This window comes from Equus przewalskii, chromosome 18 (assembly GCF_037783145.1).
Source record: "Equus przewalskii isolate Varuska chromosome 18, EquPr2, whole genome shotgun sequence".
Lineage (NCBI taxonomy): Eukaryota > Metazoa > Chordata > Mammalia > Perissodactyla > Equidae > Equus > Equus przewalskii.
The window spans coordinates 33,983,933-34,055,076 of record NC_091848.1 but is presented as its reverse complement, the minus strand read 5'-3'; the positions used below and the strand labels follow the sequence as shown (position 1 = coordinate 34,055,076).

The following is a 71,144-nucleotide window of genomic DNA, read 5'->3' as shown; positions in this document are numbered from 1 at the left end:
GAGGCCTCAAGTTCTGCAAAGATGCTGCTTTGATAGGCTTTCACGTTGAGCTGCCTGGTAAGACTTTATTTTAAGAATGGTTTTTATGCCTTAAAAATGTTTAAAAGCCACTCATTCTCTCCAACGGTGTAATTCTATTTCTTTCTGCTGCAGGCTTGAGAGTTCCTCTGGTTTGTTATTCAAATGAAGCATGACTCATTTAGGATTTGCCAGGTCTCTCCGAACTACCTATGGCCGCATGAAGTCATTTGTCCTATTTCCAGTGGAAAATCCATTTTTATTTACATCCTTAGGAGAAAGAGCCGGGTGCAGCTGACAGAGTCTTGGGAAGCAAGTCAGGAGACCCAGCTCCATGCTGTAATAACAAATATCATTCACAAATAAATGTGAATAAAACCATGACTATTTGTTGAATAAATGCTAACTAGCAACACCATCTTGAGCAAGACGTTGCGTCTGTGACTCTTGCTTTGCCCATCTCTAAAATCGAGACAACGCCTGCCCGGCCTGCCTCACGCCACTTTAGTGAGTGAAGATGGAATGAGAGAATGAGCTTAAAAGCTCTTTACAAACTGTAAAGTGCTCCAGACGTATAATGTACCAGGAGGTGCCGGGGGGAGTCAGAGCTTGGGCGAGCAGTTGTAGGTGACTGCGGAGGGGTACTTTGACTCAAAGACCTCAGGAAGCGACTGATCTCTGACAAGGATTTCTCAGCCTGGCTGTGTAAAATAACAAGCAAGAAAAAAAGAAAAAAAAAACCAATAAATGCATGTGCCACCCACTCTAGATATTTCACCTCGCTCCAAGTCCCAGCTAGCCTTCTCAGCCCCAAGGTAACTGACACTAAGACTTGTCACGAAAACTGGTAAGGCCTAGTGGAAGGAGCCTTGCCAAGACAAACCCTGAGGAACACAGAAGCAGAAGGTCTTGTCTGGCTTCCAAAGATACTTATCAGTTCTTTGCACTATTTGTAAGCTCAAGATGGAGCACTTTTATTTCGTTGTTTTTGAGTTTCTAATTAAAGCCACATCATTAGGCCAATGAATGGGCGCAATTTCTGCTGCTGTTTAAGAACGCACTGATTCTTCTGTTGAACTTATTCACGGACAATTCATCCATTTACCGAAACTCAACCAATGGCATCTGTCCCTGTTCAGCCCAAACCACCATCCCCACAAACTTCCTTGACCCTGCACTGCTGGAGATGTTTCTCAGATGATTCAAATATGTTAGTCTTCTCAATCAAGGGATTGAAATAGCAAGAGATTGCCGTCCTAGCTGGGCTGTCAAAATGGAATGACGGAAAGAATGCCTTTGTCCAAACACACTCCATGGCTCCCCATCTCGTGGAACCCACATTCCTTAGCCTGGCTGAAGTTGTCGCCAGTCCAGCCCTGTCCTGGAGGCAGTAAGATCTACCGGCAAAATTCCCGAGCTGAGGACAGGAGACAGACCTGCCTTCTTGTCTGCCTCTGCTCTTGAGAGCAAATGAGCATGTCTCTTCTGCTCTCTGTGCCTCAGTGTCCCTGCTGGTCTGACGAGGAGGTTGACCTGGTCCAGCTGTAAAGTTCCGCTCACTTTCTGGGGGCTCACACTGGGGTAGGAGGAAAGCTGAGAGGACAGAGCAGTTCTGCTCTTAGCAGGTTGATCCATTCTGAGTTAGGCTTCCTTTGGTGAAGGATTTTGCTGCTAAAAAAATGCTTGAAAAACACCGGCTTTCACTCCCTGACTCTGAGGCCACCTCAATAGCTCTCCTTCCCTCAAGCCTGCAAGAAGCCCTATGTATTCTTGCTGCAGGGACTTCACTCAAAACCCCATCCCAATGTGGAGCACCCCAACATGGGGTGCTTGGGCTCCAATTCCAGCCTCACCTCCCCACAAGAAGCCAACTCATTGCAAGGCTTCTACTTCTTCTGAACAACCCACTGGGTGTACCCGGAGCCATGCCTGCCTTGGAGAGCCCCATGCTAGGCATCTCAACTGTGCCCCACTCTCCCAACAAGATCTTAAGACCCTGGGGGCAGGGACCAAGCTCTGGGTCCAGCACCAATCCCGGGACACAAGGGACACGCAGTCAGTGTCTGTGGATGTTGCAGAGGGTGACATCACTGACAAGGCCCTGAGGTTAGTGGTTGCTTAGAAGAAGGTCTCTCCCAACTCTGGGCCCCTCCCCACCCTGAAAGTGAGGACGGGGCAAAGAACAGAGACAAGGTAGATTCCCAGGGCTGTCAGAAAGTGCAGCAAGTCCGAGACAACACAGAATGATCCAGACCAGCTTAGCTCTCTTAAGAGCGCCCACTCCCACCCCACTCCCAACATGCCTTGGGCGAGGCTGCTGCCGCCCTATAAACAGCATCTGCAGCTGCACTGCATTTCCTCAGGGACTCGCTCTGGCTCCCTCTCCTCCTCTCCTTTCTGAGCTACCTCTCCCTCCCATGAAAAGACGGACCCTGCCTCTAATCTGCCTCTGCCCCTGACGGCGGGTGAGCTTGAGTAGGTCCATTCTGTGCTCTGGATCTCAGCTTCCTAGGCCCTGCCTCATTGACTTTTCTAGAATTCTGCCACTCCTTTGCATGAGAACCTTGCTATGCTCCATCCTACCTGCGCTCTGGAGGCATCACTCTTGGCTCTCGTTCTGCTGCACCCTTGGGTCCTGCCTGGCCACAGGCCCCAGCCTAAGTTGATAGCTCAGACCTCGCCCCTCCAGCAGGAAAGTTGAGACAAAAGCAGTCTTGATTCCTCTGATGCTGTTCACATCATAGACCAGGGGAGTTCCTGCGGGCCTTGCTGTGGAACAGCAGATGCCTTGGGGTCTGATGGTATCAGTGACACTTTCCTGGCAATAGCAATAGCCAGCCTGACCTGCTAAGAGCATTCGCTAGAGCTGGCAATGCTGCGAAGAAGATGAGGGGCTCCCCCAGTGGCCAGTATCCCTCCAGAGAGGTCTGTCGGGGAGGTCCAGCATTTGCTGCTGCTACCTGTGTGACCTTGGGCAAGTCCTCTCTCCCTCCCTCCTTCCCTTTCACAAGCATTTATTGAGCATCTTCTATGGGCCAAGCCCTGTGCTAGGCTTTGAGGCTTCAAAAACATAGTCCTGACCCTAGAAAACCTTGTAATCTAATTGTAGAAGCAGAAATGTGAATGAATAATTATAATATTTTCTCCCCTAAGCCTCAGATTCCTTACCTGTAAAATGAAGGCACTCCAGCCCTGACACTCTCTGACTCTCTCAGTTCCAATGCTACTCTGTGATACTCTCATCACATTAGACCATCTGTTCCCACCAGTTTGGTGAGGTGGTAGGTCGCAGTCAGCAGGTAATCCACAGGGAGGCCTTGGTAATAAATGATGACTTGAATTGCATTGAGGGCAGTCTGCAGCGTGGCTTGTTGTGGCCAACAGATTACTGTGGACTGGCTCTTGCTCTCCAAATTTCCATTTCCTCAGCGACTTCAGCCAGCAAACCATCCTATAACTGTCAAAGATTATTTCCAGTATGTCCAGGGGATTCAAGAGGGATCAGACACAAGACAGATTATACTGTTGGGATCTGAGTGAGCGCCAAACTCAAGCTCCTTCTCATTGTTGGTCCAGGCTACTTGCAGCCCCACCAGGTTCCCATCCTTCTCTTTCCCTAGGAATTGAAGAATATGAAACACATGACTGGGTGAGTAAGAGGCTGTCAGGTTGAAACTATTTCACAGGACTTCTGAGGACCCTGCATCAGGTAGCCTGGGCTAGTGCTTTACTAATGTTTCCTGGCTGGTGGCAAATCTCAGATGTTAGTTGAAGAGTTTCTTTCTTTCACAGCTACACCTTTCTCTCTCTCACAGACCTCCCACACACCCACCATCCTCCCTCTTTTCTGTTTCTCAAGTTGAAACCCAGTGAAGGGCAAAGAGGATGCCCAGATTATTGGACACACCCAAGGCGCCTTCACAATCCAACACAGAACCTCCCGCCCTTCTTGAGCACCAGTGGAATAAGGATCACCTCTTGGGAACCAGTGTCATTCTACCAATTCTGTGTTTATGCATCAGTCTTGGTCACTTGGCTTTTCTTTTTTCTTTTTTTCCCCTCCATTTCTTTCTTCTTGATATCTTCTAGAATTTTGTCTTCAAGGATTTGCCTTACATTTAGAATTTGCCTTACATTTGCAATATTTACGGAGAAAGTGCCAGCTCCCAGGAGCTCGTAGTTCTAGTTCCCTGGCCATGGAAGGCACACCTTTCAGGTCCACAGAGATGCAGAGATTGCCAGAGCACTTCATCATTGTGCTGTTCAGCTGGAGTATCTCAGGCCAGAGATAGAGACATGCGCTACCAAAGTCTGGTGATGAAAAATGGGTCTAGAGGCTTCCATCACTAACTGTGCAGTGTGGCTGTGGCCCATTCTGTCCAAGAGGGAGCCATACTAGTTTCTTCCCTGGGCGTTTCCAGAGAAGAGAGGGCCCACGGTAGCTGGTGGAACAGAGTTGTCTTTACTCTGTACACCAGCTGAGTATCACCTCTGGTCACAAGGAGTCAAGGAAGCCTCCACAAGAGACTTTTGGGGTGTCACTGCTGCATGTAACAGGCTGATATCGAAGCACCCAGCTTGACCAATGGAATATCTTAGGGTTGTATTTGTTTGGCTTTACTTTTTGCTTTGGAAGCAATTTTGCAAGACAGCTTTTGATTAGGCATAGAACGATATCTTGCAGCTTCCTTCTGAAATTGCTGGATGGACACTGAGACGAATAATGAAGTGTCTCACTGAGGCGCTCTGATGCTGCACAGGTCACCGCGGCTGTGAGATGACTCACAGAGGAAGCCCAGGCCTGTCTGGGACTGATTTAGGACCTGATGGGCCCTGGGCCACGACAGACAGAAGCAGATGGAATGAGGTCCACAGGGATGCTGTGTGATTCTGGGAGTGACCCGGCCAGCGCCAAAGGCAGACAAAACTGCCAGGAGGAGCTCTGTTCTCTCATCTGGCGGGTTTGCAAATCCTTTTCTTTTGCCATTTCCCTGAAAGAACCCTCTTCTGAATTCTGTCTGCGGTTTTAGTTAGGCTGTAGCCAAGCTTTCTTTTAAAAACAGGGCACATGACATAGTTATTCAATTTTCAAGCTTTTGTCAACATCAACATCATCATTTTCCAAATACGGTCCAGGTGTTCGGCTGAGCAGACCCTTGCACAAAGCAGTTTAAATGAATAAACACACTTCCTTCTCCTCTTTGGGAATTTAATGGAGAAGCAGAAAAGAAGTCTGGCGTGATGAAAATATAAAAGGACGTGCAGACTGCACCATGTGCACCAAATCTGCATGCACACATCATAAAGGAATGAAAGGTGGTGGAGCACAGTCCTCAGTCCTACCTGTCCCCATCTGATGGCATGCGGACGGCTCGGTTTGGGCTGGTGAGAGAGAAGAGCAGATTTGAAGGGTCATTTCAAACTCTTTTGAGTCGCTGGGAGCCCTTGAGGACAGAGACCACATCTAGTTGAAGTTTGAGTCCTCACGGTCCAGCGCAGGCCCCAGAACGTAGGTTGTAGTTTGATGATAAGAACTATTATTTCATTGTTATTATAATCTCTGCTGTAAATGTCCCTGTATCACCTACTAACCACCCCACCAGATGAGGCTCTTAGAATGAGGGTTGATGCTCACAAACGCCTTCAACTTGCTTCATTTTGTGGGAAGTACACCATATCACTGTTCTGGAAGCTCTTTTCCCTAGAATTCCATGAGCTGGAACAGCTATTTATGAACCTCATTTAGTAAGAGATAACAATTGCCAGTACAATGAAATAGATGCCATAGAAAAACAAAATTTTGGGCCTGCCCAATGGTGCAACGGTTAAGTTTGCACATTCTGCTTCAGCAGCCCAGGGTTCGCTGGTTCAGATCCTGGGTGTGGACCTATGTGCCGTTTGTCAAGCCATGCTGGGGCAGGCCTCCCACACAAAATAGAGGAAGATGGGCATGGATGTTAGCTCAGGGCCAGTCTTCCTCAGCAAAAAAAAAGAGGAGGATTGGTGGCAGATGTTAGCTCAGGGCTAATCTTCCTCAAAAAAAAAAAAAAAAGAAAAAAGGGGCCAGACTGGTGGCACAGCGGTTAAGTTCACACATTCTGCTTTGTGGCTCGGGGTTTATTGGTTCAAATCCTGGGTGTGGACCTACACAACGCTTGTCAAGCCATGCTGTGGCAGGCATCCCACATATAAAGTAGAGGAAGATAGGCACGGATGTTAGCTCAGGGCCAGTCTTCCTCAGCAAAAAGAGGAGGATTGGCTGCAGATGTTAGCTCAGGGCCAATCTTCCTCAAAAAAAAGAAGAAAAGAAAAAAATTAAATTTAGTGTTCTGATGAAATAATTAAATATATGTACAGGGCAGAATGGGTCTTTATATTCCTCAAACCCTTAGTCTATTGGGCTGCTATAACAAAATACCATAGGCTGAGTGGTTATAAACAGCAGAAATTTATTGCTCACTGTTCTGGAGGCTAGAAGTCTAAGATCAGGGTACCAGCATGGCCTGGGGATCTACACATGGTGGAAGGGGCTGGGAAGCTCTGTGAGATTTCTCTTATTAGAGCATTAATCCCATTCAGGAGGGCTCCACACTCACGATCTAATCACTCCTAAAGGCCCCACCTACTAAGACATAACCTTTGGGGGTTAGGATTTCGACATATGAATGTGTCGGGGACATAAACAATCAGACCATAACAAACCTCCATCCATCTCCCTCGCCTTTTCCTGGGCCCCGAGAAACCAAAGCTAGGCCAACTCGAGGTGGAGGGAGCACAGAGATTCTGTAAGCACATCAGTAGACAGGAGATAGACCAAGGAGGACAGCTTGGCCAAGAGCAAGCTCAGCTCACCTTACAGAACCCGAAGGAAGACCTGTTTCTTCCACCCGCCCCTGCCCCCGTCCCCACCTAGGCAGAGCAGAACCCAAGGTGGCCGAATGCCTGCCCTGTCTTGGAGGCTGAGGATGGGAGACAGGACCCGGGAGTGGGAGCAGCGGGGTAGGAAAGTCTGAATGGGCAGGATTTGGGGTGGGGGTGCTGAAAGAAGAGAGGGCCAAATGGGAGAGGCCCTCAGGCCTAGATCAAGGGACCTAGGGCTGAGGCAGGCCCAGGGATCCCCAACTGGAGAAAAGACACTTGCATCCGACCCCCAACCTCACAGGCTCTGACTGATTTGGAAGATACGACCCACACTTGAAGGGCTGTTTGCACCTTCTTCCAGACTCCACAGGACATGATAGGCTGAGTAAAATTTATCAGAAACTGAAAACTGCTCTTCCCTTCCACTCTTCGGGGAGCAGCTCTGGATTTGTTTCTAGGCATTTTTTCCTTTTTCCCCTAAAATAAAAAGAATCTTATTGTCATCAGTTTTCTAAAGCTGGTGCCCAGCTCCCTCTGCTCTTCCTGTGTCTGATGGGGGGGCCAGTCAGCCACAGGGACCTCACCATGTAAGCAGGGTCGAGCTTTCTAAATGGACATTTGTGAAGCCCTGGGCGCTGGCTGGGCAGGGTGGAGTCAGAGAAATGCAAAGCATCCCAGGCATCAGCCTGGAATCTACTCCCATCCTCTCCTCTGCCCACAGCACAGCCCCGCCAGGCTGCAGCCTTCTCCACTTGGAGCTGCAGTTACCCCAGGACCTCCCGGGGAGATTTTCCCTGTTGGCCTGTGTGGACAGAGAGGAAGAAGCTCCGGTCAGAGGGAATGCCAAATGAGTCATCGGGCAGAAGGAAAAAGCGGGGCTTGAGCAGCGGCCTGTGCTGGTCAGGCAGAGAAAGATGTTTCTGGACCTGTGAGTTAGGTGGACAGGCGAGCAAGAGCAGAGCCCACGGCAGTGGAGATGAAACTCCAGGAAATTCTGCTTTCTGAAGCCTGAGGCGGGCTCCAGGCTAGCTGGAGGGGCCTGGGCGGGGGCTCTGTCCCTTGAGTATAGCAACCCAGCCTGACACCCTCGGGAGAGTTAAGATAAGAAGGAGGATTGCTGAGCGGGGATGTAGGATTAAAATAGGCTTTGGGGGCCGTTGTAGCCTGAGAAGAGGAAACACGTGAGAAAAAAAATAGGAGCAATAGCCCAATAACTTCCAAAAAGAGGTGGGATGGGGCGGCGGAAGCTTGTGATAAGCAGTTCCTTTTGCAAACCTGGAATGGGAGGGGATGGGGGAGCTACATGATATCAGCTTGGCTAGTGAATTGCAAAGCACGGTCACAGCCAAATGCTGCAGAAGAGAGCCACTGGCCTGGGAGGCAGGGTCATCATCACGTTGCATCTATTTTACAGACAAGAAAACTGAGCTATGTGCCAGCACTCGCCTACACTGGTGTTCCTCAAAGCAAGGGCAGAGGACCCCTGGTCATGCACAAGACAATTTAGCGCTGCAGGGTGAAGGTATTTATTTCAATAGGCATGCATTTGTCGTAAGGAGCCTTTAAAAATATAACTGAAACCATCAAACCTGTGATTTCAAAGATGCTGGAGCTTAGGAGGAGGCTATGTTTCAAAAGTGGGTTTATTCAAAGTTTGTTTAAAGTATTAAATAAATAATATTACCTATGGTACTTGGTTTTGATTAAAAAAAAGAATGAAGGTGGGAAACTAAGCCCTGATGGTGATGGTGATGATGACAGGAACCTGTTTTATAGCACTTAGTATGCGCCAAAAGCCTTTCCATATATTAAGTCATATATTCCCCAGACAGCTCCCTGGGGTTGGTACAGTTATTACCCTCATTTGACACAGAGGCCCGGGGGAGCCCCTGAAGGACGCAGGGTGGAGGACTGTGCCCAGATGCTCAGATCACAGAGCATGCTCGGCACGCAGCTGTGACAGCGCCTGGCCCGGGCCCAGGTACAGGGGGTTTGAGACAGCCTGCTGGGGGGAGGGGGTTGGTGTGCCCTCCTGCGATGACGCAGAACTAAAAGAGACCAAATTTCACAGCAGCATTACTTCCTGATGCAAATGAGGACAAGCCAGTGGCAACAAATGGCAGCAAGGTGACTTCATGACCAGCTCCAGAGCAGCCTGCTTTCTGCATCGGGCGCTGGTTACATCGCACAGTCGATGTGAGGAACCTCAGGCAGAATCCCGGCTAACTCAATTTCAGGCTGGCCTTCCTGCCTGCCTGCTAAACTCTTCCAGATGATTCTGGCTGAATTTGCGAGGCTTTACCAGACAGGCTGTCCCTGCATTAGAAGGGGGAGGGATGTCTGGAAAATGCCTGAAGAGAGGAAAGGAGAGCAGCTCTGAGTTCAAAGGCTCGCAGGACCAGCCTGGAGGGGAGAGGAAAGCAGAGACTAATAGATCGTAGGAATCTCTCCGCTGAGAGCATGAGAAAGAGTTGTGTCTCTTACTTTTCACACAGTGCTTAAAATTCTTCCAGCACATCCTCCCCTTCAGCACAGTGTTTAAGAGCACGAGCTTTGGAATCTCAGATTCACTTCCCATTAGCCAGGTGGCCTTGCCTCTGGCCATTTAACCTTTAGGTATAGGCCATGTGTTAAGTGCTCAATCATGGTATTTGTTACTGTTATTAGTATTATCCCCTAGGATGGGGTGCAAGTTCCCCACCTCTCTGAGGAGACCTGGCTCAGATTTTAAGTCCAGGCTGATCCGCCAAAGCAAAGTAAAATTTTAGAAATTCTTATTTTGATGTAGTTAATGCCCCCAAGATATTTTTAAAAAGAGGCATGTGGGCAAGTGTGCTGATGTAGTGGGACATTTTTAGCCAAAGTTTAGAAATCAAAGTGGCCAGGAAAGGGACCTAAAGTTGAGTTTATGATCTCTCGCTCAAAACCTACTCTTCAGTGTTCCCTATCTCAGTAAATATACCTTCAGCTGTTGGGGCTTTGGAGGGGGGTCAAGAAAACGACAGCCCTCTTCCATTTCCAGGTCAGAACCAAGGTTTGGGGCTGGCTGAACTGGTTACACCACCCTGAACTGAACGTGCCTCCCACACCGCAGGGTTCTGCCATGGGAGGCAGAGCCAGCCCCACTAAGCTCACTCTATGGCTCAGAGAACAAACTAGATCACCACCGGTCTGTGGCAGGGAGAGATGACTAGAAAACCCAGAAGGCTCTGAGCCACATTAGCCCAGTTCCTCCTCCCTAACACACTAATCATATGGGAGACAGAACTGAGGAGTGTCACTCTAATAGGAGTCCCTCCACCTGGCAACACGAGGAGTGGAGAATGAGCATTCCCCTAACACCATCCACCCGGTTGCACAATTCACAAACCTGAGTCATGTTAGACAGGTGGTCGCCCTCATCCCCTGCCCCCATCCCCTCCCCTGCTCATCACCAAGTCCTGTCAATTTCGCTTCCTAAACATGTCTTGAATCTGTCCTCGTCATTCCATTCTACGGCCACTACTCAGTAGCCCAAGACACTTCTATCTCTCACCTGGACCCTCACAGACCCCCTCATCCACTTTGGCTGTCTCCAATCTGTTCTCCACACTGCAGGCCCCAACTTCTCCTCTAAATTTTTTCTAATGTTTCCTTGTTGCCCTTTGGTAAAAACTAAAATCCATAATGTGGGCCATGCCTGCCACCCCAGCCTCGGGTGGCATGACTCTTCCTCTCACAGGAGGAGCTCCAGTCGCCCTGCTTTCATTGACTTCTGGGAGGAGACTAGCTCCATTCTGCCTCAGAATCCTTGCCCACGCTGTTCCTTCTACCTAGAATGGTCTTCTTTCCTTCCTTCTTCTTCCCTTTATCCTTCCCTCCTTCCTTCCTTTCTCTTCTTCTGTAACTCTTGCTCATCCTTCACAACTTAACTCAAATGTCCCTTTTCCAGGGAAGCATCCAAGACCAAATTAGGTCTCCCTACGAAAGTGTTCAAGGTTTTGGTGAGCTTTTCCTTCATGGTATTTCTTGCGGTTGGTAATAAGATATTGTATGGTTCTTTACTTAATGCCTGTGCCCCACCCTATACTCCAAGCTCCATGAAGAAGGGGTTATCCTATTTCTCAGCACCCAGCACAGTTACTGGCATGTAGCAGATGCCCAGTAAATATTTACTGATTGGCGGGAGGAGGGAGAAAAACGATTGGGGAAGAAGGTGCGGTCCTAGTAGATGGTTTTGGAGATCAAATGCCCTCCTTCCAGGAAAGTGGGGCAGACTGGGGAGACATGGGATGGGGCGTTTGTGTATGAGTGGGGGCAGGGTGCAAGGGCTGGTCTGGAATCAGAGGCCAGAAGCTATCAGCTCCACTAGCTGTATGTGGAAAACATGATTCTAGCATCATGAGGGATAAGCAGGGTAAGGCATAGGAGATGACTCCTGGTAGGACCCTTCTCAGATGGGGTGCACATGGGATTTGAAACCTGGCTAGAAGAACAGGAAATGTGATCATTGGCACCAGCCACGGCAAAAATCACCAACAACATTTCTCTGGGTGGAGAGTCTCAGGTGCTGCATCCACAAGTGAGAGAGAATTCGTCATTTTGTGGGACGCACAGCATCTAAATCCCCCCTTTTGTTTTGGGGAACCCCCATGGTGTGAGTCTTTCTGGGAGGCAGCCAGCTTTGTTTCTACCTGTTTTCCAAGCCTGGTTCTCTAGCCTTCCAATATCCTTGAATAAATTCCTTTTCTGCTTAAGTCATCCAGAATTAGCTTCTGTTATTTTCAGCCAAGAACCATAACTGGTATAGTCTGGGGCCAGCAGGAAAGTGACATCTGGCTTCTCTGTGTAGCCAAGCATGTGGGTGCCAAGCATGCAGACACCCCAGGAGCATGGAGAATGCTTTGGCAGCCTGGAAGTTAGGGGCTCCTCAGGAACAGTGAGGGAAGGTGGCCATTTTGAGCCAGACAGAGTCTTTGGATGGAGTCAGAATTCCCACAAATCTGTGAGGAGAGGCCATATTGGAGAAATCATCCTACTGTTGAGATACGCCCATGGGGTGTGTCACCTAATACATCCCAGACCTGTGGCCTGGGAAACACCTTGGTAGGTGGAGACCCAGAGAACCCACGGTTGGCCCCGTGGCCTCGTGGGGAGGCAAACCCTGTGCCTTCTCGGACTTGTTGGGCTTTTCCTGAAGAGACTGTGCTCTAATCATCTGTTCAAATATTTTCCACTTCTAGGACCCCAAGTCTGCTATAAAGAATAAAACATGGGAGGAAATAAGCAGAAGTCAGAGTGCACTTATCACACTTCCTGACACCTCAAATAATAGGCTGTCAGAGCAGGAAAGGCCTGGGGACCATCTAGTCTTGTGGTCTCAGATGACAGTGGGCCTCAGAATCGCCCAGGGAACTAGTTAACAATGTGGGTTCCCATGGATTTCTCCAACCCCACAGCCTATCCACTAGGCCTGGGGTGAAACCCCAAGATCTGGATTTTGTATAAACTTTCCTGGGAGATCCTAACACGAGTTGATCAAGAATAGTGACTCTAGTCCCTCATCCCATCTTACAGAGGAAGAAACGGAGACTCAAAAGGCAGTGTCCTCCTGACCAAGGCCCCCAGAGAATCAGTTGTTGAGCCAGATGCCAAGCCCAGGCCTCCTGACTCCCACTCCCCTGGGCTGGCCGGCACCAGGACTGGGCGTGAAAAGTGCTTCCTTCCCAAGTCAGTTGCATGATTTTGTCCACTAACAGGGCCTTCGCTTTTCTGATTGCAAGAGGGGCCTCTTGTCATGGGGAAATGCCGAAAGTAAAGATGGATACCCTTTGCCAGAGAGGTTGCTGTCACCTTAGCTGAGTAGGAACCCCTGCAGGCAAAGCCAGGAATTGAAACAGCAAGGCCCTCAGCCTGGCTCAGTAGCAGGCCCGGGTTCCAGTCCTGGATCCAGTGCCATGGGTGACCTTAGACAAGTCACTCCCCTCCCTGAGTCTTCATTTTGCCCAGTTTACAATGCAGGGATAAATCTGCTGTCTATGCTGCCTACCTCCCAGGCCTCTGGGGTGAATGTGCCCTGTGAACTCCCAAGTGCCGCTAAGCAGGAGGGATTACAGCCGCTGGAGATGCAACTAGAATGCTGATTTCCACTCAGGGTCCCTTGAGGACGTGCTGGGCCCGTCTTGGAAACAGCAGAGGAAGCTCAGAAGCTGCCAGCGATGCTTGGGGGAGATTCTCAGAGCCTTCTGGGCTGGCTGGCAGGGAGAGCCCTTCTGCTCACACAGGGCTCCCGTGTCAGGGAAGCTGCCGTGGACGAGGGCTCCTCTCATTCATTGCCAGGTGCGTGTGTGTTGGGGGTTGGCGAGTGTCACTGGGTCAGGGCCTTCCAGCTTCTTGCCTGGGACTGCCAGGACCCTCTGCCCATCTCTTACAGTGTCCTGGCTCAGGAGCCCTAGGAAGTGTTCAGAGGACCCCAGGGGACCAAGAGTAGTCACATCCCACCCTTTCATGCCATGGCCTGTTTTGGCTGTTGGAGCAGGTTCAAGAGGGAGGATTAGCTCAGTAGGAGTGTATATTTCCTTCCCGCCACATCTCTCCTCTCAGAACCATTTCCCCAGCCGGCAGGAATCCCGGTTCACCTTAAGTTATCAGGATGCCAGGATTCTTCCACCATTCTGCCAAAAACTTGCTTTGTCATCTTGCTCAATCCTTTCATCCCTTTGAGCCTGTTTCCTCATCTGTAAAATGGGGGAAATAATTCCTGTCCCTCCCTCCACTATATGTTTGCTGTGTCGAACGAGAGCTTGTGGGGAAGGGCTGTGTTGTTATTATCTTGTCGGAGAAGAAGACAGAGGAGGCCCGGATGGGGAGAGAGAGGGTGGGCATAGCACTGCCCACCTCCCTCTTTCAACTCCAGGAGGCAGGAAAGCCCTGCAGAACGGTTTGATTCCTGTCTCTGCCTGGGGCTGTCCCAGGGCAGCAGGTCCTTCGCTTTATGGCACCCCCATTTCCTGGTGCGAGGCTCAGCCTGGCCACTCTGAGAGGAGAAGACATGTCACACTCAGAGATCTCGTGGTGATTAAGCCTAAAGAAAAGTTTTCAGTCAGAGATGTAAGCAGACAATTCCTTGACCCAGGTGTGAGGTCACCTAGGCCAGTGGTTTTTGAACTTTTTTTTTTTTTTTTAGCAGAACCTTTTCCTCACAAGATCTTAAAGCAAACCCCTTATCAGCTACTTTTGAAGAACCACTGGGACTCTAGGAAGCACCACTGATTATTGTGCAGATGGGGAAAATGAAACCCAAAGCGGGGATGGAATGTGACCAAAGCCACACAATAAACCAGCGGTTAAAACAGACAAATTTTTCAAAACCACCTTCAATGCAGGGTTCTAACCCTCAGCACAGGTGTCTCCAGCTCAGGGAGTCATCAAAGACAAACAGAAGGTTTCCCGCATTTCCAGGCCATTCACACATCCTGAGGAGGGAAGCTCATACGGGAGTACGGGGTAGGAAACGGAGCAAGGTATTGACAAGAGCTGTAATAAACAAATTCTACCGGGCAGCAGGGGACTCACCTCTCCTTTGAAAGCAACAATGTTGGTTGGGCTGGATGTTTCTGAGGCCCTGAGCCCCTGGCGGAAATAAAGCAGAAGCAGGCCTGGCAAAACCCGACAAATGGAAATATCTTCCAGCTGCCTTGGCTTTGCCTTCTCCACTGCTCCCAGAGCCCTGGCAGCCAGCAGCCAGCATGAGGCAGACCCACCGCCAGAAGGGCCCCAGGTGTCTCCCACCCGTGGCCACAGGCACTTGCATGAGTTATGAGCCAGAGAGTGACTTTTCGGTGGTCCTTTTGGGTTGGCTTCCCGCCCCTGGGAGCTGACAGCTGGCGGGGGGGGGGGCGGGCAGAGTCAGACACGCAAATCACCGCTGTTAATAGGGGACTGGTGCCCGAATGGAGGTACAGTCCACACAGGGGAGGAGAGGACCCACAGGGACTGAAGGCCAGGCACTCGGCTCTGTTGCTAAGTGGTTTACGAGACTTGACCAAGGTCCCCCCCCCCCGTCACTCTACAGATCTGGGGCAGGAGGTCACCCTCAGAGCTGACTCCCCTGACTCCCAGCGGCCCAGGGAGGAGGGCGGAGGCGCTTCAGCTGCTCAGCCTGGAGGCAGGGAGGAGCCTCGCAGAGCTGGCAGGCCGGGCTCCCCAGGCCAACGCGGTGGGGCCACTGGGTCGCCCCGCCTCCTGTGCCCGCCCTGGGGCCTCGGAGGGACAGACGGACAGACGAGGGGCTGCTGTGTCTGCCCAAAGACGTCGCTGCCCCCTTTCCTCTGATCTAGGGAGTAGGTGCTGCCGCTAGTGTAAAGCAGAGTTGCTTTCTGAAAGGAGCGGAAGGCCGCTCGGCCCCAGCTCTCCTGGGGGGCGATTTTGCTCATCTAGAAAATAGGCCATTTTGGGGAGTTAATCATCGTGCCGGGAACTCACAGACAGGTTCCCATCAAGCCCTTAATCCCAGTCTCAGCTGGTAGATGGCAGAGTGCCACGTCCTCTCTGTTCAGGGCCTTACAAACCCCGGGGACTCCTGGCATGAGAGATTCTCACAATGTTCCAGCTGGAGGGGCCCTTAGAGACTAGAGAGTTTGGTGGCTTTCACACTGTTCTAGAGCAAAGGAGAGGCCTCCAGGGTGGTGCAGGGGAGGCTGAGGGGTGAGAGCTTAGACCTTCACCCCTATTCCACCCTGAACCCCCACTTCCATCTTTACTGCATTGATACTGCTGGAGAAGTCACTTAAACAGGAGACTGTGTTCCTAAACACAAGTTTGGGGTCCTCTTTCAAGTCTGTTGCTCTCATTTTCACTTTATTTTGCATGACCTTGGACAATCTGAAAACCTCTGGTCTCAGGTTCTTCATTTATAAAACGAGAGTAGTATAGTACCTCCTTCACGGGGTGGTTGTAAGGATTAAGTGACCTAATGCGTGCAGTGCGCTTAGAACATGTTGTTTCTGGGTCACAGTAACAATTGTGTGTTAGGGGTTGTTGTTGTTATTATTACTGTTATTTTAAGATGAGGAGAATGAGACCCAGAGAGGAAAAGGGACTTGCCCAGGTAACGAGGGAACTTGGTGGCAGAGCAGAGTAGCTCCGAGGCTTCCTGACTGTCTAGATGGCGTCCTGTATGTCTTAGACATTTTGAAGTTGATGCTCCTTGGAAATCCTTGAAGATGAACAGAAGCCTATTTGGGGGTGGCCGCCCTGCACAGGGGACTTCTGGCACAACCTCCATGGTCTTCAAGAAGTAGAGGAGGAAGAAGAGAGGAGGAGAAAAGAGAAAGAAGGCAGCGAGAGGAGGAGGTGGTGGGAGAAGAGCCCTAAGCCCTCTTAGCGCAGCCACTGAACAGGAGGTGGTGTCTTAGCTCAGGCTGCTGTAACAAGGCATCACAGACCCGGTGGCTTATAAACAGCAGAAATTTACTCCTCACGTTCTGGAGGCTGGAAGTCCAAGATCAGGGTGCCAGCATGGCTCACTGAGGGCCCTCTTCCTGGTTCACAGCTGGAGCCTCTCACTGTGTCCTCGCACGGTGGGAGGGGTGTGGGAGCTCTCTGGAGCCTCTTTTATAAGGCACTAATCCCATTCCTGAGGACTCCACCCTCATGACCTAGGCATATCCCAAAGGCCCCACCTCCCAATACCGTCATCTTTAGGGGTTAGGCTTTCAACATATGAATTTTGGGGGGACACAGATATTCAGACCGTAACAGACGATCGCATTGGGGATGCTCTCGAGAAGATACCTTCATTAGGTAGAGGAACTAGACCTCAAAACTATTTCAAGTCTCAGAATTTTGTTTGGGGAATAAAGACTACAGTTTGGGTTCCCCACGGTCTCAGCCTGATTTGTGGTCAAATTCAGGGCAGTCACGGCCTCAGGAGCCTCTTCCTCTCAATCTAAGCTGAGCCATAGCCCCTGGTGGCCCAGGTGAGGTCAGGGAGGCTGCGGCCAGCCAGCTTGGCAGGAACCCACCTCATTGCCTGAGAAATAGTCAGTGCTTGCACCCAGCAGTTAAAGAGAGTCTGGTTCTGAATCCTGTCACTTTCTGGCTGACTGGGCAAGATAATTTAAACCTAAGCCTCAGTTTAATCATCTATAAAATTGGGATTATAAGTCTTGCCTCATAGTATCACTGGGAGGATCAAATGGGATAATGCATATAAAGTGCTTAACCCAGGGCCTGGACTAGGAAGTGCTCCATAAATGCTCATGACTATTATTATCAAATGTGGCTCCTGCCCCCATGTGTGTGCAATGGCTGCCACATCTTCTGTACAGCTGGGGCCTTTATTTGTTAGGATTTGGTTTGCCTGCAAAGAAATAATCTCAAAATAGTGCTAAAGCAAAAAAGTCAAGTTTATTTCTTCTCACATAAAATCTGGATGGGCGGCTAAGGGTGGAAAGTAGCTCCCCAGTGTCTGGGATCCAGACATTATCTTATAGTGCCATACATGGCCTTGACCTCATGGTCCAAAGATGGCAGCATCCAAGTCTCAGGCAGCAGAATAAGGGGATGAAAGAGGCAAAGGGTGTTTATAAGCTATCTCTTAAGGAAGTTTCCTGAAAGCTGTTGAACTACCATGTCTGCTTATATGCCATTGGCCGAACATAGTCATGTGACCACCTCTAGCTGCAAGGGAAGCTGGGAAATGTAGTCTTTATTATGGGCAGCCTTGTGCTCAGGTAAACATTGGTTGATATATTGCTATAGAAGGGGAGAATGGATATCAGAGACTTGTAGCAGTCTTTGCCCCAAGCCTCTGGCTTGTCCAGGCCAGCTTGGCAGCTGGGAGCCAGGTACCTGAGCACTAAAAAACAGGAATGGGAGCATGCTGCTGCTCCTCAGCCACCCTCAGTGGCTTAGTCTGCAACTGAGAATGTGGAAGTGGGACTCAAGCGTCCTGCCATGGGTCAGAGAAAGTCCTCTCCTGTTTAACCACTTTTTGGATGCTCCCCAGCCTCAACTCTAAAGGCAGGAAGGATACTGGAGAGGCAGCTCACTGCCCCCTCCTGGCAAGGAGAGGACACTGAGCAAAGCAGAGGTTCCCAGGGCAGAGTGGCACAGCAAGCAGGTGGGCCTGGCACAGCTTGGGGGTGTCACCCACAGCAGGATGCACACCTGAAAATTGTGGGGAGGTCAGGCCGCCAGCCAGTGCCACAACCCAGATGCCAAACTGGAGGGACAAATTCGCACTGGAGACTTCCACCCTTCTTTTCCTGATAATGGGAACTCTCCAGCAGGCCACCCGGCCTCTACCGGGGCTCAGGGTACACCTGTCTCCCCTCCCTCCTAGCCTTTCTTTCACCCACAAAGGTCTTTAAAATGGGAAGGAAAGCTCACCAGTGTCTCCCTGCCATGGTGCTTCTGAAATGAGCCCCCAGGCCCTTTCTGCTTCAGGAGTTTCCCTGTCAGTAGCTACAAAGGGCCAGGCAAACCCACGGTCACAGATGCTTCGGCTGTGACCTCGTGTGTGCACTGGAGGAGCACAGACCAGGGCGGGGACACTCAGCTTCTAGCCCCAGGTCTGTCACTAACTCAGGATGTGGCATCCCCTCTTCTTTCACTGTCCCTTTCCAGGCTGTGCCTTGGAGTCACCCCTTAGAAAAAAGTTCCTGGGCTCCACTCCAGACTCACTGGTTCTGTTTTTTAACCAGTTTTCCAGGAAATTTATGTGCAGTTGGTTCAGGAACCAGGGAGCTGGATGGCTTTTGAGGTCAACTTGGAGTGGTCTGCTTCTGATGGTTCTGAGGGTCAGGTCTGGCAGAAGAGTTCCCTCTGAGATCTCACACACTCTCCTTCCACCATCCTTTAATTCCCAGGGGCCGGAGGTCATCAAGCGTCAAGTGCCTTATTGCACTTTCCCTTCAGGAATTCTGTCCTTCCCAGCTGCTGTTCCTGTTCGGTGTGAATGCCCTGCCAAGTGCCCTGCCTCCTGCTTCTACCAGTCAAGGTCCTCTTCACTTGTCAAGGCTCCACTGGAACATGACCTCTTTCAGGAAGCTTCTGTAATGTACCCACTCAGAATTCTCCTGTCCCTTCCCTGGGCCCCACAGAGGCTGCACATCCCCTGTTGCACAGGCTGTCCCCTGCTCCACACGACTGGGAGCCCCTTGAGGCTGAGAATCAAGTCTTACTACAGATCCCCTGGAGCCTGATTATAGACAGCACTTAAGCCAGGCAGAAGGGGGCACCAGAAGGAGGGGATTGCCTCCTCTGCCCAGACCCCTGGAAGGAGCAGGGAGAGCAGAAAGGTGGGCTCTGGCTGCTGTGGTGCAACCTGAAGTGTTTCTCAGTTTCTGTCTCTGCAACACCCTTAGACTAAGGCTTATGCATGTCTCAGAAAGGTTGGGGTGGGGCGGGGGTGGGAAAGGGTTATTTAAGCCCTGGCTATGCTGGCCTGGCCCGTCCCTCCCCCTGTGCCAGGCACTGTACTGGGGAGCTTACTCACTCACTAATCTACATAACAACGCTGCAAGGTCCCCATTGTTATCCCCATTGTAGACATAATGAGGCTGGGAGAGACTGGATTACTTGACAGCATTATGCAATCTGAAAGTTGTAGAACGGGATTCAAAGGCAGGTCTATCTGGCTCCAAAACTTGTGTTCTTTCTACCCATCCTCAGTCGGAATGAAATTTCCAGCAAGGCCTGTTTCTTTCCCATCCTTCTGGCTGCAAGGTCTCTGAGGTCCTTCCATCTCTAACGGCATCACCAGTGGGCTCCCTCCCCCAGGAGCTGCCCACTCGGGACCCCCAGGTTTGCCCCTTCTTTCTCTGCTGCAGGAAAACAAGGGCTTCCCCAAGAGCATCTTTTTAGTGTTCCATTGTATTCTTTTGTTGTACCCTTAATCTCACAGAAAATAAACTCCCAAAGCTGAAAATGCTAATTTGTCACATTCCTCCAGGCGGTGTCCACTCTTCTATGTTCTGTGCTCAGCCTGAGCACCTGGTCTGGTTCTACTTTCAGCCCCAGACCCCGTGCCCAGCTCCATGTGTCCCAGAGCCCCCTCCCTGGTCATTCTTCAAGTGGTCCCAGAACCATTCGCTTGGCCACTTCATGTTGTTGGCATCTGGGCAAGGCCCAGCAGTGCTTTTCCAGGGAAACTCACTTTTTATTTTTCCTTCGAGAAAGTCGGGGGACTCCCCAAGTAGGGAAAGACCCTGCGCATTCATGCCCCCTTACATCTGCCGTCGACCTCGGGCTCTGGGGCTGTGCAGGGAAGAAGACAAATTAGGTTGTGCGCAGATGGAAAATAGTAGAATAAAGCATTTTACTTCCTTCCCCAAATCACTTGTCACCCTGGGTTCAATTTTCCGGCTTCTTGGGTAAGACGGTGAGCCCTGGAAGGGCAGTGTCACTGGATGACACTGTCACTGGATGCCCCATGCCCAGGACAGGGCCTGGCACAGGGAAGAGACTAGGTAATCAAGGGAGGAGAAGGAGCAGGTGCTGTACCTGCTCGGAGCTGCACGTCTGAATACGGGAGCACTAATGGCACTTGGATTAGCACCAGCAGTTGCTCCTCCATTTGCAGCAAAACCCCCTGAAATCTTATCATGCCTTCTGCTGGTTTCTCCCACTGGAACAGGTCCATGCATCCTGCCAGCCTGCAGGGGGTTTGCAATGCCCTTCATGATGTCATAGAATGTTCACAGTCCCTAGTGGCCTCCGCCCTGTTCCCTGTTCCCTTCATGGTACCCGGAGTCTCCATAAAGCATGTGATTTCTCATCCAGCACCACGCTCTTTCTTCGCTTCTCATGGCAGGTCCCACACGACTTTGTACATCTTTGTCAGATACGATGAGCCCAAACCTTGAGCAAGAACACAACAGAAGTAGGAGAGAGAGAGGCCCAAGTAGAGTAAATGACCCAGTAACAGAATACTCAGCCGGATGGCCCAGCAGACCACTCGCTGGATGAGCGGTCCCAGCCAGGCAGTGGCCAGTACCGGAAAGCGCCCATTGAGGCCACCCAGCCCGCTCGCGTGGTCCGAGAGCAGTGTTCAGCAGCACTGAGACCCAGAACAATAGGCGGTTCCTCCTGAAACCGGGGTGGCGACAGCTGAAGCTGAGAAGAGCAGTCAGCCCGCTGCTATTTCTGAAGGAGCCCAGTGTGGTTACTCATGAGCTGTAATTAAGCTCATCTAGAATTTGATAAGTGGGAGCAGCCTCACATTTTATAGAGTAATTAAGTCTCACTGAGAGAGCAGCACAAGGTGTTTCTGGAGCCCAGCATCTGCTGAAGTTGGTCTCCATTCATGCTCTCTCCTCTAACACATGTTGCTCGATGCTGAGGCCAGGATAGTCCTCAGCCACGGCCCTGCTCTCTCCACTTCGGGCCCTCCATCGCTGCCCAGGCCACTGGCAGATCTCACAGACTCAACGGACACACCTGCAGCAAGACACAAAAAGGCTCAGCCTCCCTTTCTCCGCAGCTCTCTACGGTGGGCTCCAGAGAAGATCCAGGCTTAATGCTCCCTCTGCGTCACTCCTTCCCAGGCTACGTGGCCAGCCTTAGACTGAGCAGAGACCAGCCCAGCCTTAGGGCCCTGACTGGGAGACTGAGGCAGCCTGGGGATAAAGGAAGGGGCCCACTGGAGGGAAGCCAGAAGGCCTGGGTTTCTGTCTTGGCACTCCCACTTTCCGGCTCTGTAATCTCAGGTAAACCGCTTCCCCTCCCTGAGGCTGTTTTCTTATCTGTGCAGTGGGAATAATATTCCTAACTCATAAACTGCTTGTGAGGATCAGATGAGAGAGAAGTTGTGCGCACACTCGGTTAGTTGTGAAGGGACATGTGCATGTGAGTTGTTGTAAGGATCTCACCAAATGTATTAAAACCCATCTCAAAGTTCCTGGCTGCTTGAGGGGACTCAGGTGGCCATTCAGCCTGATGTGTGTCTTCAAGAACGAGGGATGGCATGACCACAGCTGAAACCCTCTGTTGCGTGAGGAGTATGGAAACCTTGTCGAACGAGGGACCTGGACTCTTGAACCTGACTTGGCCATTTCCAAATATCCAGTGGGTCAAATGAGAAGATTTAAATTGTTCTGTGTGGTTCTGAGCCATAGGCAAGTGCCAGAGGAGTTGAATTCGAGGTGGCAGATTTTAGGTCAGTCTTTGAATAAATTTTCCCTAACCAAGGAAATGCCCTATTAGGAAGCAATGAGTTCCCTGTCACTGGAGGGCTTCAAGGCCAGCTCCCAGGAGGCTGGAAATCAGGCTTGGTGACGGCTGAGTCCCCTTTCCCTCTCTGAGGTTCTGGGGGTCCTGGCAGCCTCTCTCAGCCCCAGTCCCTGGGCCTGGTCCCTGACCCAAGCAAGTGCTCACCCTATATCTCTGAAGCCGCCACTCACCACCACCCTCCTTAGTGCGTACACCCACCCCGAGGGCCTTAGGATGCTCTGGGTTTACTTGTTTCTTTAGTCTCCACCAGAGCTCTGGACCCCTCCAAGTTCCATGTTCCATCTGAGGTCCTGAAGCCCCATGCTCATATAACCCTCTGGCCTTTTTGCAGGCAGCTCCAAGGTGTGGGTTTTGGTATTCCCAGAGCATGTCCCCAGAAATGCCCCTGAAGGGGGCAGTGTTAGCCCAGTCAAGGCAGATTTCCTGCTAGAGGGACACTGATGGGCTCCTCCAGCACGTTCTCTCCTGGAAGCGGCACCCAGAGCCCAGAGGGAAGGGAAGGAGGAGCGGCTCATGTGGCAGTACTTTGTGGTGGTTACTGTGCATACGCTTACAGCTTTTCCTCACTGTGACATAATCGAGGTATTTTTTTCCCTCCTTATTTTAGATCCTGGAGCCATCTGCCCTGCTTTTTATGCATCGCTAGCTCCGGGCTGGAGGTTAGATCCGGCTTGGCCACCCAGTTCTATCCCTCACTTGGCGAGAGACTTGGGGTACTGTTTCCTTGTGTGTAAAATGAGATAAGAACCCCACCCTGCCCACCTCCCAGGGCTACTGTAAGAATCGGGGGAGAGGAGGAGGTGAACTGGCTGCCAAACGTGCCCAGCACTGCACAGATGTGCCTGGTTGTCATCTGCCAGCCTGAGCCGAGTGCCACCCAAGCTGAGGGAGCCTCTGCCTGCTCATGTCTGCACCTGCACGTGCACCAGAAGAGTTTCGCACAGCTTTGCAGAACCAGGCCCCGTTTGAAACACAGGAAGTACACAGGCCTCACAAGTGGGGAGTCTGGCAGACCCCCTGCCATGGGCGGCAGAGGCACAGCAGAGCAGTTTGTGGCAGGCAGGGCCAGGTCGGCCCGTCACCCCCTCACACGGGCCTCTTGGCCCCAGGTGGAAAGTTAAGCACAGCATGTGCTCTGAAAAAAGGCACTGTCAGGAGCATCTTGCAGAAAGCCCACACCCAGCCTCCAGCCATCAAGGGCAGCTTAGTGCTGGCTGAAGGCACTGGACCTTGGGCCCCCACAGACAGAAGTACTGCTGGGCGAAGTTCCGGGTGTAAGCTGAGCCCAGCCTGAACTCCCCTCCCACAGGTCCAGGCTTTGTCTCCACGGTTCCCTTCTCTGTCTGAGGCACCAACTGAGGCCCTGGAAGGAGAGCCACTTGCTCAAGGTCACACTGCAGGGGTGACAGAGTGGGACTGGCAGGGGCTGCTGGACTCTCTCCCCACCTCACAGGCCCTAGGGAGGATCAAATGAGATCACTAATGCTTGGTGCCTGGCCCAAGGCCTGGTATGGGTGCCTGCTAACTCCCCATACCCTGCACCGCACAGCTCTGGACCCTGCTGACCCGTACCTGCCGCTTAGGAGATGGGAATATACCTCAAGGGGCCCAGGCCAGAGCTGCATGTCCGAGGAGACAATGAGAAAAGTGTCTTCAGGCCTCACTGAGTGAATCTTTCCAAGGGGACAATACTGGAGACAATGCTCCTACCTACGGTGGCACCTCTGGACACCATTTGTTCCCAGCAGGACGAGACAGTGAGAACTGGGGGGCAGCCTCGGGAAGGCCTTCTCCCTCCCCTCCCCCCACAAGAAGGGGCTGCTCTCTGCTCACAGATAAGCAGTGAGGGTCCAGGTGCCTGGTGACCAAGACTGGCCGAGTTCCCAGGGCTGTGGGGGCCACAGGGCAAGGGGATGGTGGTGTTACAGCACCACTCAGGAGACTTCTGTGCTGGCCCTGAGTCTGCCCGGATCCCTGTGATTCTAGGTGAGTCACTTCCCCTCTTTGGCTCTCAGTTATGTCATCTCTAAAATGGGACGGCCACCTCTATCCTGCCCACCTCAGCCTTCTCTGTATCACAACTACACCTGCGCCTGCGCAGGCTCTGTGCTGCCCCAGGTGAATGGTAACATGAGGTGCACTGAGCTTATCCTGAGGGGAGGCGCTCAGGGCTTTTCATTCACAGGGATCAAAATGAAAACTCAGGGCAGCCTAGCAGTCCCGTCTTCCTCCCGGAGACCCCAGCGGATGTGGATGCAGCTTCTCCCGTGGTCACTTTACTGCTGATCCGGCCCAGAGCACTTGACCATCTCCCCTTCCATCCATTTTCCTCTAATAAAATTAAGCAGGGGAACAAAATCTCCCGAGACGTAAAAGCAATTCTGAAAGGCAAGCTCTGCAATTCAAAAAGATCTTGTATGTTATGTAAACACGAGGGTCATCCAATGTCCCCCTCTGGGCCCTGCCGGCCCACCCCGGGGCCAACTCCGTTTCACCTGCAGAAGGGAGCTCGGACAGGGCACCCCAGACTGAAGGCAGAGGGGAGAAAGGCCCAAGAGGCAGGCGGAATTCGCTCGTTAGGACCCCCTTTTCCTTGGCACTCTTGAGCCCGGTGGTCAGTTCTAGCTGCCCAGGTTCTGCCTTCTCCTGGCGCCAGGCTCCTCGTGTAAGCCAGTCAGCTACTAGAAGAGCAGGAGTGCTGATTCTAAAGGGGCCTTGTTCTTTGTACCCGGACTGTTTCCGAGGTGGGGATCGCGAATCCTTTGAGACACCGCAGGTTGGGGTGGAAGCTCCCGGATCGGAGCAGAGGCCGCTCCGGCTGCAGAGGAGGCAGGGCGCCCTCTAGTGGCAGGCCTGGCCCTTCCAGGGAGGGGCGGAAGTGCCAGCGTGATTTGCGGGGCCGGCACAAGGGAGCTGGTCCTAGGCCTGCAGCCCCCGGAGAAGGGTAGTACCTGGATTTGGTCCACACATCTAGGCCCTGGGCAATTGTAGGGATGGAAGCGTTCAAACCCAAACCCAAATCCAAGAAGTGATAACACAGACTCTGCCTATCAGTGACTTGGCTTCTTAATTAAAAATAAGGCCACAGTAGGAAGGAAGGTGAGTCATCAGTGAAGCCCAACCTGGGCCCTACAGAACGGGAGTGTGTGTGTGTGTGTGTGTATCTGTCTGTGTGTGTGAGCACCACCCGAGACAGGAAGAGAATCCAGACGCACCCCTGGGGGAGAAGGTGCCACAGTGCCTGGCCTTTGGGCCACAGTGCCCGCCAAGGATGCCCCATTAACATGGGTCCCACTCCAGGCAAAACCAAGCAGACCCAAACCAGAAACAAACCACCCTCTCAGCCAAAGAGCACCTCCACACAAGTTTATCCTAAGTCTTAAGAGAGGTTGGAGGGGCCGGCCGGGTGGCGCAGTGGTTAAGTGTGCATGTTCTGCTTCAAGCAGCCCAAGGTTCGCCGGTTGGAATCCTGGGTGTGGACATGGCACTGCTTGGCAAGCCATGCTGTGGGAGGCATCCCACATATAAAGTAGAGGAAGATGAGCACGGATGTTAGCTCAGGGCCAGTCTTCCTCAGCAAAAAAAGAGGAGGATTGGCAGCAGATGTTAGCTTAGGGCTAATCTTCCTCAAAAAAAAAAAAAGAGAGAGAGAGGTTGGAGATATCTCAAATGGAAATCTCCAGAATGGCCTCACCCCCTCCACATAGCTCTGAATCGCTGGCTGGGGGCCACACACACCAGTACTGTGGACACGGAGAGAGGTGCGCAGTGGGCACAGGGTATGCATGGCTCAGGTGGGGATTCAGAGCTCAGCAGAGGATTCCTAGACAACTGGATCCAGAACAGCCCTCGGACACAAAACCTGAAGCGTTTCTATGGCAGTGGCAGGAATACACTACTTGTACCATTTATAAGCAATAAAAGGGTTATTCATATATCCCCTTTGGGCTGCAAATTCTTCATGTACAAAAGAAAAAATATCTGTCCTTTTACTCATGAGGCTGGCTTAGGAATCAAATGAGATACATTTTTTTCCAACTGATGTTTTGGCTTAAAAATGTAAAGGATTCGGATTCTATTTTATAATAAATCTGTTTTTAATATAAGGATGTTTGCCCAAAATCTTCATGTGAAATCAACTCCAGAAAGACGGAGGCACCAGGTTTGCCCTGAGCTTTAGGGGCCCTGCTTGCCCCTCCGCACCCTGATTGAGAAGGCCCAGCTACTCGCTGTGCACACAAGTTGGTCTGGGCTACCCCCTCTGGTTAACGCTAAAACTGGTAGTGGGTCCTCCTGGGGCTGTGGATAATCCACAAGTGAGTAATCAAGAGGTGACCACACAAGCTCCTCCCTCCCTTCCTCTTGTCTCACCAGGCTCCCCAACAGCCACAGGCCACTGCAGAACTCTTCAGTGTATGTAGATCTTGTCAGAGATTGCTCCAGGAAAGTGGGTCATGATCTGCATCCGCAGCCACCAGTAGTAGTCCATGGGGTGGTAGCGGGTGTAGGGGGTGGCGGCGGTCAGGGCATGGGTGACAGCGTTGATGACTGGGGACGTGTCTGTGGAGCCGCTGCTGCAGTAAGTCTCCATCTTGGCGATCTTCTCATCAAAGTACTTCCTGCCGTAGTCCTTGCGCACCACCTCAGGCAGGTCGTCCCACATCTTATTGGCGATGGCCTGGATGCGCTCAGGACTGTAGAGGCTGGTGGCAACGATGAAGTTGCCAGGTTCCACCACACTGACCTTCACGCCCAGTGAGTGCATCTCATAGCGCAGGCAGTCGGAGAAGGCCTCCACCCCGAACTTGCTGATGCAGTATGGGGAGCGGGCCGGGTTGGCCATGCGGCCCAGCATGCTGCTGATGTTGATGACGCGGCCTACAGAGGAAGAGAGCAAACACGGCTCAGAGGCACTGTCTGGTGGCACAGAGGGCCTGGGGCCTGGCAGGCCCTTGGAGGCCTGGCTGGAACCTGGCCCCCTGGCCTCTCACACCTATTCTGCTGCCTGCCAGGCTGGGGCCTGGCCTTCTGAACCATCCAGGGTCAGGGAGCCTTCTCATTTGAAGTCAAGGCTAGCTCAGGCCCACACATCAGCATCTGCATCCCTGATACTTCCTGGGGAGCCCACTGTGCAGGGCAGGACAGGGGAGGGGAAATGATAGGGAAGCAGGCCTGCATGCCAGGAGGGCACAGTATAATGGACAACACACAACTGTGTCTCCCCTCGAACATTCTCCCATTGCATTTTCACCCCAAATTGTGTTCACCTGGTAGGGCAAGTAAGCAGGGCAGGGGCAGGGTCTGAACCTGACTTCAGGCTAGGACATGTGGGCAGAGTCTCGGGCATGGGGAGAGAGTGGTGACCTGGAAAGGCTCTCCCACAGGCCAAGCCTAGGGCTGCTGGGAGCTGACCACAGCTTCTCCCAGCCCTGGGGGCAGCGGGATGGAGGTGGAGCTCACCCAGCCCAGCCGAGGAAGCCCAGGCAGACCGGGGACCCGCTCGCCCTGGGTGTGCCCCTGGAAGTAAACGGGCAGCCCCATCCTGGGCACTGTGGGGAAGCACCTTTCAGAAACCTCTAAGTTAGAAGTCACTGAAGGGTTGGGGTTTTCCTCTAAAATCCTACAGCTGCTCTCTGGGTTCATCCTGTACTTCTGGGACTGTGGGATAGATCATATGGATCTTCCCCTTTTTGCCAGAATTGCTTGCTGTTCTAGGGTGAAAATCTGAGTCAGTGGCTTCTTAGGTGGTTTGCTTGCATTTGGCTACCTCACACGGTTTGGGTATTTTGTGTTTTCCGAATTTCTATTCTTGGTTATTATCATTATTATTTTCACTTAGAGCACAATTGTCTCACGTTTTAACTATGGCATAGTAACCCACAGAATGGATATACCAAAATTTACACCCCTATTGATGCCTGAGGTGTCCACACAGCTCTGTGCACAGGGTGGTTATTTCTCCAGATTAGGTTCCCAGTGTGGGATTGCTGCTGTAAGCTTTTAGCCTTTGGGGCAGAGACTGTGGCCCTTACCTGCTCTACTATCTGAAAGCCACATGTCCGTTTCCACCCACCTGGCCACGGCATCTCTACTCGCCACCATCCATGGGCCCCACGTGGCCCCTGGGAGCCATGTGCTCAGCCTCACTGGGCTGCGGATGCTGGATCTGCTGAGACCTCTTTCCATTCTGAGCAAAGATGAAAAGGTGGGGCAGGTGCGGGGGGCTGGAGGGAGGTCTCTTTCCGACTCACCTTTGGCCCTTCGGATGAGGGGGAGGAAGGACTTCGTCATCCGCACCGTGCCCCAGAGGTTCACCTCCGCCACCTCCTTGTAGGTCTCCATGCTGGTGAACTCCACCTCCCCGAACGTTGAGATGCCCGCGTTGTTAACCAGGCCCCACATGCCTGATAGCAGGACAGAAGCACAGTCACCATGTGGGCCCCACCTCAGCCAGCACCCATCAGCCTGCAGCCCCTTCCCCTCCCCGCTCTCATGCCTTGTTCCCAGGACTTGCCGGCATCTTGCCCAAGGCTCTTGGGACACTTTCTAGAGTCACCAAGAACAACAGGAGACAGAGAGGCCTCAAGTGCTGGCTGTGAGCCTCCCTTAAGTCTAGAAAGTCCAATCCTTATCTTCTGCTTTAATCGATTCTCTGGGCCCATCACCACCCAGCCCTGCCAGGTGCCCCCTCACTCACTTCCACTCTATTCCATCCAGTCGCATCCCAGCACTCAGCACCCGGGCACCTCTTATTGCATCCCCGCCTCTGAGCCTTTGCCTGCATTCTCTCTCTTGCTGGAAGCCAGGCCAAGCCCTGCCTGGAGGACCGGAGAGCGGACCCAGCATCCAAGTTAGGGGCTCAGCCAAGCCTTGATCTCAGGTCACACCCTCATCCCACTCCACCCTGAGACCCACCTAACAATTACTCCGTCCTCTAACCTCCCTGTCTGGACCACGCACTGTTTGCTGGTTATCCTATGGTAAGCCCCCAGACCCAGTAACCTGTGCGTCAATATCCCACATGTATAAACCCGGTCTTTGCAGGTAGAGAACATCCCTCAGCCTTGCGTGGGCCTATGGGGCGGGGTACAGGGTCAGAGCAAATGTCCACTCCTCAAGTATCCTTGGGTTGACCGTTTCCTGCAAGACCAGCTAAGGGACACTGCCTTCTGTAGACACAGAACATTGGCACTGGAAGGCTGCTTGGAGTTCACTTGGTCTGAGAGCTAATCTTACAGCTGGGGAAAGGGAGGCCATGAGCGGCCAGGACTGGCTGCAGTGCGCCCAGTAAGTCAAAGGCTGAGCCAAGCCGGGGGAAGCGGCAAGGAGGAATGTTGCAAGGACTGGATGGGCTCGAGCGTCAGGACAGAGCCCGCCCTGCCTCTTTGTTGCGGAAACCCTCAGGGAAGCAGCTCCTCCTTCCCAAGGCGCAGCCTCAGGGCAGAGCGGCCCTCCTGGGCGCCCCGCCTGCGCCTGCGCAGCTCAGGCCCCGCTTTGCTTCCAAGTTAATCATGGAAACGAGTTTGTGTAAATGACACAGTAATTGGTCTCTAGCTGCTTTCCTTCCGTGTTACCCAAATTAAAGCTTCGTCAACTGACCTCTGGTGCCGTCTCCTTCAATTACAGAGAATTAAGGCCATTTATTAGGGAAAGGAAATTGCTGGTTAACAAAGTGCTCCTGAACTTCTCACTCCCGCTCCCCCAGGCAGCGCAGCGGCTGAGGCTGGGCCAGCCCTCCGCCCTCACTGACCTCCTGACGCAGCCGCTCCACCCCCACAGCTGCGCCTGCCCCTCTCCCTGCAGACATCCCCCCTCCCCTCTTCCCAGAGCACAGGAGGCCTCTCACCACTTGCCGAGGCTCACACCTCACCCTCCACCTTCCAAACCACCATAGGCCCTCAATCCTCTCTTTCATGAAACCTCAACTCTTCCCTTGCCTCCCACTCCTTCCCTTCAATGTTGTACATTTTAGGTGCTTAATAAATGTTTGTCAGGTGAATACAAACACCATGTCTCCATGTCCTGAAGAAACTTCTCTTAACCCTGCGGGGTACCCCAGCATGTCGTCATGCCACTGTCTGCTCTCCTTCCTCGTTGGCCAGGCTCCTGAGAACAGAAGTCACGCCCTCCAGTTTCCCATTTCCCTGCTATTCTGGGTCCCAACCCTGTTCCAGGGTGTCCAGGTGCCACATGCTAAGGACACTACCCTGTCTTCCCTCTCCTCAACCTCTCCACGGTGTGAGCACTACTCTTGGTTCTTTGCCACTGACTCCTCCCTGGCCATTAATAATACCCAGGCATCTCCTCCATCCTCCCTGGCACCTTTCTTCCACCTGCTGCCCTAGATGCAGGGGTCCCCCCATGTCCTGTGCTAGGCCACCTTCCCTCAAATTACACTCCGTGCTTGGGCAGCTTGGTCTTCTTTAAGTTCTTGGAATTTTGCAGCCACTTTGTGTTTGATTCATACAGGGCAGTATCACATGACCCAAAATACACAGTCTTTTTTCCATCTAAAAATTAATTACATCTGACACAGATATCCAAAAAGCTTTCATTGAACTTGACCCATGAAAGCACACTGCTCCCGGATCAGAGCACGGCTGACTTGATACGCAGTAATGCTCTGTGGACGCAGGAGCTCTCTGGAGTCCTCGGCCAACACTGAAAACACTCACTACTTTCCCACTGGCCTGGACCACAGCTGTCTGTAACGGCCCAGCATCACCTCCGCGTCCACGGCTCCCAGGGGTCCCTCGGGAGTCGGCATTCTCTCCTAACCCTAGTCTCCTCCTCCTGATGGTCACTGTCACCTGAATGTCCCACAGGTCCCCAACCCACCCTGCCCACACCAATACATCAAGTTCCCAGCTACCCCAGCCAGCTCCTCCTTTTTGTTAGTAGTTTCACTTTCACCTTTGACTCCTCCAGCTCCTTCACTTCTCCCCAAATAATGAGTCACCGAGTACTGTTAATCTCACTGAGAAGGGTCAGAGGACAGCTGCCAGGCCCTGAACTCAGCACTTTGCATCCATTAACTCACCTCATCCTCACAGCCAACCTACACAGCAGACACAGAACTGTCCCATATCTGGATGAGGCAACTGAGGCTCAGAGAGGCTAAGCACCTTGCTCAATGTCACCCAGCTAACAGGCGGACAGGACAGAATTAGGACTCAGGCTGTATGAGGGGATATGTTTAACCCTGTCCTGCCGTTGGCTTTCTCTGCTGGGTCACTAGGATCGCTGTCTTCTTTCCTGTTTCCACAGCATTAGTTTGGGTCCTTGTTACCACCTCCCTGTATTAGAAGCCTCTCTGGGTCTCCCTGTCTCTGTTTCTCTCCCCCACCTCCATCCTCACGAAGCTCCTCAGCCACGCTCTCCTCCCCTGTCTGTCTCTTCCTGGTGTGATGGCTCCCTTTCCTAGTGGGGATGTGAGGCTTCCTTTTCCACGCTTCTCACCCACTCCCCCTCATGTGTTCGGTCCTCCTAAGGCCTGAACAGCCTGCTACCCCTCTGACAGTGGCCCTCCTGCCTCTGCTCAGCTCCCTCGCCCCTCAGCGTGAGAGCAGCTTTCTGTTGAAATTCCACGCACTCCTGCAGCGGGTGGACCTAGGTGTGAGCACAGGAGGGCTCTCTGAGCACTTCTCCCACTTCACAGTTGGGCAAGGCGAGGCCCACACAGGTGAAGGCACAAGCCTAAGGTCACCCTTCCAGTAAGAGGTGAAGCTCAGAGTAAATCCCGTCTTCTCACTCCCAGACTGAGGGCATCCCAGATAATAGGGCCTCCCTGTCCGTGCATAACATCCCCAGTGCTGTGACCGTTGCTCACAGGTCCTGCCGTGAAGCCACTGACTTCCCCCTGGTGTCCGACCGCAAACTCCTCCTGCCAGGTCAGACCTGTCTGATGCTCAGCACACTACCAGTCAAACAACAGGTACTCAATAAATGCTTACTGCCTGCGAGGTTAAGTGGCTTCCAGATCAGACCACGCTCACAGCCTGCCGGTTGGCCCTCTCACTTGACCTTTCCTGGGGTGGAAGAGGTGAGTGCTGTTTACAGGCTCCAGATGTCCAGTCCCTCACAGTCGTGTTGGGGAGCAGAGAGCTGGTGGCAGATGGCTCACCTGCTCTAATCAGACAGTCCCTTCATCTCACCCCCATGGCTGGCTCCCCTGTTGGCAGCAACTGTTCCACAGAGCCAGGGTGAAGGGCACCAAACGAGCCATCAAAACGTGCCCTCCACTTGTCTCCTCGAAAGTTCCTGCCTGAGTGGAGTGTGAGTCAGAAGCAGCCGCCTGCTTAGGGACAGCAAGCTGGTCTGAAAGCTCTGGGAGGGCGCCACCTGGAGTTCAAAAACAGCATTGCCAGAGAAGGGAAAAATCCAGCGGCTTTACTGGGAAAAAGACACCGTCTGGGGGGCCCCCCCGGGTGAGGTGGGGGTGGAGGGAGGGCAGGAGGAGAGGGGGAGAGAGAGAGACCTGCACAACCACATATCTGACGGATTTATTTTCTTTTTCAGACCTAAAAATTTTCAAATCTTTTTCCCCAAAATGCAATATTAGTAAGTAAGATCGTGGTGAGCGGTTTATGAGCCCCCGTTGGAATGCGTCCCGCGGAGAAGGGCGGCAGGGAAGGGTTTACGCATCAGGGCTGGTGCAGGAGCTGGCACCTGGTCCAGGGGCGGGGGGCTGAGTGCCTCCCCCGTGGGCTCCCTTGCCTATTAGGCTAACTGGCCAGACCAGTACGGGGAACGGAGGTGGTTCTGCCCCGGTGGCAGGGGACAAGAACCAGGGCCTGAGCAGCCCTCAGCCCTGGTGCAGCCCCACTCTGTGCTCAGGTCTACGTGATGAGTCCTTCCCACGGGCATGCTAATCAGCACCGCCCCCCCTTCCCCCCCCCCACAGGCAGGAATGAAGTGGCTTTGTGGCGCTGACTGCAGCTGTTTTCCTGCCTAGTAGTTTATGAAGATGACACCCCGGCCACCAGGGAAGGCGAGCAGAGGAGGATTTACCACCAGGAAGGGGGTGATGCAGGCTGTACCTTCCGAGCTGGTGGCCATCCCAGTGGGACCCAGCCTGCCTTCTCCTAATGGGACAGGAGCCCTGGCTCTGCCTGTTAATTCGTAGGCAGATATTCAGTGAGCTTGGGAACTCACAGGCCTCTCCTCAGAGAGCAGAGGGCCTGGGAATGGCCTGCTGTGGGGTGGGGAGGGGAGCAGCACTGGGCTGACAAGGTGACGATCAGTGACAGGCTGGTAGTCCAAGCAACGGCTTCTCTGACAGCCACACAGCACAAGAGCTTCTGAGGCATCTCCACCTGACTGATAATGCTCAGCAGGGTGCCCAGCACAGGCCCTGGTCACCCCACCCCTTCTCTGCTCCCTACCAGCCACTGAAGTCACCACTCAGGAGAACTGCCCCCACCCTGTGCTGTGGGAAAGCAGAGAGCTGAAGGAGGCATGCCCTTTCTGCCTGGGCTGTCAGGAAGCTCACAGGTACACGTCAGAGATGAAGCGAGTAGACCAGACTGGCTTCCCCAGGCAGCACCACCACGCTGGCATCCCCTCCCCTCTGCTCTAGAACAGAGCCCCCCCACCGAGATCCTCCATGCGCTGAACCAGGAGAACGCTTGAGTCTTTATGTTATGGGAACTTTCTGCAGAATGTGACCCTGTTGGCTACTGTCCCCCAAATTGTCTGTTCCTTTAGCTCTGGGGTGCTGGACCCAACCTCTCTCACAGCTGTCTCTTCCCCTTCTCCGGGCCCTAATTGCTCATGTTCCCCAGGAGTGCCCTCCTTGCATCTCATCCACTCCTAGTCTCACCTCCAACCCTGGACACCCCATCTCCAGCCCGGACACTCCCCCAGGGCATCCCATGGGCACTTCAGCGTCTTCTGGTCCCTCAACCTGCTCCTCTAGCAAGGGGCGCCAGGTGTCCAGGAGACAGACCCCCTGCCTCTCCCACAACCCCACGTGCATCAGTCAGCACGTCCAGCCAGCTTTGTCTTCTCAGTACTCCCCAAGTCTGATCCCCGCTCTCTCCCAGCATCCTCTGCCCTTGTTCAGGCCTCTCCCACTCATGCTCCCCCTTTAAATCCACCCTTCACACTTTCGGCACAGTCCCCAGAGTGAGCTTTCCCAGGTCTGACCAGGTCATTCCCCTCTTCACTGGCTCCCACTGCTCTCAAGAGAGCAGCCACGCTCCCTCACCCAGCACCCCAGGCCCCAGACGACCTCCCTCCCAACCTCATTTGCTGCTACCTCCTCCGCTAGACTTGACCCCTGACTCGTTGTCTCTGCCACAATCTGCCATAACTGACCTGTTCCCCATCCCACCCCAAGGCATCCCTCTGGCCTGTGCTGCTCCCTGAGAGGGGATGTGGAAATCACCTGGGTCAGCCCCCCAAAGAACTGTGAGGTCCTTGGGGACAGGGTCTGTGTCTTGGCCATCTTTGCGTCTCCAACAATCGGCCCAGTACCTGGCCGAGAATGGGCATTCAGTGAGCATTGGCCAAGGTGACCTGCACCAGTGCACATCCATTCATGGTTCCTGTAGCTTCTGAAATCACGTCTGGCTTTATTTCATATTGCCTTATTGCACGGGTGTGTTTAATTTAACCCGCTTCCTCCTACTGGGCAGGAGGAAGAGCTTGAACAATAAGGAAAGCGGTCTCTGGCAGGATACCAGCAAATGGAGGGGGGTGGTTTAGGAAGGGCATCCTCAGAGTGGCCTGTGCACTGCCCTGCTGCCCCAGGTGCCCCTACCTTTCTCAGGGTCCCCCAGGCTGGAGCGGACGGTCTCCACTGCTGCCTCCACCTCCTGGCTCTTGCAGACATTGAGTTGGATGGTTCTCAGTCGATCACTCTTCAGGCTGTCCAGTTCCTTGACCCCAACATCCCCTTTGTCCTGGGGAGGAGAGAAGAGCTGCTTCACCCCGCTCCTTCCCACCCTGCCTCCAGGATGAAGACCGTGACCAATGCAGGGAGCTGGCCCCTAGTCCCTGCCAAAGGCTGGGGCTCACTCACAGCCGCAGGGGGTGGTCTCGGGAGGCCCACCTGGGCTGCTACCTGCTCTCCACCTGCAGGTGGTTCTACCCAACCCTGAAGCACTGATGACAAATCAAGCACCAGAAGAAGTGCCATAGACACAACCAGGAGCCCCCAGACCCCCCTGGCAGCACTCTTTCTCTAAGCAGAGGTTGCAAACTCAACACATACCAGGGCCAGGCGTGTGGGTATCAGACGATGAGAAGGGTAGGGACTTGGCAGGGGAGCAAACGCCTCGCCTCTCAACCCCTGCTGGCTGTTGTCCTCATGTGTATGTAAGCCCAGGGTTGCCAGATGCTTATATTTTTAAGCTTGTAATTGGGAATTTTCTGCGTGAAATCTCCTAATTTTTTTAAGTGTTGGCAACTTATTCACATTTTAAAAAAACACTGTGTGAACCAAAGCACATCCACAGGCCACATGTGACCAGCAGGCTGCCAGTTTGCCACCTCTGGCCCAAGCCAAGGGCCCATCCCCCCCAAGTTGGTAAGAGGCCAGGGCCAAGCTCTATGTCCTGCTGAGTCCCTGACCAGGCTCTGGGCACGTAGGTGCACCCCTAACGAGTGCCCAGTTTTTCCAGCTCCAGGTGGAAACAAGGACATCACCCCCTATCCTGACCTGCTCAGGTTAATGAGGAAACCTTTATTTAAAAAGCTGTTAAACCATAACGTGCTATGCAAATTCAAGTATTATTAACCATAACAAAGTGTCACTCACTCAGCAAACATTTCTCGGGCCTCTATCATGTTCGGGCACTGTGCTGAGAACTGGAGACAAAAAAATAACAACTCAGGCCCTGTTCTCGAACAGTCACATTTTAGGGGAGCAGACAGATGAGTCAGCAAACAACACGGGGAGTATTTGCAGCATGGAAGCTTGTGGGAGGTGGGAGGCTGCACCGAAGGCGAGGCAGGCAGGGAAGGCCTTCCGAAGTTGGTGACTGCTGAGGGCATTAACCAGAGGGGGCCCTGGGGACAGGGCACTTCAGGAAGAGGGAAGAGGGTGCTGCCATTGCAGGCAGAGCAGAGGCATAAGGAAGTGGTGGGACCCGAGGCTGGAGTGGGCAGGAAGCTGCTCGGGGCAGTGGTGAGCTGGCGGAGAATGTGAATAAAAGTAGCTGTCATTTATGCAGTGTTTACTGTGCTTCACACTGTGCTGAGCACTTGACATGAGTTATCTCATTAGTCCTCTCGTCATGAGGCAGGTTGTATTACCATATTTCGTCAATTCTATGACACGTATTTTTTTCCACCATACGGATGACCTACAATCGATGTGAAAAGTAAACACTGTCAGTCATAATTTAATTGGCAGTGTCTTTTCTTAGTGGTGCATGCAACAGTGGTGTATCTTACAAGAGGACAGGAGCAGCTGCCAGAGGATGAAGTGAGGGAGAAATGCCCACTCTCAGTCAAGGGCTTGCTCAGGGCACATACGACTGGTACTAAAGCAAACATGCCCGACAAGGGCCAGAGTAGGAAGCATAGGATAGTCAGCATATGTTAGCAGTGGAAAGTTCTCCATGGGTTGGGCTGAGCCTCATAAGTGGTTTGAACCAGGAGGACCCTAACCCCATGACTGGAGGACCTGCATCATACAACCACAGAGGGACATAGGAAAGAATGGTGAAGTGACCACGTGAAATAGGGCCAAAGGTGCTGGAGATACAGGCGTACCTTGGAGATGTGGGTTTGGTTCCAGACCACCGCAATAAAGTGAGTCACACAAATTTTTTGGTTTCCCAGTGCGTATAAAAGTTATGCTTACACTATACTGTAGTCTATTAAGTGTGCAATAGCATCATGTCTAAAAAACAATGCATATGCCTTAGTTAAAAAGTCATTGCTAAAAATTGCTAACCATCCTTTGAGCCTTCAGCGATTCATAATCTATTTGCTGGTGGAGGGTCTTGCCTTGATGTTGACGGCTGCTGACTGATCAGGGTGGTGGTTGTGAAGCTTGGGGTGGCTGTAGCAATTTCTTGAAATAAGACAACAGTGAAGTCCCTCGCATCAATTGACTTTTCCTTTCACGATTGGTTTCTCTGCAGCATGCGATGCTGTCTGATGGCGTCTTACCCACAGTAGAACTTCTTTCAAAATTGGAGTCAGTCCTCTCAATCCCTGAAGCTGCTTCATCAGCTAGGTTTATGTCATATCCCAAGTCCTTTGTTGTCATTGCCACAATCTTCACAGCATCTTCACCTGGAGTAGATTCCATCTCAAGAAAACACTTTCTTTCTTCCTCCATAAGAATCAACTCCTCCTCTGTTAAAGTCTTATCAAGAGATTGCAGCAATTCACTCACATCTTCAGGCTCCACTTTTAATTCTCATCCTCTTGCTGTTTCCACCACATCTGCAGTTACTTCCTCCACTGAAGTTTTGGACCCCTCAAAGTCATCCGTGAGGGTTGGAATCAACTTCTTCTGGATTCCTATTAATACTGATATTTTGATCTCTTCCCATGAATCACGAACGTTCTTAATGGAATCTAGAATGGTGAATTCTCTCCAGAGAATTTTCAATTTACTTTGCCCAGATCCACCAGAGGAATCAGTACTTATGGCAGCTATAGCCTTATTAAATGTTTTTCTTAAATAATAAGACTTGAAAGTTGAAATTACTCCTTGATCCATGGGTTGCAGAATGGGTGTTGTGTTAGCAAGCATGAAAACAATATTAATCTCGTTGCACACCTCCATCAGAGCTCTTATGTGACCAAGGCGCATTGTCAATGCCCAGTAATACTTTGAAAGGAATCTTTTTTTCTGAGCAGAAGGTCTCAATAGTGGGCTTAATATATTCAGTAAGCCATGCAGTAAACAGATGTGCTATCATCCAGCCTTTGTTGTTCCATTTATAGAGCACAGGCAGAGTAGATTTCACATAATTCTTAAGGGCCCTAGGATTTTCAGAATGAAAAAGGAGCATTGGCTTCAACTTAAAGTCACGAGCTGCACTAGCCCCTAACAACAGTCAGGCCTGTCCTCTGAAGCTTTGAAACCAGGCATTGACTTCTCCACTCTAGCTATGAAAGTCCTAGATGGCATCTCCTTCCGATATAAGGCTGTTTCATCTACATTGAAAATCCGTTGTTGAGTGTAGCCCCTTCACTAGTTATCTTGGTTAGATCTTCTGGACAACTTGCTGCAGCTCCTATATCAGCACCTGCTGCTTCCCCTTGCACTTTTTGGTTGTGGAGACGGCTTCTTTCTGTACGCCTCATGAACCAACTTCTGGCTTCAGACTTTTCTTCTGCAGGTTCCTCACCTCTCTCAGCTTTCATAGAATTGAAGAGAGCTAGGGCCTTGCTCTGGGTCAGGCTTTGGCTTAAGGGAATGTTGTGGCTGGTTTGATCTTCAATCCACACCACTAAAACTTTCTCCACATCAGCAATAAGGCTGCTTCGCTTTCTTATAGTATGTTCACTGGAGGATCACTTTTACTTTCCTTCAAGAACTTTTCCCTTGCCTTCACAACTTGGCCAACTGTTTGGCACAAGAGGCCTAGCTTTTGGCCTGTCTTGGCTTTTGACATGCCTTCCTCACTAAGCTTAGTCACTTCCAGCTTTTGATTTAAAATGAGAGATGTGCAGCTCTTCTTTTCGCTTGAACACTTAGAGGCCATTGTAGGGTTATTAATTGGCCTAATTTCAATATTGTTGTGTCTCAGGGAATAAGGGAGCCCAAGGAGAGGAAGAGAGACGGGGAATAGCTGTCAGTGGGGCAGTCAGCACACACGCAACATTTACCGACTAAGTTCACCATCTTATGTGGGCGCAATTTGTGGCACCCCCTCAAAAAATTACACTAGTAATCAAAGATCACTTATCACAGACCACCATGACAAATTTCATTATAATAATAACAATAATAATGTTTGAAACATCGTGACAATTACCAAAATGTGACACAGAGACACAAAGTGAGCAAATGCTGTTGGAAAAATGGCACCGATAGACTGGTTCAGTGCAGGGTTGCCACAAACCTTCAACTTGTAAAAAATACAGTATCGGTGAAGTGCAATAAAATGAAGTATGCCTATAATCACTCTGGAGGTGAGACTCAGGGAGAACACGATGGTGAGGGAGCCAACTTATTGTGTGCAGCCCAGAAAACAGAACCAGGGCCAAGAAGTTAAACTCAGCTCACAATGAAGAGTGACTTTCCCAGGCAGAAGATGGCACGGACTGCTGGGAGGTGTTGCAACAATGAGGGTGGAGGTGGGGGTTGGGGCAGGGTGGGGAACGTGGTGCAGAGACAACCTAGCATCAGACAGGAGGTCAGGCTGATCCCCCTCTCAGATCTCTTCCACCTCTGAACTGTCATTGTCTCCAGGGAGCCTCCCCGGTGGCCCTGGCAGAAGCAAAATGGCATGGCCCCCCAGGCTCTGCCCAGCCTGGCACCGGGGGTGGCAGCCACACCCAGAGTCACCTTTGCACAGAGCAGCCAGCTGTGAGGCTTGGTTAGGCCAAGGCTCGGCTCTGAAAACCCCTCGGTATGCCAACCTCCCCAAACGACAGGGCAGGTGTTCCATCTACAGGGGAGCAGACAGGCCTGGGGCTTCTGCCGCCGTTCCCACAGAGGGCCCACCAGAAAGGAACTCCCTGTGATCCCATCTCCAGTCCAGAGGGGCTGGTGCCCACAGACACGTCTCCTTTCCAGACAGCACACAGGCACCAGGAAAACACGTATCTTGTTTTAACGCAGTCTTCGCATTCTGGCTCCTCAAACGCCCCTGGGAGCAGAGCCCAAGTGGGCTGGGTTGCCAAAGGGGTGCTGATGTCTCCTTCCAACAGAACACATTCCAGCTGAGATGCATGAGAGGGACCTGAGCGTCCTCCCCTCTTTCTGGACTTTGTTAACCCTGCTGCTATCTCTCAGCAACTCTCAGACGCCCACACCAGACCTCTCCTTGTGCCTCTAGGCAGCATTGAGCCCCTGCCGCTGGGGTCCCCAGAGGAAGCCCCTCATTCCAGGTCAGGGTACCTACATGAACTTTGTTTGGCAGCTTGGCAGCCAAGAGTGTTCTCTCCGAGGAAACTGGGAGTTGGTCTTACTGCCCACAGCTCCAGGCTCAGCACTCAGGCCCCCAGGAGACAAACCCCATCCGCCTACCTTCGCCGGACAGACCTCCCCACGAGTCCTCATCCGCAGGGACAGAGACGGCCAGTTTGCCTCCAGCTTTTCAAAGGAAACCTTTCCCAACCGCCCTCAGCCCGTAGGCTACAGACTATGGCAGCCTGTCCCCTTCAGATCCACCTGTCCTTAGGCCACCGCCACACTGCCCTCCTGGCTCCAGGGTTTCTGTCTTTGTCCAGGTCTATCTTGCTGCTCAGGGACAAGCTTTTGATCCTCCTGTGCTGGTGCCTGTGTAACTGGTTTATTGATAAACCCACTTCTTTCACTATCCCTTTAACTTCCTCTCTAAGCTATTTTTTCCACCCCTGGATGAAATTTCCGGCAAAACCTTGTAGCTTTCCCACTTATTCTCAGATAATAGAGAACCTCTTTGTTTGGTATAAAGAGTCCAGTTCAGACTACTAATCAAGTAACTCCCGCCCAGCCTGCTTTCAATACCCAAACTCTCAAACTTGTATCCACTTCAGAGCCTGCCCTGACCCAGGCCTGACGGAGTGCGGGAAGCAGGCTGGGACGCCAGCAGGGGTGGAGGCTGTCTGTCTCATTATTCTCTAGCTCCTCCTCCTCTCCTGCTCCTTAACCTCTGACCCTTTCAGGGCTGGATCCAGGGACTGGCAAACAAGACTGTAGTCTTCTGAGGGTGGTGCCATCAGTGTCTGCAGTTGGTGCCCTGGGACGGCAGATGCATAAGAGCTGGCCCTCCCTTCTTGGGATGCTGTTGTGGGTTCCCTCCACTGAAGACCTCCCGTGCCATTCCCTCTTCCAGCCATTCCCTCCTCCAGCTGGGCATCTTCTTCCTCAGTCTGGACTTCAGTGAGGCACCCCTCTGGCTGGGGACACACGGACCCTCCTAGGAGTCTCACTGGACAGGTGCCCTTAAGATGACTCCAGTCAACTCTCCCCATTGCCCCCATGGGGTCCAGGCAACAGTGTCCTGTCTGGGTGAAAGACAGCCTTTCTCTATGCAGCTCTCTCAGCTCTGCTTCCAGACAAGCCACTTCTGGCCTCATTTGGGGTCTTTAGATTTCCTTGGGTAAACATTAACACTCCATTCTGTGGCCTCAGACTCCAGGATACAAAAGGTAAGCTCTCCAACTAGTTGTCTTGAAGCCCAGTTCATTTCACTTGAGACGAGAAGGAAAATAGTACAGCATACCAACAACTCTGTCCAACCGCTCACCCCCTTCCACCCCAACTTATTACAGTACTGAGGCAGGCGATGGGCGAAGCCTGCCAGCGAGATCTGACAGTCTCTCGGCATTTATTGTTAGGTGTCTAGCACCTCAAGGCAGGATGTGAGGACACTCGGTACATGTTACATGTGAGCATCTATCACACACAGTAGAAACACTGGGCATGTAACAGCTCTAGGATGAGCCAAAGGAGGAGCTAACAAGGGAGATGGAGAAAAACCAGAAGAACAGGGCTCCATGAAGTCAAGAAATAAAGTGGTACAAGCAAGTGATTTGTCTGGTCAGGTCTGCAGGTTGAGTGTGATATGGTCTGAGAAGTGGCCAATGGGTCTGGCAAAATGGGGGCTGTTGGCGTCCGTGTCAGAGGCTCTTGGGGCCCCTCCTGGTCCAGTCCTGCCTTCCTTTCCCAGCTCATCTCTCCCTCCACAAGGGCACTGGGCTTCAGCTACCTCAAGCTACCGGCAATGCCTGGATATGCCACCTCCCCCCATCCCAGGGAACTCCTGTTCGTCCTTCCAGATGGCGATGAGATGCCACCTTGGCCCATCAAGCCCTCCCTGTGCTCCCGGAGAGAGGCAGTCTGTTCCTTCCCTGATACAGGATCTCAGCCCCCCATTCTCACCTCACACGACTCCCCTCCCTCTCTCTCTCTCTCTCTCTCTCTCTCTCTCTCGCTCTCGCTCTCGCTCTCGCTCTCGCTCTCTCTCTCTCGGCTACAGCCACAGAAGCCTCCCGCTCTTTCTCCAGCCCACACCCTCCTCAGGGCTTTGGCTGGGCTGTCCCCATTTCCCTCTCATATCTACAAGACTTTCTCCCTCTCCTCCCCTCAATGTCACCTCCTCAGCGAGGTCGTTCTTCCCTCTTTAAAACTGAACACCCCTCTACCACTTTCACCCTCCATCTTTTCCTGTTTCATTTTTCTCCATTGCTTTTATCATCCCACAGAGAAGCAATTTACTTATTTACCTTGCTCCTTGTCTATTTCTCCCCCTCAGTGTAAGCTCCACAAGGGCGAGAACTTTTCACTGAATGGTATATCCTGTGTCTCCAGCAGAGAACACTGCCGGCTCAGAGGAGGTGCTCAATGAATGTTTGCTGGATGAACGAACAAATAAACAGAGTGATGGTGCGAAAGTTCCACCTGGGCGGGTTGGACAAAAAATGGGAAGCAAATAAATGAATGTATCTAGTACAAACAACCCTTTGGGGTGCTTTTCTACAAAGGGAAGCAGAGAAACGGGGTAGTAGTGCACACGGGATGTGGGATTGTGTCAGGTGTGTGTGTATATCTGTGTGCATGTGCACATGTGCCAAAATGACCCTGTAGAGAGAGAGAGGTTAATGATGTAGGACAGTGGAGACATCTGCTGGAGCCACGTCCTTGACTTGGCCCGAGGCACTGAGATCTGAAGCACAGGAGGAGAGTGAGTCGAGATAAGAGCAGGCAGAGTGTGTGGGTGCAGAGGCAGCTGGAATCCATCACGCGGCTTAACGTCTCAGAATCGGCTGGAAGAATTTCCTGTTTCCAGCTCCTATGGCACTTTGTCCTTAGTCTCTGGTGGCTCTGACCTTTTGGATTTGCATAACTAATATGAGTAGAAACACATTCTTCAGAGCCCTAGTGACTTCTGCCCCCTCTAGCTTTTGACCAGAAAAGACAGACCATGACACCAAAATAGTTAAGAGGTAGACACTAACCTACACAACCTGGCAGTGATCTTGTCTGGTATTTTCTTTGAAATTCCAGTCATTGAATCATGGAATTACCAGGAGTGGAAGGACCTACGATCGCCCAGTCCAACCCTCTTATTATAAAGAGCAGACTGGGGCTCAGGGAGGGGAAGTATTTGCCCAGTCCCTGGGTTAATGGCTGATCTGGGACTAGAACCCAAGGTCCCTACACCCTCTTGAAGGCTCCTCTGCAGCACGGAGCAGCCTCTGCACTGCGCTCTGGAATCAGGGTGCGGCCTCTGTGTCACCGGACAAGCGAGCACAATGGCACAGGTGCTAAACTTATGGACAAGGAACTTTAAAGGCTCAAAGCGCTGTGTGGCATTGTAGCTCCTGCCAGGACCTGCTGAGGCAGGTCCGCTTTATGCAGAAAACCCAGCTCCAAGCAGGCCACACCCATCGCCTCCAAATCCCTCCTGAAACAGGTTCTCTCATACCCTGTCAGAGGGAGCAGACACTGTTACAGCTTTTTAGGGGAGCAGTTTGGCAGATTTGAATAAAATCTAAAATCTGCACACTTTTCCACCTAGTACTTTCACATCTAGAAATTTTTGCTAAGAATTACTAGTGAAAGGATGCAAAGATATGTGCAAGATTACAAATGTGGCTTTGTTTATAATAGCAAAAGTCACAAGCAATGTGCACACATGCATTTTAGTTACTTTGGGGCAAAAGACTGAAGTACAAAGACTTCACTTTTTTATATCATCCACTTCCGTACTGTTTGAATCTACTATGAATATGTATTACTTCCATAATTTAAAAGAAACAAAAATTAAAAGGACAAATAAACTCTTCTCTGATCTGGAAATATGTTCAGACTGTGGCAAAGCAAATTGCTATTTGTGTGTGTTTATATTATTGAAATTTTTACATTGAGCAGATATTGCTTTTACAGATATTAAACCCAGCATGAAAAAAAATTCCTTCCCTTGGCTCCTACTGCCTTCAAAATAAAGAAAAATATCTCATCCACTAAGCAGAGACAACAAATTGTCCCAAATGCCCATTCTTCCCTTGTTCTACAGCAGCAGAACCCCTGACCTTCAGCAGGGTACCTATTGTCTCAGAGTACTGACTACATTTCCCAGCCTCCACAGTGGCCAGGGAAGGCCATGTGACTAAGTTCTGGCCAATAGCGTGAGAGTACAGGGGCTCTGTGAACAACTTTTGGGTCTTGCTTGAAGCACACTCTGTTGGTGAAATTGTGTGGAAACAGGTACTGTCATACATTGCTGGTGGGAATGTAAAATACACAACCCTTATGGTGGCAAATTTGAGAATATCTTTAAAAATGACAACATATTTTATAGACCCTTTGACACAAGAGTAATCTCAATCCTAGGAATTTACCCTAAAGATAAACCCCCAATAATACAAAAAGACATATGCACAAGGTTATTCATTGTGGCATTACTTGTAATTGCAAAATATTGAAAAACAACCTAACTGCTCACATATAGGGGACTGGAGGAGTAAACTATGGTCCACCCGCACAACGGAGTATTATGACGCTGTTAAAAAAAAGTGAGGAAGATCTCTGTGAACTCATAGGGTGCGATTTCCATGAAACATTGTCAATTTTTTTTTTTTAAAGTGCAAAAGGGCACACACAGTATGCAAACATTTGTGTAAGAAGGGAGAAAGGAGAGAATGGAGTGGAAAAGATAGGTGGTGGGAGAGTAACACTGTTTTGAGTACACCTTTTTATACAATTTTGACTTTACAGCCTTGTTAATGTTTTACATATTCCAAACAAATTAAATCAACAGGAACGAGGGGGAACAAAATACAAACAAATACATGAATCAAACTGTATTTCAAATAAATAGTATAATGATAAATAAAAAGAGAATTAATCCAAGTAACTTTTAAACATAGTACTTGGTATATGTTCAGTCAATAGATAAAAAATACTTTAAAAAAGTCTTAAGCTCGACAGTGGTGGCCACAGTAGAACTCCGGTCAGGACAACTTGCTGTGGGAGCAGTTGACAGATGGTCTCTGGCTGCTGCACCGTCAGATCCACTGCGGCCTGAATGCCATGACCACAGCCACGGGCACGCTAGCCTGGGCTGCTGTCAGATGATGGCTGAGCACGGCAGGCATGCTGGGCCATTCCTGCCTGAGGCAGGTCTCCTCCAGCAGGAGCCCTTCGCTTGGGGTTCCCCATCATTCTAAACGGGATGCCCTGCCTGGACTGCAGTCAGAAGCTCTGCCCACCTCATCCCCTTCCTTCCAATGCCTTTTCACTGACCTGCATCGCAGTCTGCGTTCCCTGCCGTTTCCTGTCTCATTCCCCGTTAGCCATTACGGGCATTTCCCAGATCAATCTCTTGCACATCTAATCCTATTTTGGCATCTGCTTCTTGGAAGATCTGAGCTGACACAAAAACTTAGATTTGCTGTTTGTAATGGTATGAACGTAGCAATTCTGAAGCGATTGTGTGTGTATTATAGGATTAGCCAAATGAGAGTAAATACATTGACGTAGTTGCGAATCAAGGTCCTAATTGCAGGAGAAGGAAGAAACGAAATGGAGTGAGAGAAGCAAGGAAGAATGCTGTCATGTTGAATTGGAATAGGAGGTCAGTATAACCTTATGAATGTGTGATATTTATAAGAATGTAGATAGGGGATATATAGACATAAATAAATATAGTGTGTGCATATATATATGTCTGTCTGATTATTTATACATCTTTTAGCTCTCTCCACTGAGAGAGACAAGGAGCAGCAATGCCCTATTAGCAATGAGCATACCTAATGCCCAGTGTTGGTTTCTAGATTCCATTAAAAGTAACCAGGTACAAACACATGTCTACAGAGATATGTATGTGAATGTTGATAGCAGCATTATTCATAATGGCCAAAAATCCAAACATTTTTATCCAAATATCCATCAACTAGTGAATTAATTTCTTTTTCTTTTTTTTTTTTTTGAGGAAGATTAGCCCTGAGCTAACATCTGCTGCCAATCCTCCTCTTTTTGCTGAGGAAGACTGGCCCTGAGCTAACATCTGTGCCCATCTTCCTCTACTTTATACGTGCGATGCCTATCACAGCATGGCCTGCCAAGTGGTGCCATGTCCGCACCCAGGATCCAAACAGGCGAACCCTGGGCCGCCGAAGCAGAAGGTGAGCACTACTTAACCGCTGTGCCACCAGGGCGGCCCTGTGAATGAATTTTTTTAATGTAGGATATATCCATACAATAGAATACTATCCAGCAGTAAAAAGGAACGAACTACCGATACATTCTACAACATAGATGAATCTCAAAAACATTCTGCTAAGTGAAAGAAGCCTGGTACACAAGCCTATGCGTTATATGACTCCATTTATATGAATAGTCCAGAAAAGGCAAATCGAAAGAAATAGAAATCAGTGGCTACTTAGGACTAGAGGTAGGTGTGGGTAGGTGTGCAAATGGTCAAGAGGGAAATGTTTGAGTGATGCGAATGTTCTAAAGGTGAATTGTGGTGATGGTTGCACAACTCTCTAAATTGAGGGAACTGTCTCCTAATTACTTTTGCAGGCTCATGTCCTAATTACTTTTACAGTGCTTCCCTTCATGCACCCTAAATTCCACTGGATGAGTCCCAAAGGAGCCTCATGCTTCCAAGCATTCACTCAGGTCATTCCTCTCTGTCTCCACCTACGACAGTATTGTTCACTCCCCACGGCCCAGAACAAATGTTACCTCCTCTGTCCTGCCGGAATCAATCCCTTTCTTCTATGTAGTCTCATTAAAAATTCTTTGCACAACCCTGAGAACCCTCTTCACTCTAATTCCTCCAGCTGTGTCTGTGTATGGTTGTCCCCTCACCACTGGACAGTGAGCTCCATGGGGGCAAGGACCAGGTCTTAGTCGTCTACAGCACCTAGTAAAGTGTCAGACACATCATTAGCATTTAGCAAACGATGAATGAATGAATGAATGAATGAATGGACAAAGCTATGAAGAACAAGTGAGACTGAAGCAAATGGAAAAGGTGTGGGCTGTTTTAAGTAACAGATGAGCCAGTTGTTAGGAAAGCAATTAAAAAACAACAACAGAACTTTGCCCAGGTCCTGGGCAGTACAGGTGTTAAATATTCAACTTGAAGTAGGATTCTGGGAAGATGATGGAGTAGGAAGCGCTAGAAATCTGTCTCCCCACCTAGACCACAATGGCACTGGCAGAATCTGCCTATTGTAACTATTTTGGAGTCTGTCGAAGGTTTGCAATTTCCAGCGGAAGATTTGGATGGTAAATTGTGGCTAATTTTGGCCACTTCTCTTCAACATAATATCGGAAGTTGTAACCAGAGCAATAAGGCAAGAAACAGAAATGAAAGGCACCCAAATTGGAAAGGAAAAAGTAAAATTATCTGTTTGGAGATGATATGATCTTATATGTAGAAAACCCTTAAGATTCCACACACACACACACACACACACACACAAACTGTTAGAACTAATAAATGAATTCGGCAAAGTAGCAGGACACAAAGTCAACTCACAAAAATCAGTTGTATTTCTATACATGAACCACGAACAATCTGAAAAGGAAATTTTAAAAACAATTCCATTTACAATGGCATCAAAAGAATAAAATACTTAGGAATTAACCTAACCGAGGGGGCGAAAGACTTGTACGATGGAAACTACAAAACACTTCTCAAAGAAATTAAAGAAGACGTAAATAATGGAAACAAATTCCAAGGACACGGATTAGAGAACTTAATGTTGTTAACATGTGAATATTACCCAAAGTAATCTAGAGATTTAATCCAATATCTATAAAAATCTCAATAACATTTTTTGAAGAAAGAGAAAAACCTATCCTAAAATTCATATGGAATCTCAAGGGACCCCAAATTGCCAAAACAATCTTGAAAAAGAACAAAACCGGAGGACTCACACTTACAGATTTCAAAACTTACTTCAAAGCTACAGTAATCAAAATGATGCGGTACTGGCATAAAGACAGACAAATGGACCAATGGAACAGAATAGAGAGCCCAGAAATAAACCCTCACATATATGGTCAATTGATTTTTGACAAGGATGCAAGACCATTCAATGGGGAAAGGACAGTCTTTTCAACAAATGGTGCTGGGAAAACTGGGTATCCAGGTGCAAAGAATGAAGCCAGACCCTTACCTAACACCATATACAAAAATTAACTCAAAATGGATCACGGACCTACATGTAAGACCCAAACAATAAAACTCGTAGAAGAAAACATAGGACAAAACTTCATGACATTAGATTTGGCCATAGTTTCTTGGATACGACACCAAAGGCATAGATAATAAAAGAAAAATAGGTAAATTTGACTTTATAAAAATTTTAAAATTTTGTACATCAAAAGATACTATCCACAGAGTAAAAGGCTAACCCACAGAATGAGAGAAAATATTTGCAAATCATATATCTGGTAAGAGATTTATATCCAGAAGATAGAGCAAACTCCTAAAACTCAACAACAAAAAACAACAGCCCAATTCAAAAATGGCAAAGGACTTAAATAGACATTTCTCCAAAGAAGATACACAAATGGCCAACGAGCACACGAAAAATGCTCAACATCACTAATCATTAGGGAAATGCAAATCACAACCACAATGAGATACCACCTCAAACCCATTAGGATGGCTACTATCAAAAACCAGAAAACAGGGGCCGGCCCCGTGGCCGAGTGGTTAAGTTCGTGCACTCCGCTGTGGTGGCCCAGGGTTTTGCCGGTTTGGATCCTGGGCGTGGACATGGCACTGCTCATCAAGCCATGCTGAGGCAGCATCCCACATGACACAACTAGAAGGACCCACAACTAAGAATACACAACTATGTACTGGGGGACTTTGGAAAGGAAAAAAATAAAATCTTAAAAAAAACAAACCAGAAAACAAGTATTGGCAAGGCTATGGAGAAAAACTGGAACTCTTGTGCACTGTCGTTGGGAGGTAAAATGGTACAGCCGCTGTGGAAAACAGTATGGCAGTTCCTCAGAAAATTAAAAATAGAATTACCGTATGATCCAGCAATTCTACTTCTGGGTATATACCCAAAAGAATTGAAGGCAGAGTCTCAAAGAAATATTTGTATACCTATGTTCAAAGCAGCATTATTCACAATAGCTAAAACATGGAAGCAACACAAGTCCCCATCAACAGATAATGGATAAGCAAAACATAATATATCCACACAGTGGAATATTATTCAGCCTTAAAAAGGAAGGACATTCTGACATAGACTATAGCATGGATGAACATTAAGGACATGATGCTAAGTAAAATAAGCCACTCACAAAAACACTGTGTGATTCCACTCACATGAGGTACTTAGAGTAGTCAGATTCATAAAGACACAAATTGTAATGGTAGTTGCCAGGGTCTGGGGTAGACGAGAATGGGGAGTTATTGTCTACTGGGTATAGTTTCTGTTAGATAAAATGAAAAATGTTATGGAGATGGATGGGGGTGATGGTTGCCCAGTGATGTGAATATATTTAATACCACTGAACTGTACACTTAAAAATGGTAAATTTTACGTGAATTTCACCACAATTTTTTTAAAAACCCTCCAAAACAATGACAATGTGTGAAGGACAACAGTGACAAAGATGACCCATCTCTTACCTTCATCAAGCAGCCAGCAAACACAAGGAAGCCTTTTGAATGCAGATGTTTGGCCAAGGAGAACCCAAATCCAGAGTCACAGCCTGTGACCAGGACAGCTTTGCTGCCAGCCTGTTTCAGAAGGTTAGACTCACATTAGGAACCCAGGATCCCGAGTCACAGTGACCAGGCATCCTCTGGGCAGTAACAATTCGTGCTTCCTGCGTGGGACAGGCCTGGCCCTCCCCGCCTGGCTCTTTCTATCTGGAGAAGCACCGCGGTATAGTGGAAAACACTTGGACTCAGATTCAGGAGACCAGGTTCTAACCCAGACTCTGCCACCAACTAATAATGTTGTTGAGGGAAGTTACTCTCTTTTCTGGACCTCAGTTTCCTCATCTACAGTCACCACCGTTATCACCACCACCATCACCACCATCATCACTGTCATCTCCATCATCAAAGGTAGCATTTATTGAGCACTTACTATGTGCAAAGCGCTGTGCCTACATTATTCTTATTTAATTCTCACAATAACTCCATATAGTAAGTATGGTTATTACACCATGTTGCAAGTGAGGAAACAGACATTTTTTAAATGCCCAACGTAGTTAGGAATAGAGGTGGAATTGAAACCAGGGCTGAGAGATTCCAGAGTCTAAACTCTTAACCCCTAAACTTCATTTAATGGGGAGGCGGGGGCAGTGGTTAAGTGAGTGAGGAGGTGACTCCAAGGATCCTGGAAGCACTAAAACCCTGATCTGAGGGTGGCTCAGGGCCTGGGGGCCCAGAGGGAAGGGCTGTGACCACCTGGCTGGTTCCCAGGTAGCTGGGCTGCCACTCACCGGGTTCACCACATCAGCATACGTGCGCTGGCCCGCAGAGTCAAAGGAGGTAGGGGAACACAGCAGGGGGCGTCTGCAAGAGAAAAGGAAACCCTGAGCAGAGGGTGTGGTCACACCCAGACCTTGTTCCTGGGGCAGAGGCAACTCAGAGGCCCCTCAGCCAGCAGCAGCAGCACTGACTGTCTCCCCACCCCAAGCCACTGAGGACAACCTGCTGGTCCCACTGAGGGAGAGGGGCTCTTTCCTCCAGGCTTGCTAGGCTGGGAGGAAGCAGGCCAGCAATTGCAGGGGCCATTTCTGCCACTGTGTGGGAACAGCCGTCCAGTGACATAGCTCTGTTCGCGAAGCTTTCTGCAAATTCACCGTCTTAACCCTTAGGTTTCATGCTGCTTCCTGACATTTTTTTTAATTAAAGTTTTTATTTTGAAATAATTGTAGATTCACATGCGTTTAAACAATACAGAGAGCTGTCCTGTAACCTTTTACCCAATTCCCCCCAATGGTAACATCTTGCAAAACTACAGTACAGTATCATAACCAGGATATTGACATTGATGCAGTGAAAATACAGAATATTTCCATCACCCCAGGGATCTCTCATGTTACCCTTTTATAGGCACACCCGCTTCCCTCCCACCCCACATCCTCTTTAACCACGAATCGGTTCTCCATCTCTATAATTTTGTCATTTCAAGAATGTTACATAAATGGAATCACACAGTATGTGACCTTTTGGGACTGCTTTTTTTCACTCAACATAATGCTCTGGAGATTTATCCAGATTGTTGCGTATATCACTAATTTGTTCATTTTTTTTTGCTAAATCCATATTCCATGGCATGGGTGAACCACAGATTAACTGTTTATCTCTCAAAGGACATCTGGGTTGTTTCCAGTTTAGGGCTATTACAAAGAAAGTTGCTATGGACATTCCTGTACAGGTTTTGGTGCCAACCTAAGTTTTCATTTCTCTTGGGGAAATACCCAGGAGAGCAACTGCTGGGTCACACGGTAGATGCATGCTTTTTTTAAGAAACTGCCAAACTGTTTTCCAGAGCGGCTGTAGCTTTCTACATTCCCAGCAGCAATGTATGAGCGAGCTAGTCTCCCCACATTCTCACCAGCATTGGATGGGGTCACTATTTTTTAGTTTATCCAGGCTGATAACTGTGGAATGATATCCCATTGTGGTCTTAATTTGCATTTCTCTAATGGCTAATGACGTTGAGCGGCTTTTCATGTGTTCATTTGCCATCTGCATATCCTCTCTGGTACAACATCTCTTCATGTCTTTTGTCCATTAGAAATGTCTTCATATTCTAATTGGATTATTTATTCTTTTACTATTCAGTTTTGAGAGTCCTTTATAAGTTCCAGATGCTAGTCCTTTGTTGCATATGTGGCATGCAAATATTTTCTCCTAGTCTGTAACTTGTCTTTTCATACTCTTAACAGGGTCTTTCACAGAGGAAAATTGTTTCATTTTGATGAAGTCTGGTTTATCAATTTTTCCTTTTATGGATCATTTTTTTAAGGATGCTGCACACAGTTTACTGTATAGTAAAAACCTATGCTCACAATTTTTCAAAATATTAATTTTTAAAATAATAACCCTAGACACTGGAATCATACTTTTGGTGTCAAGTTTCAGGACTCTTTGCCTATCCCAAAACCTAGGTTTTTTTCTAAAAGTTTTATAGTTTTACGTTTTGCATTTTAAGTCCGTGATGCATTTTGAGTTAACTTTCACATAAGATATGAGACTTCAGTCAAAGTTTGGTTTTTTTGCCTATGAATGTCCAATAGCTCCAGCACCATTTTTTGAAAATGCTATCTTTCCTCCATTGAATTGCTCTTGCACCTTCGTCAAATACCAGCTGGGCACATTCATGGGGGTCTCTTTCTGCGTTCTCTATTCTGTTTCATTGAGCTATGTGCTCCCATCTTAATATCTTAATTTTCCTTTTCAAAATTGTTTTAGCTATTCTATTTCCTTTGCTTTTCCATATATACTTTAGAATAATCTTGTCTTTATAAAAATCTGACTTGGATTTTGATAGAAATTGTGATAAACCTGTATATCAATTTGAATAAAACTGACATCTTTAGCCAATAGACACATGAAAAGATGTTCATCATCGCTAATCATCAGGGAAATGCAAATCAAAACTACACTAAGATATCACCTTACCCCCGTTAGATTGGCAAAAACATCCAAAACCAAGAACGACAAATGTTGGAGAGGTTGTGGAGAAAGAGGAACCCTCATACACTGTTGGTGGGAATGCAAACTGGTACAGCCACTATGGAAAACAGTATGGAGATTTCTCAAAAAGTTAAAAATAGAAATACCCTATGACCCAGCCATCCCATTACTGGGTATCTATCCTAAGAACCTGATATCAGATATCTCAAGAGTCCGTTGCACCCCTATGTTCATCGCAGCATTATTTACAATAGCCAAGATGTGGAACCAGCCTACATGCCCAGAAACTGATGATTGGATAAAGAAGATGTGGTATATATACACAATGGAATACTACTCAGCCATAAAAAAAGACGAAATTGGCCCATTCACAACAATGTGGATGGACCTCGAGGGCATTATGTTAAGCGAAATAAGTCAGTCAGAGAAAGACGAACTCTATATGACTCCACTCATAGGTGGAAATTAGCATATTGATAAAGAGATCTGATCGGTGGTTACCAGGGAAAAGGGGGGGTGGGGGGAGGGTACGGAGGGGGAAGTGGTGTACCCACAACATGACTAACAAAAATGTACAACTGAAATCTCACAAGGTTGTAATCTATCATAACATTAATAAAAAAAAAAAAAAAAAAAATGACATCTTTAATATTTTTGAGTCTTTCAATCCCTAAATATGGTATGGGGTCTTCATTTATTTAGATCTTTGATCTCTTTCATCAGCATTATATAGTTTTCAGCATACAAATTCTGTACATGTTTTGTTATATTTATATCTAAGTATCTCATTTTTTGTGCAATTGTAAACAGTAATATATATTATTTTGATAACCACAGGTTCATTACTAGGACATAAAAATACATTGATTTTTGTGGGTTATCTTGTATTCCGTGGCCTTGCTGGACTCACTTATTAGTACTGGGAGTTTTTTGCAAATTCCTTGGAATTTTCTATAGAGACAATCATGTAATCTGCCAATACGGACAGTTTTATATCTTCTTTTCCAATCAGTATGACTTTTATTTCCTTTTCTTGCCTTATTGCACTTGCTTATTGCTCTACATTTAATCAGTAGTGAGAGCAGACATTCTTGACTTGTTCTCCATCTTAAGGGAAGGCATTCGGTCTTTCACCAGTAAGCACGTTAGCTGTAGGTTTTCTGTAGATGCTCTTTATGAAGTTTAGGAAGTTCCCCTCTATGCCTATTTCTCTGAGAGTTTTTATCATTAACAGCTGTTAAATTTTGCTTTTTCTGCACTGATAGATAGGGTCATGTGATTTTTCTTCTTTGGCCTGTTAATTTGGTGGATTATAATGACTGATTTTCAAATACCGAACCATCTTTGTATCCCTGGAACAAATCCACTTCTTCATGGTTTATAATTCTTTTTATATATTGCTGACTGCTACTTGCTAATATTTTAAGGATTTTTGCATCTATATTCATGAGGGACATTGGTCTGTAGTTCTCTTTTTTTGTACTGTCTTTGTCTGGTTTGGGCATCAGGGTAATAGTAGCTTCGTTAAATAAATTGGGAAGTGTTACTGCCGGGTGGCGACAGGTTCCAGCTCCTCAGTAGGTCTCCCCGGCTGGGAGGGGTTGGAGTGCCTCATTACTGCTCCCCATATGTGTGGCAGTGTGTGGTCTCATTACTGCTGGGAGGTAGAGAAAGTACACTCTGACAGTCCCCCACCCCCACCCCAAGCAGGCACGGAGCCTTATTATTGCTGGGGGAGAATGAAAGTCCCAGTCGGAGGACTGGGGTCCCTCACTACAGCCTGGTGAAGGCGGGAGTCTAGGCTCAGCATTGCCCTCGCTGGTGTCGGCAGGGGTAAGGCTACAGCTTTTTCTGTGGTGTTCGGCTGGAGTAGAGTGGTTATTGTCCAAAGTTTTCCATCTTGCTAGGCTGGTTCTTTGGCCAGAGAGAGCAAACTGCTGCTGGGGCTTTTTGTGCCTGAGCTTTCTGGCCTTTCTGGGTTGCCTCCTTCCTGAGCTCCAAATCTGGGATATATGAAACGAAAAGAAAACGTAGAAACTCATACTGTGTTGTTTCTGGGGTCCTGAGGTCCCTAATGATCTGCCTTCTTCTCTCCATCTTTTACAGTCTTTTTATGCTTGTTGTATATAATATCCAGGGGTTTTAGTTGCATTTAGAGGAAGGAATAGAGGTCCCTGGGGTGGGCAATAGGAATTTCTTCCCCACTGTGCTCTAGGTGATTCTAATCTGCAAGCAGCGTTCATAACTGCTGCCTTAAAAAATTAAAAAAGGACTTTTCCCTGCTGGGGCTTCCTTTTTGAGCCTCTTCACTGCCAAGGCCCTAACGTCTCTGGGGTCCAAATCAGCTCTAGGCCACAGCCCAGCTCGGCTCTTCACTCGCAAATACCCATTCTTCTCATGCGCCTCGCTAACAAAATTTTGTCTGGGGGTAGCAATGTGCCCAACTATTTCCAGACTCTTTCCAGGCACTTCTTTCCACCTACCCGGTGATAGTGTGCCCCACCTCTGGTCAATAGGTGCGAGCATCAGTCTGCAGTGACTGCTGGGAGAGGTATGCTCGTTGCGGGCAGGAGCAGCTCCTCCCTTCCTCCACGTTACTTTGCCTGGACTGAAGTGGAGGTGGAGGGGCATCTTGACTCTCTAAGGTGAGAGCCGCCTCAGGATGACGGAGCAGAAAGAAACAAGGAGCCTGGGGTCTCAGAAGCCACACCAGCCTTCTGGGGGTCTTTGCTCCTATTAGTGTGATGCAGCCCTGATACACTGGCTTCTCGGGGCTAAAAGTGTCCCTGAGAGGGTTAAGCCTAAATCCCATAATACAAAATAGTGTGCATTTCCCTGGAGGGTCCCCTCTGCCCAGGAGGATCTTGCCGTGGCAGCAAGCTGCTGGTCAATCAACCAAACCACTTACTCCAACCTCTAGGCCAGTCTCACAGGTGGTGCAGTGAAACTCAGGATGGTCAGTAAACTCTCTGAGGGTGGAGTCCCAAAGCGACGGCTGCCAGATTCAGAGGACGAGAGCTTGCTGATTTCCATCCTAACCCGGAAGGGCAATCAGAGAGGCGGACAGGTGATGTCTGGCACTTCCCCAAGGGCCTGTGGAGGAACCTGCTTGTCCCCAGAGCCCTGGCATCCAGGAACTTGCCAGGCCACATCTGAGACGCCACCACACATTGGCCAAGGCATTAATTCTGGCTGCTTTTCCATCTTACTGGTCTGAAGCTCTATCGTTTTTGTTTCTCCCATCATGAATCGGCAACAATAACCAGTAACCCAGCTTTCTGCTGAGAGGTGTCATGAGTCAATTTGACATGCCTAATCTAACAAGATGGGGTTAAGGAGGGACAAACGTCAGTGACACAAGCACAGCTTGGGAGAAATACGGCCTCACTCAGCAGCATCGTGAAAAATATTTAGTCTGGAGGACCATGAATCACAATTGATGTGGCTGCCAAAAGAAGCTGTGTGAGCGCAGACTGGACAGGGATAAGGGAGGCCAGAGCCCTTCTCCACTCTGCCCAGGTCAGCTGCCCTGGAGGATTAGGTGTCATACCCGGCCATGCAGAGCTGAGCACTGGGGCTGAGCCAGCTGATTTGTGTAACCAAGATCCAGGAAGCAGTATCCTGGGTAGGGAATGCATTGGTAAGTCACCTGCCCCAGGGGGTGCCAGAGCCTTCTGGCAAAGCTGGAGATCAAAAACCTGAAAGAGCCAGTGAACCCAGCAGCTGTCAGGTGTCAGGGTGGGGGCTGCATCCAGGCACTCCTGGAGAAGTTTTCATCTGGACAGATGCTGTGTACTGGGTGACTGCTGCTCTGAGGCTCGTACACCTGGGGGGTGTTCTGTTCAGGGCACCACATCTCAAGAAGGAGCACAGGCCAAATGGACATCATCGAGGTGGGAGACCTGGATGCTGAGTGGGGAAACCAAGGGAGATCAGCAATGAAAAAACATGCAAATGAAATAAGAGAAGTGGGCGGTGGGGGAGACTGGGGTGGCATGGTGTCTCTGGGGATTAGAGAGTAACTTGTTCAGTGTGAATACAGAGGGCAGACCCAGGAACAAAGGGGTGGCATTTACAGGAGAAAAGATTTCTGCTCAATATGACAAAAGACTTTACAATAGCAGTCTCCAAAGACAGGAGGCCTGATGTGAGAGGTACTGACTGCCCCATGGCTGTGATGTCACTTGTTAAGGATGCTATCAGAGGATCTACCTACAGGTGAGGACAGGAGTATGAGGCCCTTTCCAACTGAGATTCAAGCAAAATGATCAGGCTTAAGTTTTTTCCCATCCAAAGACCTGCTGTTTGCTCAGGCATGGGGATCAGCCACCAGTCCATCCTCCTCATACGCCTGGGTCTCTCTTCCTGACCTCTGCTCACACCTTTGCCCTGAGGACAGCTCACGAACTCCGACAAAGCTCTGCCCTTGACCACCCTGCCCCATCTCCCTCAGCCTAACCAGGTTATATCTACAATCCTTCCAGAAGATTCAGAATCTCCCTTTGACAGCCTTTCCTTCTCCGCAAATGAGCCTGAAGCTTGACTAATGCCTCACATCCCTTTAATTTGAGGATTAAAACCTTTGCAAAAGTATTTTTAACTTCCTTTGGAATTCTTTTTTTTTTTTTTTTTTTGCTGGGAAAGATTTGCCCTGAGCTAACATCTGTTGCCAATCTTGCTTTTTTTTTTCTCCCCAAAGCCCCAGTACATAGCTGTATATTCTAGTATTCTAGTTGTAAGTCCTTCCAGTTCTTCTAGGTGAGCTGCTGCCACAGCATGGCTACTGACAGATGAGTGATGTGGTTCCGTGCCCGGGAACTAAATCAGGCCACTGAAGCAGTGCATGCCGAACTTTAACCACTAGGCCATCAGGGCTGGCTCCCTTTGGGATTATTTTATTGTCTATAAAAAATAATCTCCAGAAATCCCTAAAAGCCACTTTTGAGACACATTTTGCCATTTCTGTGAATCACTCGCTGAAAAAAAATTGCAGTAAATCTTCCAAAATCCCTTCAACAGAGCCACGCTCCATTCCCTCTTCCATGGGATGTCACCTTTGCGAGAGGGACCATTTTAACCCCTTCTTCTATGGTGTCCTCTGGTACGTGAGGCCATCTCCAACCAAGCATCTGTATCCCGTGGAAATGCTTTTAAGCAAATGCTGCTAAAAGCCTAAATGCATGTTCTTCCAAACATATTTATTGGCATAGAAAAGATGCATCAATTTTCTAGCTGCTGGGACTTTGAATTTAACTGGACACTCAGCTTCATTCCCCGCAAATATAAAAGAAATAAAATGGTATTTCTTATTTTTTCCCTGCTGTGGCTGCAAAAGAAGAAAATGAAGGAGCTGAGCACAGTGAATCCCCTGCAAAAGGCTCAGAAGCTCTTGAAGAAGAAGAGCTGAGGGGCTGGCCCCATGGCTGAGGTTAAGTTCGCTGCTCTGCTTCAGCAGCCCGGGGTTCGTTGGTTCAAATCCCAGGCGCGGACATGGGACTGCTCATCAAGCCACGCTGAGGCGGCGTCCCACATGCCACAACTAGAAGGACCCACAACTAAAAACATACACAACTATGTACCCGGGGGGCTTTGGGGAGAAAAAGGAAAAAAATAAAATCTTAAAAAAAAAAAAGCGCTGCTTGTTTAATTTGTCCTTAGCACTTTCTCGAAACCACACAAACAGTTCAGTGAAGTCTCAGGACACTTTAGTTAGCCGGTTTCATGTGTAAGGTTTAAAAAGAGCAGTTACCCAGGAGATCAAAGTAATAAGATGTGTCACCATCCTGTGCCTCCTGATGCCATGCACAGAGAAGGGCACCACCTCACTTGGCTGGGATTCTTCCAAACATGCCTACCTGAATCTAAACACGAGGAACGTCATACAAACCCAAACTGAGAGACACGCTTCCAGAGTGCCAAGGTCGTGCACCACAAAGACTGAGGAACTACCCACAAGGACTGAGAAAGAGACCAAGGAGACCTAACTAAGTGCGCTGTGGGGCCCTGATTTGTTTCCTGGACCAGAAGAAGGTCCATTCGTGGGCCATTTGGTGAAATCTGAATCAGGTCTGTCAATTAGTTAACAGTATTATATCAGCGGTAATTTTCTGGTTTCGTTGATTGCACTCTGGTTTTGTAAGATGTGAACATTTGGAGAAGTTAGGTGAAGGGGAAACAGGAACGCTTTGTACTATTTTTGCAACTTTTGTATAAGAGTAGAGTTATTTCAAAATAAAAAGTTAAAAAAAATAAAGCAGGAATGAAAGATCTTCTTGCGTGCCCTGTGTGCCTGGGAAGGTCTCTGTCTTCTGAGCACGCCGTTGAATTTCCTTTGCTGGTAGATGGTGGGTATTGGGAGACATCTTTGAGAGGCAGCCCTTCTGACCATCTGCATCGTCGTGTGTGAAGAGCTGAGCTTCGCCTAGAAAGTGTGATCCTCAAGGGCACCTCCATCCTTTCATTTCTTACCTCGTTCCATTCTCTCTTTCATAGAAATTCAGGGTTCTCCCGGGGAGCTGTGACAGGGGTCTGGAGAGGCGGGCGGTCAGCATCGTGGCCACAAGAGGTAGGATGGTCGGCCTCCTCCTAGCAGGTTCTGAAACACAGAATGTACCCTCAGCCCGGCCCTGTTGCCTTCAAGGAGTTAGGCAGGAGTGGCTCTGTCTGTTTGACCCAGGTCTGGTCACGGTACCAGGCAGGGCCCTCCTGCACCTCCCTCTCAAGCCACAGCCTCATGTGATGGAAAGAGTCAGGAGGCCGGGACATCTATTAATCTGGGTTCTGGTTCTGGCTGTACCACCAACTCATTGGGCAACCCTGGACAAGTCATCACCCAATTATTTGTAACATGAGGCGGTTGGACCAGCCCAGTGATCCTAAAACCAGGTTCTGCAGCAAACACTGGGGGACTCAGGGACCTAACTCTGACTGTGTGGGTCTCATTCTCTCGTCTGTGTCCCCCACATCCAGTAAAAATCCCTCAATTTGCCCACATGCCTCTGCAGGCAGCTTTTCTAGCCCCATGTCATGTGCCATTTGACTCAGCTCCCCACCCCTCTCCCTAACCCCACCAAACAGAGGGTCTGGCTCTGAGGCTGAATCATCAGCAACTCATTGCAGCACGGAGACTGGAGCCATATGATGAGACACGCTTTAATCTACCTAAATTAAAACACACACACACGGTCTCCCCCACCACCCCCATTTGAGGTTAAATCAACCTTATTGCAACAAAGCCATGTATCACTTGGTGTAAACTTAAGGTTACCCAGCACCATGACTAGTTGTGCGTTACTAACTGTTGATCAGCGTGTGCATCACTTGTCCTCCTGTTCTGGTGAAATCTGTTCTGGTGATGCCTCCTGGCCTGAGTTAAGGCAGGGGAGGCTGGGAGGGAGTTGAGCTACACAACCACGGCTGGGGGAGCTGTTGCTCTTTTGCTGGTGAATGCTCCAGGCCTATCCTTTGCACACAGGTCTGTGGTTTGTTAGACTGTTCTTATCAGTAACAGGTCCTGCCTGGGAGGCAGCTCCACCCCTGCCCATTTGCTCCCCTCCAAACCTAACTGATAACCAGCCAGGGCCAATAGGTGTGTAATTAGCCCATTTACTAGCAACCCCTGCAGCATTAGCTGCAGGAGGCAGGTGGAAGCGTTTACTCTGTTTAATCCTCAGGAAAGGTAAACAAATAGGGATCTCTGGGTTTGTCTGATCTTTCCTGGACCAGCTCACCACACTCCTTCTCAGCCATGCAGCCAGAAGGATCTTTATAACACCAGGCAGTTTACGTGACTCCCTGATACCTCCTTCCCAGACCTGGTGGTGTGGCCTCTGCCTCCCTTTCCAACCTTGTCTGGTACCACCCTCCCCTGTGCTCCCTGCGCTGACTTTCTAGAAGTTTCTGAAAACCAACTCTTCCCTGCCTCAGGTCCCCTAGCCTTGCTCTTCCCTCACTCCATGTGGATCCTCCGACTTCAGAGACACTGTCCCCAATCCTCCATGCAACACACAGAGGTTGCTCTCTACACGATCACTCTTCAATCCAAAATGATCTTGTTTCTTTCCTTTATCTTCCCTTCTAGATCATAAGCTCAGTGAGGCCAGGGGCCTTGTCCATCTTGCTCACCGTGGAATACCCCGTGTCTAGAAGAATCATGACACAAGGAGGCACTCAGTGAGTCTCTGCCGAGTGGGGATGAGCTGTGTGCTTCCCCTCCCCACCCCCCACAGAGCACTCTGGAGCACTTAGCCTCCTAAAGGTGGAAAGTCAGCCTGTGGCCAAAACAGAAGTTTCCATGGCAAGCCCCTGGCCAGCAACAGCAAAATGGAGCCCAGACGGACCCTTTAGGGAAGGCACAGGCCCATGTTGGGCTCAGATTCCTTGCCCGGGTGCCCCCTCCCCACCCAAGTACTGACCAGCTGGCTGAGCACACCCATCTCCACCCTCTCCCGCCACGACTGAAGTCAGAGATCACCAGCACTGGGTGGTTTCAAGTCCAATTGTCTGTAAGCAAATCCCTTTCCATCCCTCTGCCCAATGCCTGGGGCAGCGAATGCTTCCATACCATCTCCAAATAGGGGCCTGCTTTCAATTTTGTTTTCCTCGGAGTCAGCAATACCTAAAGTGCTGAAGGCAAAATAGCCTGAAATGCAGGAAAACTCAGTCCCTTGAATAATGCACTATTCACCGCGTAGTCTCACACAGGGAATGGTAGAAATTTAGATTTCTTCCTCTTCCTCTTTTTTAAGTTTCTGAAACAGGCTGTGGATTTTCACTCCAAACACAATGCCACAGGCAGTGGGATTCCCACGCACTCCTCGGGGTTGTTTCCCATCTTAAGGCCTCGTGCCGGGCTTTAGTCTCCGTAAATATTAAGTTCTCCCCTTGAAAAACCACTCCCTGGCCTTCTGGTTTGGAAACAGAAATGGTTGTGGGAAGTGGGTGCTGCGAGGAGGAAGGCAGAGCACCTGTGGGCGGGATAGTCTCCTTAGCCTTGAAACTCCATGAGCGGCCCCAGGGTGACCTGGCACAGGGCACTTGACTCCCAGTGACCAAATTTATAAGATACGGTCACAAAATCAAGATGCTCACATATCAATCTGTAATCTGGGAGAAACTGTTATAACACTGGGAACACTTGGGTCTGTTCTCAGGGGCCCTTCCTTTCCGTTGTCAATGCATAACCGATGCATAACCTGTGGAAGGCACCCCCGCATCAGAAAAATGGTGTGTGCATCCTTGTCCTGACGCTGGGCTCCCTTGTTGCATTCTGACAGGACTATCCTGCAGAGGACACAGCTGGTCGCATTCCTGTGGGTCAGAGGCAAGGTCTCGCATGCAGGAAGCAGGCATTCCCAGTACTGACATCCTCGGAAGAGGCAGGGGGTCAGCAGGAAACAGGAACTCAGGAGGAGGCCTTAGGCAGGAAAGAGAACTCAGGTGTTCTGGGTTGGGCCTTGGCACCACCGAGTGGGAAAGGAGGGCCCTGTCCCACTGAGGCGGGCAAGCTGGGTTCAGGCAGGGAACACCCCATGCAGGGACCCCACGCTGAGGAGCTTAAGACCAGTGAGCTACGTGAGAATCCCAGGTCTGACAACTGGCAGCCTGCCTCCGACATGTTGCACTTGGCTGCTTTGTTTGGCAAAGCCTAGTGTTAGAAAAGGTAATGTGACTAGGCAGCTGAGTTACGCTTTAACTCAACTCAGTACAAACAATATGCACTTACTATCTTACACCTACCCAGACCTTTGTTAGCTGCCTGGACACCATGGGCATTTGGGTTTGAGATCCCTCACCAGAGAGATGTATGTTCTCCTTTGGCTATTTCCCTTCTGATCATTTAGCACAGTCTTGCCTATAAGCTCCAGCCCAGCTCAGCTACACATGCTAACTGCACGGTAAATGGGGGCTTCCTTGAGGCCGTGCAAAAGGGAAACCTGACAAGTTGTAAAGCCCTCATTCAAAAAAGATGCCTATTATTCCTTCGAAAGAGAACTATTCTGAGCACTACAGAGGAGCAGCAAATGACACAGTAGATGATGTTCTTATCACCATTTTATCATAAATGCAGAGGTGACTCTCATATAGCTGTGGTTAACAGAGACCTTCAAGAAAAGCCAAAGCCTTAACCAAGTGCAGAGAAGGTAAACCTAACATGACACTTTGATTAGTCTGAGAGACACTCTCATCACCAGATCACACTTAGGTCGTGGCCAGTTCTCCCCAGACAACCTATCACAGACATTCTCTGCAGTGGTCACCTTGTGGGTGTCTGCCTGCTCAGCTGATCCCTGTCCTCTCAGACCTGCCTCTTGCCCTTAGGATTTGGCCTCTGCAGCTGTAGTTGGTCATGAGACCTCCCCTCGGGCCATGGAGGACTGGGTCAGGGAGAAACACCGACCCAGGAGGGACCTGTCATTCTGTGCCCTGACACTGAAAGAATGCAAATCAGCCTCTGTGGGGTGAGGTCACATCATCCGGCTGCTGGAGGCGGGACAGCTACGCTCGCTACAGTGAGTCTGCAGCCAGAGAGAGATGGAGAAAGCCAGTCTGCAGAGAGAAGGCACATATGCAGAAAGAAGCAGAGATGGAGGTGGAGAGAGAGAGAGAAGCAACAGAGCCTTGTGAGCTTTCCTTGGGGCAGCTCTACTTTTGAGGGCCAGCCACCCTCTGGTCCTCCAGCTCTGTCAGGCAGGCTATGGCTTTATTCTCCATGTCGATTAAGCAAGCTTGAAGTTTGTGTTGCTTGCAGCCAAAACAATATTTACTAAAACATACTGAAAGCAGGTTCTTTCTGCAGATCATTATTACTAGTTCTTACTGTTGCCTCATCATTTTGAGAATGATGCCTTGTAGATCTTGCAATGCCCACAGGAACATGTGCCTCCCCCGCTCCACTTCTCATCTGTCCTCCAAGAGAAAGTGGTACCAGAGCTGTCAAAGTTGCCATCATTACAACTGCCAGCTGAAGCAGCCCTTCCAGCCCCAGGAGAACAGGGCCTGACTACCAAATTCAATCAGACCACTAAATGACGCAGTCTCAGGGCTCCGTTCCTGGTCTCTTCTTGCCACCATGGTGAGCTCTCATAGCTTTAAATATGATTTACATGCTGCCAACTCCCAGATGTTTATCTCCAACCAGCCTTACGTATCCAACTGCCTAGTCACCATCTCCACTCGAATGTCTAATAGGTAGCTCAAATTTAACCTGTCCAAAATGCAGCCTGTGCTATGGCCCTGAATACCTACTCCTCTCAGTCTTCCTCACTCTTGACTCCTCTCTTTCTTGCATACTCCACAGCCAAGCTGTCAGCAAATCCTGACTCCACCTTCACAACATATCTAGGATCCTCTGCTACCATCTTTGTCTAAGCCTCTATCACTTCTGGCCTGGATTATTGCAACAGCCCCGCAACAGGGCTCCCTGCCCACTCCTTCCCCAGTCCCCCTTTGCACGCTGCTCAACACCGCCTGCATAAGCCTGAGAAGCAGAAATCAGATCACGCCACTCCTGTACCAAACTCTTTTTCAGAGTAAAAGCCAAACTGTGTACAGATTGCTTACACGGCCCTCCATGATCTGGGTCCCCGTGACCTCCCTGACCTCATGCCCCCTTGTTCACTGCACCTTGGCCATAATGGCCTTCTTGCTGTCCTTCGAGTGACAGGCAACCTCTTGCTTCAGGGCCTCTGCCTTACTTTTCCCTCTTTCTGGAATGTTCTTCCCCTCACTCTCCACAGGGCTCATTCTCTCACTTCAGCCTTTTCCTCATATGTTTACTCAGTAAGACACTCCCTGACCACCCCCGCAACCTGACCCGGACCCTGACATTTTCTACCCCTCCTCCCTGCTTCCGTTTTTTTTTTTCTCCTTGGCAACTTACAAAATTATAACATTATACACATTATACATAATGTAATTAATTAACTTATTTGTTGTCTTTCAGCCCCATTAGAATGTGAACTCTGAGAGCAGAGGGTTTTGTCTATTTTGTTCATTATTGTATCACCAACACCTAAGAGTAGCCTGCACACAGGAGGCACATAATATGTGAATGAATTAACAGAGTTTCCAGTAACTCTCACTGGGTTAAGAATAGACTAAGGATGGACAAGGGTAGAAGCAGAGAGAGCATTTAAAAGCTATGGCAATAATCCAAGGACACAATGTACAGTCATGCAGGCTGTGCACTGCACAACTCCAGTGAAATGTGACAAGGTGCTCCCTGGAGATATACAAAAGGGCAGCCAGCCCTGGTGGAAACCGTGGAGGTGATTCGAAGTGGTCAGAATCTAGCTATGTTTTGAAGGTAAAGCCCTGTTCCATTTACTGACAGATTAAATTAGGATGTGAAAAAAAGAATCAAAGATATTCCCAAGACTTTTGGCGCAGATGTAGAAAATGACATTAGCACAAGCGACAGATTCAGGAGCCATTCTATTCCTAAGCCCCTACCACATTTCAAATCAGAGTATACAGGCTGGGCATCCTGGTCCTCACCTGGCCGCTCCAAACCCTATCTCCAACTACACATTTCTCATCTACTCGTCAGACCATTTGCTACGCCATCCCACAACAAGCCCTGTACTTTCCAGTTTCCGTGCCTTGCTCATCCTATACCAAATCTGACTTCTTTATCTGACCAAGTCCCAACTGATTCAAATACCTCCTCAGAGATGCCTGTCCTGATCCTCTAAATAAAAATCAATCTCTTGCCTACATTCACATTTCACACCTTCCTACTGGGCCTCTGTCATAGCACTCCCGGAGGCAGGGTAGGATTAGAGGTATTTATGTTTATAACCATTCACAGCCCCCATCTAACAGTCATTCCCCTCGGACGGTGAGCGCCCCATAGATGGATCCCGTGGCGAGTCATTGAATTCCGGCTCCTCCAAAATATCTACTCTGATGGCTGACAGGAAGCAGATGCTCTATAAATGTGTATTGAGAGAATATGAAAGCTACACAAATTTCAAAGATCAGCTTCCTCGCCCGCCAGAAGTATATGCCCTGTGCACAGCCCGGCTCCACCGCTCTGGTAGAAAGTAGGACATTTGCTGCCTCGTAAAGGATCTGGGCAGCACGAAGCCTGCGGGCGGCCCTCCATAATGAAATCTGTGCCTCCGCAACCCCACGCAGGGTTAGACAGTGACTCTGCAGCAGCTGACTATGGGCATACTTTGGATGACTGGATGGAAAAAGCGGCGGAGAATTCAACGTCGGGCGCAGCGCCAAACCCGCCCGGAGCAGGGCGCAGCCGGCAGGCGGCCGCGCTCACTGTCCCAGGCACTAACCCGCGCACCGGCCGAGCGCGGAATGCCCGAGACGCGCAGGCGCCGCGTGGTTCCCGCCGGTCGGGAGGCAGGGAGCGGAGGGGCTCGGCCCGAGCCGCGCTCCCATTGGCTGAGGCGGCACCGCCCAGACAAAGCCCTCCAGTCCTCTAGCCGGCGCCCGCCGTAGCTCCGGCTCTGCCTGACCCGGGCCCACCGGCACCCCAGCATCCCTAACCTGCCCCCGGGGCGCCTCCACCTTGTTCGGTCCTCCTCCTCCCCCCCCCCCCGGTCCTGCGGCCTGCCTGGTACTCCAGCAACCGCCCGCTCAGTTCGTGCTCAAGGCAGCCGAACCGGCGGCCTGACCGCCGCCCACCCTCCGCCTGGAGGCTTCCCCGAGTCCTAGAGGACGCAGCCTCGTGGAGGATGCGGGAGCATGAGGAGGGATGCGGGTCAGAAAGACGGAAATGCGGTGGAGAAGGCAGCAGTGCCCGGAGCCCGGGGCTGGAAGGCAGGACTCCTGGCTTTGGTCCTGGCTCAGCCTCGGACTACGATGTGACTAACCTTGGGCGGGTTCCTTCCCTTCTTGGACCCGGGGTCGCCTTCTGCAAAATGCGGCGGCAGGGAAGGATGAGTACTGAGGGTTTCACCTGGGAGCCTCAGGGCAGCGTGTTCGACCTGGGCCTCTTCCTTCCGAGCACATTGTTCCGAATAATAAATGCCAGGCCGGGCTCCCAGAACGCGGACAGAAGGCCCGGGAGAGCGGCGGGGAAGGACCACCTTAGGCTAAGACGGGTCTGGGCGGGATCCGTCCATCTTCTTAACCTTATTCCGCCACGGCCGTAGGGCCCAGCCTACAGGACTCAGCGCCCCCTTCCCCAACCGCATCCCTGCACCCGTCTAAGGGGCCACGCAAGGCCAAACCAAACGGAGCAGGGGGCGCCGGCGCATCCCACCCGAGCTGCAGCGATGCGGACCCCTCCTCTTACCCCAAACCAAAAGAACAGGGGACTCCGGCTACGGAGGGCTCAGCTGGTGAACTCACCTTAACTCGGGGCTTCTTAAGTACCCGCGCTCCTGGCTTGGACGACCGAGTGGGGGCGCTGCCGCCGTCTCCTTCTCGAAGCCCCTCTACCAGTTCCCACCGCTGCGGCCTCAGCTGCCGGGATGCGCCCAGACACCTTGGGTGCGCGCGTTAGGGCTGCGCGGGGCGGGGCCGGCGGCGGTCGTCGCGGGGGCGGGGAGTGCTCCCGCCCCTCCTCTTTAGCCCTCGGTTCCCCTAGTCGCTAAGCACCCAAACCCGGCGCTCATCTCCTGCACCCGTATCCCCCTCGTGGAGCCGGCTTCCGAGGCTTCAGCGCGGCGGGTAGGGAGGAGAAGGTGCCGCTCCAGGAAGTGAGGAAAAGCCTGGTGAGGGCGAGGCTCCTTACAGGTCCTATGCATCTTTGCTATCTTTAGAGCTCATCAGGGTTGGTTGGTTGGTTTTTATATTTGTCTTTCGATCAGTTGAAATGTATTTAAAGATTTTCTCCTAAGGGTCTTTAAAAATAATTTAAGAATAGCACAGCTTCCCAGAGTTTCAACAATAGAACATCAGAGGCCAATCGGCCACAGATCAGGCTGCCCCGCCCCCACACCCACACCCACCCCGCTCCCACCCGGCTAAGTTTCCAGGGCAGGAAACAGGCTGAGGAGAGAGGGGGAACTATCGGAGCAAATTAGCTGCAGAGCTATATTTAGGTCAGATTACCGAGAAGGACTGATTGGAAAAGGACCAGGCAGGCAAAACCCTGAGGGATGTACTGGCTTGTGAAACTTAAAAGAAACCTGGCGTCTCTGGTCCATGAGCTTGAGGGCTGAGGGTCTGTCCTCCTTCTTTATCCCTGGTTCCTGGCACAGAGTCCTGAAGACTGGGAGAATCATGAAGAGACTGTGCACTTGGTTCTGAGTGCCCATTTCACAGACCCTCAAGCCAGAGCACGTGCTTCAGTGCTGTGTTTCAGAATAGTCACTCTGTACATCATGCGAGAGCCATAATAATAGATCACTAATCACCAGGTTACACTTTGAGGTTATGCATTGCTGGAAAAGCAGTTAATTAAAGGAAGAATTAATATTCCCACCTAGGAAAACCATAGATCCTGACTTTGGATGAGAATTAAATGGAAATATAGTTCTGTTTATGGAAGACAGGGAAAGGACGTGTGACCTGAGGTCTTATTAGATTCCTCCTGTGGCTGACCTCACATCTTCCCAGCCCATCATTTTTGTTTGTTTTGTTTTGTTTTCTGTTCACTTATTTATTTTTACATTCCAGCGGTGAACTGAAAAACATATAACTCTTCTTTGCAATAATATTTTGGTCTTTCTCAACTGACTTAGGTATCCTTTTTCCATGTTCACCAGGGCTGCATTTTTTTTCCTCTACCATTTAAGAATAGCCCCTCCTTGAAGCAATTTCATTTCCACTTTCACAAAGTTGCCCTTTCCCTATTTATAGGATTCCCAAAGCTCAGCTAGCTCATCTTTTTACTCCAGCTTTGCTTTGACAGCCAACTGCAGACAGGTGTGACTCAAGAGCACCTTGCCTCAGCGGCACTTGCTATCTTCCAGCCTCAGGGCTCTGTCACTGCAGCCTGGGACCCCTGCAGGAACCCACTGCCCATTCTGACATGTGCATAAACCTGGAAGTGCAAAGAAACTAACACTTCATGGGACAACCCTTGACCAAGGCAGACAGGAGCTGGTGGGGACATACTCCACTCTTCCATTCTTCAGGTGAGCAGTTCTGGGGCACGTCCGATACAGATCCCAAGATGATAGAGTTCCCGATGCCCATATAGTGCCCAACTCGATCAATTCAATAATGCATCCCGTGATTGCCTTTCTCTTTCCCTCCTTGCCTGTTTGACTCTTCCCAGTCTTCCACTCCTGTTCCTGGTGATTGATTCCCCAAATACACTACCTGTACACGAATCCTTGCTCAGGCTCTGTTTTAGGGGGGAACCCAGATTAAGCCAATGGTTAATCCGAAAGAGGCATCTCAGCCCACGTTTCAGACCTCATTCTCCCCAGACCTTTCCCAACTCTGTTAATGAGGAATCATTTGTTTGCTTTGAGCTTTTGCTCCTTTTATTTCCCAGTTGGCCTGCCCTCTGGGGCATCGCTAATTAGCTCAGAGGTAGACAGGAAGTGTCAGAAACTCCCAGGAGAAAGGGCCCCTGAAGGGCTGGGACTCAGTGAGAGTCCGACAAAGCCATCGTCAGCCTCGCCTTAAACTTCTCCCCTGCTTCCAAGGTCCCGGCTGCTGACTTTAGAGAAACTCTCAGCTCTGGGGTTGAACATGGAAGCAGAGACAGTGTGGGACCCAGGTCACTCCCAACACAGCGTGTGCCAAGATTCTGTCTCCTTCCTGCCCTCCCCTTACCCCCACCTCCCTGTAAAAGCAGTTCCTCTGCCTGGATACAAGGTTTCGGGCCAGGGTCTTTGGCACCTAGGACATTTCATCTCATTTCAACACCAAGAGGGTGTTGTTGCAAATTACCAAGCTAGGTTTAGGTGGGAAAGAGCCCTTAGTCCCTGCCTTCAAGGAGGGAAATGAGACAGGGACATAAGCTAAATGAATCATAAGTCCGTAAGTCTTCTAAAAGAGGGGCATGTGAGTGTAGTGAGAGTTCTGGCAGTGGGTCAGGATGGGCTTGTAGAAGAGGTCGCATCCTGAAAAACTCTCAGTTGGAAGGAAGTACTCTCCAAAGATCCCCTGCTCAGAGAGCCACAGCGCTTGCTCCTGCCCCTGTATCAGCTCCTAATTGCCTCCGAGCTCACGCTTTTGAATCCCAGCTCAAGCTAAGCATCCCCCCATCTTCCTAGGCCCCAGCCCTCCCCTGCTAGATCGGGCCCTGCCCCCTCTCCAAATGCCCCTGGTCTTCTCTGCCCTCAGTGTTAAGTGTCGAATGCCAGCTGGTGCAGGTTAAATCCTGCCTTTAGAAACTAAAGAAAAAATAAACAAATGGGACTACACCAAAGGAAAAAGCTTCTGCACAGCAAAGGAAACCATCAACAAAATGAAAAAACAACCTAACAGTTGGGAGAGGATATTTGCAAGTCATATATTGGATAAGGGGTTAATATCCAAAATATATAAAGAACTCATACATCTTAACAACAAAAAAACTAACGACCTAATTAAAAAGTGGGCAAAAGATCTGAACAGACATTTCTCCAAAGAAGATATACAGATGGCCAACAGGCACATGAAAAGATGTTCAACATTACTAATAATTAGGGAAATGCAAATCAAAACTACAATAAGATATCACCTCACTCCCATCAGAATGGCTCTAATTAACAAGACAAGAAATAACAAGTGTTGGAGAGGATGTGGATAAAAGGGAACCCTCATACGCTCCTGGTGGGAGTGCAAACTGGTACAGCCACTATGGAAAACAGTATGGAGATTTCTCAAAAAATTAAGACTAGGACTACCATATGATCCAACTATTCCACTGCTGGGTATTTATCCAAAGAACATGAAAACATGAATGTGTAAAGATACATGCACCCCTATGTTCATCGCAGTATTATTCACAATAGCCAAGACTTGGAAGTAGCCTGGGTGCCCATCAAGGGATGAATGGATAAAGAAGAAGTGGTATATATGCATGTGGAATGCTACTCAGCCATTAAAAAAATGAAATCTTGCCATTTGCAACAACATGGATGGACCTTGAGGGTATTATGCTGAGTGAAATAAATCAGAGGGAGAAAGTCAAATACCATATTATCTCACTCATAAATAGAAGATAAAAACAACAAGGACAAATCAACACATAGATACAGAGATTAGATTGGTGGTTACCAGAGGGGAAGGAGGGAGCGAGAGGACGAACAGGGTCACTGGGCACATATGTATGGTGAAGGATGGAAATTAGTCTTTGGGTGGTGAACATGATGCAATCTAACAGAAATCGAAATATAATGATGTACACCTGAAATTTATATAATGTCATAA

At 49.9% G+C, this 71,144-nt stretch overlaps 1 protein-coding gene across 1 annotated transcript; it reads right to left on the bottom strand.

Moving 5' to 3' along the window:
• Positions 1 to 26,173: 26,173 nt before the first annotated feature.
• Positions 26,174 to 67,530, bottom strand: BDH1 (3-hydroxybutyrate dehydrogenase 1). The gene is made up of 7 exons (XM_070582580.1): positions 67,179 to 67,530; positions 59,331 to 59,457; positions 50,657 to 50,729; positions 49,833 to 49,943; positions 34,859 to 35,000; positions 28,347 to 28,499; positions 26,174 to 26,973 (listed from the first exon to the last, which is right to left on the bottom strand). Exons 2-7 carry the CDS (start codon positions 59,411 to 59,413, stop codon positions 26,504 to 26,506), a joined length of 1,032 nt encoding a protein of 343 aa, XP_070438681.1. The 5' UTR covers positions 59,414 to 59,457; positions 67,179 to 67,530; the 3' UTR covers positions 26,174 to 26,503.
• Positions 67,531 to 71,144: the final 3,614 nt, after the last annotated feature.

Excerpts from the sequence above, each read along its gene's own strand:
- BDH1 (XM_070582580.1), bottom strand. The coding sequence starts at position 59,413 with ATGCTGACCGCCCGCCTCTCCAGACCCCTGTCACAGCTCCCCGGGAGA. Across the intron at positions 50,730-59,330 it reads GAAAGAGAGAATGGAACGAG|ACGCCCCCTGCTGTGTTCCC; the intron begins GTAAGAAATGAA and ends TTTCTCTTGCAG. Across the intron at positions 35,001-49,832 it reads TTGCTGGCTGCTTGATGAAG|GACAAAGGGGATGTTGGGGT; the intron begins GTAAGAGATGGG and ends TCTCCTCCCCAG.